General features: G+C 50.5%; 2 protein-coding genes across 4 annotated transcripts in view; both read right to left on the reverse strand.

Annotated features, from left to right (window-relative positions):
• Positions 1-1,809: 1,809 nt before the first annotated feature.
• On the reverse strand, positions 1,810-29,554 carry Slc26a9 (solute carrier family 26 member 9). Of its 3 annotated transcripts, XM_023701226.1 has the most exons (22): positions 29,467-29,524; positions 27,083-27,197; positions 22,384-22,526; positions 19,649-19,788; positions 19,409-19,519; positions 18,548-18,723; positions 16,913-17,077; positions 16,226-16,378; positions 15,838-15,920; positions 14,866-15,013; positions 14,495-14,608; positions 14,251-14,328; positions 13,691-13,786; positions 11,818-11,924; positions 10,983-11,052; positions 10,623-10,715; positions 10,376-10,486; positions 9,518-9,778; positions 8,662-8,716; positions 7,252-7,397; positions 5,555-5,626; positions 1,810-4,252 (listed from the first exon to the last, which is right to left on the reverse strand). In XM_023701226.1, the coding sequence occupies exons 3-22, from the start codon at positions 22,506-22,508 to the stop codon at positions 4,205-4,207; spliced, it is 2,352 nt and encodes a 783-aa protein (XP_023556994.1). In that variant the 5' UTR covers positions 22,509-22,526; positions 27,083-27,197; positions 29,467-29,524; the 3' UTR covers positions 1,810-4,204. The 3 variants fall into 3 exon arrangements, with proteins under 3 accessions (XP_023556994.1, XP_004641188.1, XP_023556995.1); XM_004641131.2 differs by lacking the exon at positions 27,083-27,197 and having other exon boundaries at positions 29,467-29,554; XM_023701227.1 differs by lacking the exon at positions 27,083-27,197 and having other exon boundaries at positions 16,235-16,378; positions 29,467-29,543.
• Positions 29,555-56,716: 27,162 nt separating this feature from the next.
• Rab7b (RAB7B, member RAS oncogene family) overlaps positions 56,717-69,721 on the reverse strand; it is a 20,993-nt gene continuing 7,988 nt past the window's right edge. Inside the window, exons 4-6 of the mRNA XM_004641132.2 lie at positions 69,042-69,257; positions 60,926-61,051; positions 56,717-58,573 (exon numbers count right to left, since the gene is read on the reverse strand). Coding sequence (XP_004641189.1) covers positions 58,496-58,573; positions 60,926-61,051; positions 69,042-69,257 — 420 coding nt within the window. The 3' untranslated portion in view covers positions 56,717-58,495. The remainder of the gene's footprint in view (positions 58,574-60,925; positions 61,052-69,041; positions 69,258-69,721) is intronic.

Here is a 69,721-nt window from a genome sequence, read left to right on the forward strand (position 1 = left end):
CTTCTTCTTCTTCTTCTTCTTCTTCTTCTTCTTCTTCTTCTTCTTCTTCTTCTTCTTCTTCTTCTTCCTCTTCTTTATAAGCAAAGCAAGGAGTCAGTCTAGTCTAGCTCTCTGGATCCTTGAGTCCCATGGCCTTACTTTCTTGAGAACATTCACAAATAGGGGAGAGAAAAGTGGGATTAAATTACACGCTCCCCAGACTGAGGATTCTGGAGGCTTTGCTGAGTAACGGTGATGTTGACCCTCTATGGGGTCAACACTGGGACAAAATTCCTCATAGCCATGCCTTAAAGGAGGACAGATTTATTTTGGCTTTTGGTTTCAAAGAGTTTAGTCTGTGGTTGGTTGACTCCAAGGCAGAAATGGCATGGCATAAAAGGATGGCAGAGCGAAGCTGCTCTGACCATGCGGCCAAGAAGCACAGAAGGGAGGGAGGTGCGAGGCCCAGTACACACCCTTCTAGGTCAACCCCCACTGACCCACCTCTTCTGACCAGGCCCCGCCTGCTAACAGTACATTTAGCTATGAAATCTTCAAGGGATTAATCCACTGATGAGCAGAGGATCCCTATGATCCATTCACCTTCCAAAAGCCTGAGCTCTGAATAGATGAGACTTTTGAGGACATTGTAGATGGAAAACATAACAGATTCATAATAAACATTGTATGACTATAGAACTGGCAAGTGAAGTGTATGCATAAGGAGATGATGACTTCCTTATTATTATTATTATTTTTTTTTTTCAGAACTGAGGATTGAACTCAGGCCCTTGCTCTTGCCAGGGAAGTGCTTATTCTACTGAGCCATCTCTCCAGCCCCAGTGATGACTTTCTTAATATGAAAGTGTGATTGAAAAATATAATTATTAAAGTGCCAGCTTAGGCAGAGCAGGGAGCAGGGTTCGATCTCTGGTGTGCCGTGCCAGCCCTACTTCCAGGGCTCGCTGAGATGGCAATTGAGACAGGGTGTGGTGGCATGTGCCTATAATTCCAGTACTTGAGAGGCTGAAAACAAGAGGATCACTATGAGTCTGATTTGCCTAGTAAGACCCTGTACTAAATATATAAAAAAGAAAAATATAATTAATGTTTACATTTTTAAAAATTTATCGGCTGGGGAGATAGCTGAGTAGAATAAGTGCACACTTGGCAAGTGCACGGTCCTGAGTTCAATCCCTGGTACCACCAAAAAAATTTTTTTTCTATCACAGTAAAAGGCACATTTCCATTAATGCCCCTCAAAATAAATCCCTCGCTTTGAGCACACTTATCCCATCATTCTTGCTGTTTTCTGAAGCAGTTTTGGAAGTCTGTTCTCTCGGTGTTTTTAGTTGTGCTGTTATGGCTGCCTCAGTGTCTTAAACCAATTCAAATTATTTACTTTTCACGGTCACTTTGAGTCTGGAGGAAATGGGATGTTGCCTGGTACCAGGCTGGTGAACACGTGGGGGAGACGCGTGGCTCGCCCTTCTACTGCATGGCGCTCAGCCGCATTCACTGTTTCTGATCACACTTTCTGAAGACACTAATGAAAGAGGACTTCCAGAGCTGTTTCAGAAAGTGCGACAATGATGGGATGAGTGTTTGAAGCAAGTGGAAGTATTTGAGGGAAATCAATGGCAAGCTATATCTATATGTTTTTTTAAATTTTTATTTATTTTTTATCTATATGTTTATAAATTTATAAATTTATATAAACATAAATTTAAAAATTCACTTTATTCCGATCACAATTCTGGTCCTTCATAGTCAGAATCACAGAGTTGGCTCTCAGAGCTGGTTCCAGGTATGCAAATTCCTTAGTCCACTCTTCTCTCCCTGATTGCCACTTTTTAGCTGGGTCATTAAAAAATTATTCATCCGTAAGAGTGGAAAGGCAGAAACTGGAGAGGTGCTAGGAGATCTATGAGTAAATCTCAGGTTCTTGTTTTGTCTCAAGATGCCAAGCTAAGCCAGAGGTTCCCTGGAGGTGACTTGATGGCCTCTCTGTTAAACCACCCCAATGTGCACTCGTTCACATTTCAAAAGCACTTTATTACCAAAATGAATGAAAGGAGAATGACATTTAAATTAAATAAATTACACAAGCATCTCAAGAGACAAAGCTCCCAGTCCTCCCTGGGAATAAGATCATCATAGGTCAGTATCAGTAAGAACATTCAAAAGTATTGAAATTCTGGATTATTCTATTACCTTACCCCCTCCCTCCCTGCGTTGGTATTATCCAGAAAAGTGGTTTGTGTAATAGTTGTGTTCTTCCCAAAATACCTCCACAGAGCAGTTTTCTCCACCTCGCCCCAGGTGGGAGCATGGGGTGTGCTCATTGTCCTGGATGGCTCACAGATCCTTTCTGGAGCCCGGACTCTGGCCACCATGAATTAGCAGTCCCCTGCAGTTCTGGTGCTGGCCTGGGCATTCGTTAATGGTCACTTCATCAAGTCCCCATGGGATCCAGACCTTTGTTTCAAAGGAAGACTCTGACTTAGGCTGTCCTCGGGCTCTGTGACCTTCCTCCACCTCTGGGCCTGAGCTAGACTTTGAAGGAGGTGGAGCAGGGGCGGGTGGGTTGTCATTGGCTGAGGCTTTTTTCCTCTTGGAATTTGGCACTTCAAGTGCTGGGCACGGTGAATCCCAGATAACATTGTCTTCCGCCTTCCAAGTTTTGAGTCCCATTGGCAGCCGGGCGGCATAATGAACTCACTGAGAAGCAGCGCCTCTGGCCAAGAATTTGCGGGTGCTGGGCCAGCGCCCTCTCCTTTAACTCTAGGAAGACTTGCTAGCCGACCAGCTCACCAAACACACAGACATACAATGCAGGGCAGGCTGAAGTTAGGGACTGGGATTTCTTCCCAGGCTGGGCCAGCCCAACCTGCTGGGACATGGAACTTGGGAGAAACAGTGAAGAGTGGCCAGAAGATTTTGTGCACTTCCATGGAAGTTTTACAAAGCACTTGCACATGGAACCTACAACTGTGGGGCTCCTCTATATATCTATATGGAGTTTCCTCTGGATGTACCTCCCTACATAGGTAGAGAACTGAATTCCTACTTTTGTCTTTCCTAGAGGAACATAGACTGAGGTCTCGAGGTTAAGGACACCCTGTGGAGTAAGATCCATCTGGACCCTCCCTCACCACCTCTGGGTCCCCTGAGGAGTGCAGCTGATCCTGTGAGACCTCCTCCCTCAACTGCAGGTGGGTCCCCTCCTGACTTCAGGCTTCAGGTTGATAAAGGAGAATTAACATGATTGGCTCTTTGCCAAGTGAAGAAGGATAAGGCAGATATCCTGAAGGGAGGTATTTTCCCGATAGGCCTTGAGGTCAGGGCAGCTGGTAGGACCCAGGTCCCCCCAGTTTGGCCTGGATTGGCACTAGCACCCGTCTCCTTCCAAATCTCTGGTAAAAAGCCTTTGGGCAGAGGCACCAGTATCTGCTGCTACGTTGCCAGAGCATTCTGCCAGTTGCCTGCCTCCCTGTTTCTTGAGCTTCTATTTGGCCTCCAGTGGAAGGGAGCAGCCTCTCGGGGGAAGCGAATGGCGCTTCAAGAAGCCAAGGCAGCCCCTTGGTGGGCCATCCCTGGGGAGGTAGCTCTGCTGGTTGGAGGGGGCTGGTCGCTGCCAAGGCTGGAGTTTGAGTGCTGAGCAGCAGTGGCCATTGGAAGAGGAAGGGATGTTTCACCAAGACATAAACTCCTAGGTTTTGGAGATCAAGTGCATGTGGTACACAGCTGCCAGGTATGGAGTTGGAGGAATCTGGAGGGGACAAGCCTTGGGCTCCTGAGCTTATCTCTGTGTCCTGTGATCGCAGGACATCCTTTTCCACCAACCTGTGTAGGCCCCAGGACCCTTACAAAGCTTGTACACCAGATCAGTGCAGTTGTCCTTGTCCTGTCCTTGGTTCACTCTCGAAGTCCGGAAGTCAAAACATTCCTGGCCTGCCATGGGCAGGGCAAGGTGGGCAGCATGGAGTGGGCCGAGGCTTGGGCACTGCTGCTCTGAACTGAGGCTGGAGGAGGTGAGTTCCCTAGGCTCTCACCCAGGGAGGAGCAGGGGCAGTGGTGAGCTCTTCCCGCTGAGGGAGAAGGGGAAGGAGAAGGAGGAGAGAGAGCAGAGCCAGGCTTCTGGTGGCCACACTGTCCTCCCCTGTCACTCTTTGCAGTCCCTGGTGCCAGGTGCTCTGGAGGCAGCATGGGTAGCAGCCGGGCCTCACAGGGCGGTCAGGGTCTCTGTGTGGAACATGCTCCCGAACATCTCCTGCATGGGTCACAGGGAGGAATAGGGAGAGGGAGAGAAGGTATTAGATCTGTGGGGGCCAAAGGGACCATAGCCAAGAGGTGACACTGGCTAGAGCAAGGCACTGTGTGTGTGTGTGTGTGTGTGTGTGTGTGTGTGTGTGTGTGTGAAGAGGGGAGGCAAAGCCACACGAAGAGGGGCACTTATGTCATGATGATGGACGAAGGTGCTGGACCCACTCATCATGGCCTCTGGTGTCCTGAGTGACCTGTCGTTTGTCATGTGACCTTCCCTAGTGTTTCAGCTTCACTTTCTCTATTAGGTGAAATGAGGGTTGAGACTGGAGAAGCTGAGAATTTTTTCTCACTTTGATTAGCTAGCATTTCAGTGCTATCTAGACTTTATGGGAATGTGCTGGAGATTCCGAGAAGACATGGAAATCATTCGCCAGATCTCCGTGATCCTCACTCTATTTTCTACTGTCTCCACCTGCCATTGGCTCTCAGAGATGTCTTCAGAGATCCATGGAAGTCAAACCACAAAGAATACAAGTGACCCAGAGATGGGTGTTCTTTTCAATAGATTCAGAGACAGCTTTCTCTAAACTTTTACATTTTTGTAAATTCAGGAGGTTGGGGGTAATTCCCATGGGTCTGATGGGGCATAGGCTTTAGTGTATGTCTGCATCGCCTTTAGATTTTTTTTTTTGCGGAACCAGGGATTGAACTCAGGCCCTTGCGCTTGCCAGGGAAGCACTTATTCTACTGAGCCATCTCCCTGGCCCCTCGCCTTTAGTTTTTAAGAGCTGTGTACTTGTGAAAATATAATATACCCTAGAATTTCTGATAATAACATACCCCCAGGATCCATGTGATTCTACCAAGATAGAGCTCCCAAGGGCTGGGGTGGTGGGTACAACTGTGTCAGGTGAGGAACAGTCACTCTGTAAACACATGTTGAATGAATGAACGAGCACACGAATCCCCTGGCCTGATGAGCTTGTAAGGGATAAGCATTGCCCATGTTTCCCTGATTTTACAGATGACAACGATGGGGCCACAGGAGTGTTCTGCGGCTCTCCCAAGACCACAGGGCTAAGCAGAGCTGTGGCTCTCTAGCATTTGGTCCAGACCCTTCCTTTCCCAGGCTGCCTTGCAGGTGATGGGAAGAATGTCAGTCTGCTTTCAGAGAAAGATGAAGATGCAACGTACAAGACTGGCCTTCAAGATGCCTGTTGTAGCCAGGTGTGGGGGAGCACAGTGAATCCCTGTCCCAGAGAGGGTCCCCTTCCTTTCCCTCCCTCAGCTCCATCCCTCTGCTCACCTGCTCTAAGTCCCAGTAGCCCGGGCTGTGCTCCTCTGAGTCACACAGGGAAAGCTCGGTGTCTCCTGGGGCCTGGATGGAGGGAAGCAGGTGCAGATGAGCTCAGGGACCGCACCGCGTGGCTATAGGAAGAACGCGTGGTGGGCTCTGCGCTGGCACCGCGTGCCTGCATGTTTCATCCACTTGCCTCTCCCTCACCTGTCTCACCAAATAGAGCACTAAATAGAACCACGGGCAGGTGTGTGCCAGGCTGGCCCTTGCTAGCTGGGGGTGGGGCAGTCTTCCCCAGCTTTCAAGGGTGACTGACTAGTGACTGATTGTGGGCAGCTCCTTTTCTCTCTGCAAATCTGCAAAAGTGGGATCATCAGATTCACTTTGCTGGCTTTCTCCCTTACTGTACCACAGAAAAGGAGGTGTGCGTGCATGTGTGTACACATGTGTGTAATTTATACACACAGGAGTATAGACTCTGTTGGGTAAATTAGACTACATGTAGTGTAAATTACTTATAAGCATATAAGTAATACCTGATATGCAGAGAAACTATAACAACTAGACATTATTGGTGAGATAAGGGCAGTGAGGATTCATAAGAATCTTCCTGTTTGGTCTGTGAACTTGGTTCTCAAAGTAGGGGAGCCAGTCCCTCCCTACCCCCCAATTCGAGTTTCCCTCTAGGTGTGGAAGACGGGAGCCAAGACACGCCTGAGTCGTCCTGGGCACTCTCAGGGCTGGGAATAGATGGTGTCACCTTCATCAGGCTCTATGGTAAAGAGCAAATCGCTGCTGCTGGGCCAGAGCAGTCTCCTATGACCTGCAGAGGACAGGGGAGGATGGGGGCTGGGGCATAGAGTCTTGGGAGGGGAGGGCAGGGAGAGCTAGGCAGGATGAGCTGGGTGTGGGGATAGGAAGACTGGGGCAGAGATCCCAGTGCAATGGGATTTCTCTGACTCCTCAGCTTTCCAGAGGCCTCAAAGGACATGCACCATTGTTATTGGTGCCTCATTTGCATATCACTTACCGAGAACTAGTAAATCAGACACTGAGAAGCTGAGACAAAGCTCAGACAGCCTCTCCATCCATCACCAGCCAGAAATCCTCAAGCCCTGCTGAATTGTAACTGGAATGCTCTCTCTGCTCTCTCTCTCTCTCTCTCTCTCTCTCTCTCTCTCTCTCTCTCTGTCTGTCTTTCTGTCTGTCTGTCTCTGTCTTTCTCTGAGACAGGGTTTGCTATGTACTTCACGCTGGCCTTGAACTCACATAGCCCAGACTGGCCTTGGACTTCCAGAAATTTTCTGCCTCTGCCTCCCAAAGGCTGGGATTACAGGTGGGCACCACCACACCTGGCTAGGGCTTTCTAGAAAGAGAGCAGGAGGCTGTGGTTGAGAAATGCAGATGTAGGACATCATATGCAAGCCTTTGGGTGTTGGTTCAATCAGAAAGTTAATAGTAATAAAGGGTTTTAACAAATAATATATACATTACTTTCAGGTGACATAAAATATATAATTATTATTTAATCCTAAAAAAAACCAAGAAAGCTCTGTGAAGTAGGTAATGGTAGCTAATGCTATCTACAGATTAGGAAATTGAGATTCAGAAAAGTAAGGTGGCAGAACTAAACCCTCTCCCAGTGCCCCTCGAACTGGCTAGGGCAGTGCCTTTGAGCCCAAGTTTGCTTCGGGTGAGGATCCTACCTCTTGGGAGCTCTGCCCTGGGACTGCTTCTCTGGCATTTTCCTGGGCAAAGAGGACTGCATCGTGTATGCTGGGGAAGATGTGGTCACGTTGTACACACCCGTCCTCAAAGACCCCTCCATGGCTGATGTCATTGTACACCTGGGCTGGAAGGATGCAAGGTCAGGTTCAGAAAGAGAACAACAGTGGTAGATTGGTGCTAAGGGGTCGGGGCTGGGGGGACCAGAGGAGGGAAAAAGGAACAGAGAGAGGTCTGAGGTGCATCCTAGGGCTCTGACTGGGAGTTAGCATTGTAATATCAGCCCTGGACAGCAGAGGGCAGCATGAGTTTGAGTATGCTGAGCTTTCAACCCCGGCAGAAGGAAGTAGTTTGATTAGAGTTGGTACTCTGCATGACTCCAGAGGGAAAGGGAGAGGGCTCAGTGGAATAAGCGCTTCCCTGGGGCCTGAGTTCAACCCCCAGTCCCATTAAAAAAAAAAAAGTCCTCCATCTGCAAGGAGGCCTCCGCCCATTATATCTCCCAAGGCCCACGCGTTCCCTATTTACATAGATCTTTCCTGTGACTCTGGTGCATGCCCCTACTCTTACCAAATTCTAGAGTGGTTCCCTGAGGGAGTAATCATGGCCCCAACCGTCTGCAGTACGCCGAGTGTGTGCTCTTTAGGTGTGCTCGTGTGGTGTGTCCTGTGCACTTGCTGCACTTCCATACCCTGCACTTGGCCTCTGTGCAAATGTCGCCAATGCCCACTGCTCTGTGACCTTATGTGTGTAAGACTGCATCTCAGTGTCCCCTGGGGATACGGCGCATGCTCTGTGTTTACCTAGATTCACAGGCCTGACAGGGACAGGGGACCCAGCTTCACGGAGCCAACCCTCCACAGGTGGGCAGAAAAGTCATCTGGCTCAGGATACAGAGCAAATCAGTGATGGGGCAGATGACAACCTTGCTGTCCTTCCTCAGCTCCAGGGATCCTAACCCTGTTACTGAGACCTTCTAGGGTATTTATACAATCTTCTCAGTCTCTCTCTCTCTCTCTCTCTCTCTCTCTCTCTCTCTCTCTCTCTCTCCCTATCTTTTAGCACTGGGGGTTGAATCCAGGGTCTTTGCACTGAACTGCACTCATCCCTTCTTTTCTCATTTGAGACAGGGTCTCACTAAATTGCCCAGCTTGAGCTCAAACTTTATAGATTTTCCTGCCTCAGCTTCCCAGAGTGCTAGGATTACATGTGTACACCGCCACACTTGGCTCTGGCCAGTCTCTTTTGACTTGGATCTGAAGTTCTTACAACTAAGCAGCAGTTTGGAGGAGCATTAGGGTGCTGTCCTCTCTTATTCAGTCCCCACCAGCTTGTTCCACTGCACCTCCCTCTCCAGCCTTTCATGCCCCTCTGTGTCTGGCTTTTCTTACCGTGGATGTTTACCAAGAAGACCTTGACTCCGATCTTCCCATAGGTGGAGCTCAGCTGCAGGTGTTGGAGGGCATTGGGGGTGGGGAAGAAAAGGAAAAAATGTTCTGAGTGGGTCTCAAAAGTGACTCCCAAAATGCACTTCAGAGAGGAAGCCAAACAAGTAAGCATCTCTGAGAGGCTGGACTGCCAAAGACAAAAATAGCAGCTGAACATAGCACTTCTCTCTGGAGTGTTGGCTGAAGGCACTTGGAGAAAGTGGGACGGAAATGAGACTTGGCCAATGTGGCGGGCACTTAAAGCCACTGTGGCCCATCTCACAGTATCAGATCTTTTTGCTCAGTAACTTAGACTCTTAGCTTTACCTCTTTCCCAATTTTATGGCTTTGTGCAGAAGCTGCAGGAAAGGACAGAAGCTCAGAGAGCCCAGCCTTCTGCCAAGGCCAGAGCTCCAGGACAAGCCAGGGAAGCAGGCAGAGGCTCAGGGCTGGGCATAGGGCCTTCTCTGCCTCAGTGATGGCCACAGCAGCTCCATCAGAGCCCCTGCCCTCAGGTATGTGCAGTCACAGTGTCCTGAGCATTGGAGCACTGAGTTCAGTGCTCTTCTGTCCTGGGTTGGCCAGTGAGTGTGGAAAGAGCCACACAAGTGAGAGACTAACAGGACTCTGCAGAGGCCCTGTGTGTGGGCTCCTAGTAGCCTGAGAGGGTGCTTGGCATGGCTGTGCAGGGACTCACTGTCAGGACCCTGCTCAGCAGAGAGCATCTTGTCCTGCTCACATCAGGAGGCTGAAGGTCCAAGGCCTCCTGGGATAGGAGCGTGGAAGACGCAGGTGTGTACACCCTCACGTGGGGCCTCACCTTGGCCAGGGCTTTGATGCCCATCAGGTCCACAAAGCTGACACCACTCATGTCCAGAACGAGAGTGTGGAAGGTGACAAAGGGTGGGACACTGGCCAGAGTGTCAGTGGGCTCTCTAGGGGGCTCACACGGGGCAGCTGAGGTGTCCGGGCTGAAAGTGATGTAGGATATGCCGGCGCCGTTGGCCAGTGTCTGGTTGTTGTTGGGGTCGGTTGGGGTTGTGTTCTCAAAGTCTTGCTGTAGTTCCTGCAGGGAGACCGTCTGGGGGTGGCGGTCAGGGAGGGGACAGTCAGGGACCATGGAACTGAGGTGGACTTGGCTGTAGCTGAAGAACCGGCGGGAGGGAACAGGTTGAGGTATGACTCAGCTTGGAGGTGTGAACTCAGGTCCTGAAAAGTCCCCAGGAGAGCCCCCAACTCCCTTCCTGTGGCAGGGCCTGTGAACTTGGTCTCCCACACCGTAAAGAACAGAGGACCCTTCCACAAGGGCCTCAAAGTCTTGGCCCACCGTGCTCTGGGAGGAAGTTTCCTTGGGGACAGTGGTGCTCCCTTTTGCATTTATCTATGTCTGCTTCTCCCTACCTCTGACTTCCTCCCCAGCCTTGCTATTCGAGATTGGCCCACATCCTCAGAAGTTCACTGCTGTGTCCCTTCTGGGCTTGTTCGTGGGTCCCTGGGCAATGTCCTACCTTAGCCAGAACATGAGAGGGCAGTGGTTCCCCAGGGAGCTGTCAGCATCTCACTCAAGAAGAATATTGCCTGGCTGGGCTGCTTTGGGGCAGCACTCAGAGACTTGCTGTCTTTTTCACACTAAAGTTGGGGTGCTAGGGACAAGATCAGAATGGGTGGCCTCCTTCACCTTGGTTTTCATGAAGAGAGATTTCCTCTGCTGTGTGGGCATCATCCTTTTCTCCTGCTTGCGGAGGTGTTTTTGCTTGGCAAGTAGTACTTTCTGGGGGTCCATACCTGTCTGTGGGGGAGAGCCAGCAGCAGCCTTGATCTTAGCTCTTTGTGGGGCTGGTCTGCTTTGAGCCCAAGTCCCTTCCTGTTTCCATCTTCTGGCCATGCCCTCTCAAGCCTTTCTGGCCACCAAACTTGATCCTTACCTTGGCAATGACCTTTTGCCTGAAGATCTCTGAGTTGGCAAAGTAGAGAGGAGAACAGTAAGTGACGATCTTAATCCCCTCAGTGTCCTGGACCTGTGACATGGAGACTGAGCTCAGGTTGCAGAAATGTCTTTACTGTTTTTGCTGCGCATGGTGGTGTACACCTGTGATCCCAGAATTTGGGAGGCTGAGGCAGGAGGATCACAGTGAGTTCAAGGCCAGCCTAAAGTACATAATGAGATCTTGCCTCAAAACACAAAACACAAACAACAAAAAAGTCTTTACTTTTTTTTTTTTTTTAAAACATGTCTTACTGTGAGGGTAGTACAAAAGGAGGTAACAAACACATGGGTTACTTACCCTACTGTATGTCTTGGGGTTCACATAGATGTCAGTGTCCATGACCCGGGCCAGTGCATAGCCATTTCGACTAGATGTGGAGAAGAAGAAAACAGGAGGATGCCAATGGTGGGGGTTCTGGAAAGACGTGGGGTGGATCCAGGGCAAGACCTGCTCCCTGGGCTCGTGTTTGCCTTTCTGCACTGTAGCTCTCCTGGCAGCCTGTGGTTAGGGGGTGTCACCAGGTAGGTGACAGGCATGCCCTTGGTGTAGCTCGCTGACTGCTCAGGGAAGGTGTGGCACACAAGGTGACACATGTAAGTGGCCCTGAAGTCACCACTTCCTGATTCTAAATTCTCCACACTTGATCTTAGCCAAAAGGCCAAGAAGGGATTCTGAATTCTCAAGAAGAGGAGGAAAGGTGTCTCCAGTCTTTGGCGTCCTCCCCTCCTGGTCCAGCCCTACTCTGTGGTGCCCTTGGCCTTCACTAAGGGATCCTTTCTAGGACTAGCATGCATCTGTGCTCTGCCTGGTGTTTCCCTGGGGCGGGTCTCAGGGGGTCTGCGGTGCAGCTGGCACTTCTAAAAGGATGTTGGGTCCTACCCATCTGCTGTCCTCTCCTCTCTCTGTGTCCCCTGACTTTCAAGTCTGTGATGACCCCCCTAGGGGTCAGGATATAGGAATCCAGACAGTCCAGCAATCCTGTCTGGGTCAGGGTCTCCCCAGGCCTGGTAGCACCTCCAGTGCCAGGCTCCCAAGGTGGAAGGCACAGTGGATGGCCTAAGCTGGGGCCCCTTGGAGGCTGGCCTAGTGATTCCTCTGCTGAGCTTGGGGTAGGGGGAGACTGTTAACTTACAACTGGGTCTGGAAGACCACAACCAGGATGGAGAAGGCAACACCCACTGCCACACCATAGGGTAGGCTCAGGAAGAAGGAGGACAGGAAGCTCACCACCCAGACACACTGTGAGGAAAGAGATGTCAAGAGCAGGCTTGGGGAGAAAAACTGCCTCTCTCAGGAAGTCTTCCAGGGTTAAACAAGGTCACTCTCTGCTAGCACATTTTCAGACCTATCTTTTCCTTTATAGTGCAATTGTGCAATGATTTACATATTTGTGGTTTGGTTATACCTGCCTGTTTCCCTTAGATTGAGTGGCTGCCTGATCTCTCCCTCCCTCCCCCTCCCCCTCTCCTCTCCTTCCCTCCTTTCCTTTCCCTCCGTTCCATCCCTTCTCTTCCTTTCCCTCCCACTCCCTCCCCCCTCTTTCCTTCCCTTTTTCTCTCTCCTTTTCCTTGATGAGAATCTAGCCCAGGAGTCTACACATGCTGGGCAAGTGCTCCACACCCCTAGACCCTTGCCTGTTTTAAAGACAGAAACACCAGCCTGCGTAGGGAGGCACCCTGGGCATAACTGAACCATGCACCTTGAATCTGATATGCCAGGGTTCAGAGTTTGGTTCTCTTACTTGTGTGAGTGGTGGTTTCTTAATGTACAAACTTATCTCATGAAAGGACTAAAGAGTCAGGGAATGCAAGGGTTCAAGCCCTGTGATGAGACCAGTGGGTAGTGGGCGGCTGTGAGCTCTCTTTCTAACAGTAGGCTGTGTGTACATTGAGAATCCTCAGCCCTGAACTGACAGCTGGGGCAGGGGCCTGATTGCATGGGCTGCCCCCACAGGCCATTAGTGACCCTCAGATTCCTTTAAGGGAGTCAGTTGTCCAGATTCCTGTAGAGAATTTTTGTGAAGATCAAGGGAAAACACAAAACACTATGGAAATGTAAGGCACTATTGCCGGAGGAGGAGATGGTTGGGAAGGCAAGAGTTGATCCTTGGGACTTGCTGTTTCTTCCTTTCCCCATCCCAAGCTCACGTGGGGGGCCTCAGATGGAGCACTCACTTCTCTGGCTTTGAGGATTTGCTTTGGTGCACCAAAGGAGTGAGCCTCCCTGTCCCGGAAGGCAGGACAGCCCAGAGTGCTGAACCTGGAGACTCGGAGTTTCTATCCAGACTCCACATGCTTCCTGTGTGGCCTTGGATGATGTACTGAACCACCCCAGCTTTGATGTCATCATCTTTACAGGAGGTTATTAAATCCTCTCTTTAGTTATGGTGGGCCTTACGTGGACATAGTGCCGTATGAGCAGTATACAAGGCCTCTCTTACCAGTGCTCAGTGGGAGATGGAGTTGGTGCGTGTGACTAATCACACCCCAAGTCACGCTTGGGGGCTGTTTAGGGTTGCACGCTGCTGTCTCACTGCGATCTCGTCTAACCCTCAGAACCAGGCATGGTATGGCTATGGCTCTGCCCATTTACAGCTGCAGTGAGAGAAGCCTGGAGCAGAAGCCTGGCCTTACTCAAGACTCTGGTCCTCTGGCTTTCTCTACTCAACTTTCTCATAAAATGAATCTTTTTGCTGTTCTGGAGCTAGAAACCAAGGAAGTAATAATAGGGAAGTTTTAGCACAAATGTAAATCAATATTGTCTCAATTCGAAGTCTCTCTCAGGGTAAAGGCAAGATACCCATCCCACAGGGAGATTAAGGGACTTGCTATTGGTCACAGAGCCGGTGAATGGCTGAGTTAGGATTTGAACCCAGGATGCCTCTTGCAGACTCTGGACTCCAGGCCTCTAGACTATTCTAAGGAGGGCCCGGCCTTAGGCCAGTCTGTGGGGCTGGAGGAGGCACAGGGCCACAGATGGGTGCCTGGCGGCTGCCCAGTACCCACACAGTCCAGCTTGCTCTTCCTCCATAGGTAGTAGGGATCGGCGAGCTGCTTGAGGGAGTTCTTGAGGTTGACAGCTATCAGGGCTCCCAGCACAGCCTGGAGAAGCAGAGCATTGCTTGGTGTTACCTGGAGTAGCCCCTTCACCTGCCCTTCCCCCACAACCTGGCCCTGCAGCCTGGCAGGACAGAGCTGGAGCCCTGCAACATGCCCCCAAACCTCTCCACTCAAGCTGTGGATTTTGTCCCAGCTGCATCCTTGTACTTCCTCTCCCCTCATCCCTACTCAGCCCATGCATAAGGCCACGTGGCTGGGACCAGACATTGTGTCTGCGGGTCAGGCTCCGAGGCTAGAAGACCCAGAGTTGAGACCAGCCCCATTCTGTGAACTGTTTCACCAGCCTCAGTCTCTTTCACCTGTGAAACAGAGAGTAAAACCTTCCCCTGTCTACCTTACAGGCTATGACTGATGCTAAGGTTGATAATGACATTGCTTGGCCCCATGCTTGGGGATGGCTTGTCTTGGAGCCTCCCACTATCTTTGCTCCCTGGCTGGGCTCTTACCTTGGGGAGAGGGTACAGATAGGTCCCCAGGACCAGCATGGTGATCATCACCACCAGAGACACACATAGGCTGGCTACCTGTTCAGAAAAAGAGTTGGGAACAGGGGAAGGCTGGCTCTTGGTTGGTTCCCAAAAGATGCCTTTTGTGACCTGGAGATCAGGTTGGAAGGAGACTGGGAAGAGCTGGCCCGGGCTACAGTGCCTGGCTTCTCGGGACAGCTGTGAGCATCCCTGCGTGGCTCACCTGGGATCTTCCTCCAGCTGCATCCACAGCCAGAGTGACAGAGAGCGCACAGCAAATGACGTGGATTTTAAAGAAGGAGCCAAAGAAGTTGCTGCAGCCCAAGGCGATCATCTCCTGTGGGGAGAAGGACTGCTTGGGCAGGGAGCAGGGGTGAAACTAGTTGGCCATGCACGCTGGATCTTGGGTCTATGACTTCAGCATGATCCTGTGCTATAAGGTCACATGCTGCCAGTCAGGAGGAAGGCAGTCTGTTGGGGTGAGAGCCCCCACCCCTGGCGACTGCCTCATCTCAGATCAGAGCCCCAAGGTGCCTCTTGCACAGCTTGTGGCAGTGCCCCTCCTTCCTCCTCCCCCAAGGGTGGCCAAGCTACCTGGTTAGAATCTACATTGTAGCCATGCTTGCCAGCCAGGGTCCGGCCCATAGCCAGGTTGATGACGTAGCCCACAATGGCCAGGGAGAAGGCCGTGCCAATCATGTCCTTCCACTGTGAAACCACAGGCGACACCGGAGTGGGGAACCTGCCAAAGTGCCAGAAAGGAGGCAGGCCCAGGGATGTGAGGAAACAGAGGCAGCCAAAACTGTCCTCACCTTCAGAACCCCACAGGGCCCTGGTACAACCGAACTCATCCAGTCTTATGTGGAGCAGCCCCTGTAGGCAGGTACCACTGCTCCTGTTTCTTCAAGGCTTAGAGAACCTAACCTGTGCAGCGTAAGTGCTAGGGCCTTACTCATCCATGCCCGATTCTGCCTGGTCCCCAGTGTTGTGTCTACCCTCCCTTGCCTGTCCCTCCTCTGCAGATCAAGCTTTGTCTCTGTTTTCTGGGATCACAGCATGCTGCCTGGCTCAGTTTGGCTGATCCAAATAGCTTCCTTTCTGCCTGAATCAAAGGAGCCAGTGCATAACATCATGGAGAAGATACAACAAGGAGCCAACCAGAAAGGGTCGACTATCAAGGGCAGACAGACTTTTCATAACCAGCATGGGCTGGCTGTGTCGCTCTTCTTAGTAAGAGGCAAGAGTGATGATTTACATATTGTCAGTATACACTTTCTAATCCCCCTTCCCTTCCTCCTTCCCTCTCTCCCTTTCCTTTATTGTACTGGGGATTGAACTCAGGGCCTTCACACTGAGGTACATCTCCAGCCCTTTTAAGTTTTTTTTTTGAGATAAGGTCTCACAAGTCACTAAGTTGCTCAGGCTGGGCTCGAACTTGCAATCCTGTTTTATAGCCTCTGGTCAAGTGTCCTGGATTTTAGGGTTGTGCCTCCATGTCTGTCCTCCAGTGATCTCCATCTGAGGCCAGGCTTTGGTGGGGGCAGACTTTGGGCCACCTGGACTCACCCACGTTGAATCTGTCCCACGATCTGCATGTGATACTTTTGGGGCATCTTGCAGCTCCCAGAGATAGCTGTTGCCACCACCACCTGCAAATTCCAAATGCAGAATGGGGGTGGTCCCTAAGTTGGGCTCAAGGGGTCTCTCCCAAGTTTGTCTTCTGTGTGGGCCCCCCACTCTACTCTTCTGCACCTTGGGGCAGCTATGGGGAGGACAATATGAAGAGCAGGAAGAGCCACACACAGGGACATGGAATGGATTCTCTCATGACTTCCTGTCCCACTGGCTACCCGTGGAGAGGTCAGGGTGAGGGATGAGGGGGTCCCCGGCCCTGCCCAGAGTGGGGGTCCTCTCCTCACAGCCCCTCCATCCTGGCTCCAGGCAAGGTCCTTACCACAATCACCTCTGTGGGGATGGGGAAGCGGATCTTGTTCATGTATCGAGCGTTGAGCTCCTTCACCACCACCAGAACCAGCCCGCTGATGAGGGCGAAGACAAGTGAGGCAATGTTGGTGTGGGGGAGATTTTTGCAAATGTCGATGAATGTCTGGTGGAGAGAGCATCATGTTCACAGATCTTGCCCTTTCTTCCCACACAGCCCCACCCTGGGGTGCGTGAGCCAGGGAAGAGATGCCCATCAGTGCTAACGACGGAGGCATACGAAGGCCGTGAACAGTGTCTCACCTGCCACCACCCCCTCCCGAAGGCACCTCAGGAGCTGGGATAAGACTGCTTTCTCTGTTTCTCTATAAGAGCTCAGACTGAAAGTGGAAGGATGGAGATCAGATTTAAGGAAGGACTTCTCAGGCAGGGAGGGTTGAGGCACTGGAATAGGGAACCCATGGAGTACACCTCTCTTTTTTGGCAGAATTAACTGCAGTCTCAGCAAGCCCCAGAGAACATGTGTTTGACCCCTGCCTAATGGTGGAAAGCCCCCCTCAGAATCCTTTCTGAACAACAGTTCAGCCAGCCCTTGCTGAGGACATCTCAGAACAAGCAGCTTGCAGCTTCCTCAAATAGTTAACTCTGCTCCTGTGATAGCTCAGTGCCTGCCTCACTTGCAGGTGTGCCCCAGACTCACGAGGACGATGGACCCTGGGCCTGAGTAGGAGGGGACGGTGAGTCCGAAGATGTACTTGAGCACTGAGATCAGGATCTGCAGGCCGGCAGCCGTCATGAAGCCCCGGACAAAGGACTCAGAGAGGTAGATGGCCACGAAGCCGAACTGCATGAAGCCCAGACCCATCTGGAAGGGACAAGAGGGTGGATCAGGAGGGGCTATCTGCTCTACAACCTGCCTGACCCCAACCCCGGGCCTGGAGCCCCATGCAGTGTGGGACAGCAGTGGCTCTGGGGAAATGAGCCCTCTATGACCTTGTGGTGCTCTTCACTGTGCCCTATGTGCCTGCTACAAGACGTCAGTTTTTGGGGACATGGGCCTCTTTGTTAGTTCACCTCTCTTGCTTGTAAAGCAAGCCTGGCTGTCCCTCACTGCTTCCTGGCTTGGATAATGGCACCACTGTACACTTGGTTGCCTAACTAAAAACTTGGGAGTCACCTTCTCTGTCCATATCCAGCCTCATGCTCTGTAAAGCTTTTGGTAAAATGTCCCTTGTGTCTGCGTTTATCTTCCTCTCCACAGCCACTGCCCTGGTCTGGGCCCTCGTCACTTCTTCCTGAGTCTCTGCATGGTCCCTGCTGTTCCCCACATGGGTTCTAATCCACCTCCAGCCACTTTCTTTGCAGCCCAGTGATCCTTATAAACTGTCAGTTAATAATAATAATAATAATAAACTGTCAGTTAGACCCGAGGCCATTGTTTAGGGGGCACAACACAGAATTTTCTCTCTGTCCCCTGCCTCTGTTTCTGGTCTCTTCCTGCCCCTGTGCCACACTCCTTGCTGGTCAGACTCCTTGCTAGACTCTCTCCATGCTACTCTCCCCTGCTGGGATCACCCTTTGGCACCTGTGCACTCGGCTCCTGGTTAAATTCTACTCATCATGTCAGAGTTCAGACGTCACCCCCTCTTTGAAGTCTTCCTGGCAGTCTCTTCTTGTTTCCAACAGCCATTGTACATAGCTGTATTGTGCTACTTATCTCTACACTCACACATTTATCTGTGGACATGGCTACTTCCTCTGCTGGCTGGGAGCAACTTGTGAACTGGGCCTCTTTCTAACTTATCTTTGTGCTCTCAGACCTTAGCCCAGTTCTTGGCACAGAGAAACAACCAAATACACACACACACACACACAGACACACACACACACACACACACTGAATTAATGAAGGGTGTTCATCCCTGACACTGCTTCTTGAGCTTTTGTTCTATCATGCTGGGCTTCCCTTCCTAGAACTTAGGGACCCTTTTCTCTCCTCGGTAGCAGCTAAGGTTCTGTTGTGTGCCTGCCACAGGCTGGAGGGCCCCCCATGAATGCTGACAGAGAGTTGGGGCAGTGGAGAGAGGCTGTGGATCTTCCCAGGCAGTTTTAAGGTTCAGGCCAATTTCATCACTACCACTGGATTTAAATATGGTCTGCTAGATGCAGGGGAGAAGCTACTCCCAAAGTTTAAAGTCCTTTTGGGCCCAGGCTAGGGGGTGGGGAAGAGGGAGGAGGTAGATTTGACATCACATCAGAGGCTTTGAGGCAGGAGCAGGGTGTTTCTCTACCCTTCTGAGGCAGGGCCTTGGTGAGCCTGGGACATCCCCCTCACCTGGATGATGGCAGTCAGGCAGGCGAGCGTGGCTGACACGTGCAGTCTCTCTGTCTCCATGGCTGCAGTGTCTACATAGCTCTTATTGGTGGCATTGTTGAAGACCTGGAATTTTGACTCTGGGGCCAGCTGCAGACAGATGTTACCCACCAGGATGCTGATAACGGCAAAGGTACCTGTGGTGTCCCATGCAGCCAGCAGAAATCAGAGGTTGGGAGCATGCTCATGGAAACCAGCCAAAGGCCCAGGGACACGCCCCAGCCCCCAGGGGATGGGTTTCCTTATCAGCACCACCCCTCTCTGTACCACAACAGAACTGTCATTCACACTTGCCACCACCTACACTTGCTAAGTGCTCTTTCCACATCTGTCCAGATGCTCTCATTGGACATATGAATTCAGAACTATAAGCAAATCCTGTACCAGAAAGTGGCCCTGGTGACTGGGTCCTTTCTCTCCATTTCACTTAGCATTGGAGAGCTCCAAATGTCCTTGTAGTGGACTGATGGGACCAGCCTGGGAATTTAATGGTGCTTTCCTGCATTGATTTAGCCTGAGTAGTGTATGGTATGGTGTACTGTATTCTGTTAAGTCCTCTTCTCCTGCCAGGGAGGGAGCTAGAATAGGTCATGCTTCCTGACCTCACAGAGGCTCAGTGGTTTCCCAAAGGTCACTGAGGACAGTCAAGGTCACCAAGGACCTCCAAAGTCACTGAGGACCTAGTGCCAACACGGCTGATCATCTCTCTAGGACCTATCTACCCCAACTCTGGGAGAAAGCTGATGGCACCTGGGCCTTCGTCACCATGCCACTCATCCTCAGGGTCCAGATCATCCTGTCTGGAAAGGGGCATGGGCTTACCTGGCACCATCTGGTGTATACTTCCCAGGAAGAAATAGGTCAGGAGGGGGAAGAAGGAGGAGTAGAGGCCGTTGACTGCAGGGAGGTTGGCCAGCAGAGCAAATGCCATGCCTACAGATGAAGAAGAGAGTGAAGGCTCAGAGGACAGTTGGCTTATGGAGGTCACAGAGGGTTGAGGTAGGGGTAGGGAGAAGACTAGGAGGAAGCAGCAGGCCAGGCCTGATGTGAGGGGCTTCCCACCTTGTGGCACCTGGATGCATCCCCCACTGAGTCCGCCAAGCAGGTCCGGGAGAAGGTACTCCTTGATCTTATACTTGGGGAGCCAGGAGAGCACAGGAAGCAGCCCAAACACCACAGTTTTGATCTTGGTGGAGGAGCACCTGCAAGGAAGAGGGCAGGTTGGAGAGGTTGGTGACAGCCTGTCCACATATGCATTTGCAACCCACTTGGATCTCGGGCAGGATTCTGGGCTCCCACATTGTGCTGCCTGCCAGGTCCTGAGGAGAGCAGCAGGCACTCTCGAGAGAGAGCTCCCAAGTGCCCTGGCATGAGCTGGGGGCCTCACTGCAGGCTACTCGTCCAGGGAGTCCATAGGCTTGGCTCCGCAGTGCAGACTTCGCAGTGGCTCAACCTTTGAGGTTTGGAGTCTAACTTGAGCTTGATGGCCCTTCTCTAGGAAAGGCTTCTCTGAGCTCTTGTTTGAGTGCATGCAGGTCCAGGCACCCTGGTCTGGGCTCCTGCAGCTCTGCCAGCATCCTCTGCCGTACCGATTTGCCTTTCGTCTGTCTGTAGACAGCAAACCCTGCAATAGCAAGAAGTCTGCCTCTCTTGTTCATACTGTACACAGGGGCTATTGGACAGGCTGCTTAGTAAATACTTGTGGAATAAAAGAATGAATAAGTAATGGACTAGCTGGTACTGAAACTGAGGGGGCTGCCTACTGTCATTCCTTGACCTTTCCCCAAAAGGAAGGCTCTGTTGTCTCTCCTGGGGGGCAGCTCTGCTGACCCCTGTCCTTGCTTTGTGTGATGGCTCCATCCCAGAGTTCTTTGCTGGAGAATGCATCGCGGAGGAGGGAAGGATGGGAACCTGTTTTAAGCCACTGCAGGGTGGGAGAGTTGGTGCCTTCCTTGTTTGTTGAGCACCTTGAGGTCCTTTCATGGGAACTCCTGGGTGGCAGGAACAAGGGTGACAGCCGCTGGATTGATGACTGGAGGGGGTGGGGGCCTTAGCTTTTCTTCTCCCAGTTGAAGGTACTCAAATACTCAGGGCCCATCTGGTGACTCACCAGGCTGCCTGATTAGGCTTCCTTTCCTGTCCAGTACCAACTCCTGTTCTTTGCTCTTGCTCAACAATAGTTTACCTGACACTGGGTCCCCTGGATGTCACCCAAGACTGAAACCAACTTAGATAATGCTCTGCGTCCTGGAAAGTCCGGAAAGATTTTTCTGTCCTAACAAATACCCTTATGGAATGGCATCACCATCAGCCTCTGGCTGCCTGGTCTCCTCTAGGACTTGCAAGTGCCTCTCCCATCCCTGGGATGGTGGAGGGGGAGCTGGACTTGGTGAGTTGCTTAATCATCCCTGAAGTGTTGTTGTAGGAGAGAAGCAGGAGCTCTGTTAGGCTGTGCTCTTTGTGGCAGAGAAAACTAGATTTCATGAGTAAACAGCTGGCTGGGGAAAGCACAACTGCTCATTTGAGGGCTAGTATCTATCTGACCTGCCTTCCTTGCATTTCTGCCATATGCAGGGAAAACAATCTGAAATTGGAAAGAAGAGATGGAGGCAGATGCTGAACAATCACACAGGGCCCTCAGAGACGCCGCAGTGCAGGGAGGGGTCAGCTTTCCAGGCATTCATTCACTGACAGGTATTTATCAGAGCACCTTCTGCATCCCAGGCCCTGATCAGGTCTTGTATCTGCATCGTGGGAATTGTTAGCTTCCTGCCTCCATTTGTATTTCAAGTCATCCTCATCTTTTAGGACCACGGCTGACCTCCGCATTGCTCCAGCACAGAGGCAGCCTCACCTTGAACTCTTTGGGCACAAAGCTGGCTAAGTCCACCCATCAGAGGAGCACGGCTGTGGGCACAGGCACCCAGAGTCGGGGCACTCAAGGCCTCAGCTATAACTGGGCAGAGATGGAGCCTCCCAAGAGAAGCAGGGTTGGGCTGGGGCTTTTGGTAAAACTCAAGTGGATGATTGGCCTGAACTGAACCAGTTCCACCTGCACCTCCACTTCAACCACTGCCAGCAACCTCAATCCAGGTAACTGAATCAGCTCTTACCCGAGGGGAGTGAGTATGTACCAGCCAGCTTACAGCTGGGCCTGGGTGACAGTTGGCCAAGTGGGAAGGGGCTGCGTGGCCTCGAGCCCTCAGGGTATGGATCCCATTGCCTTGTACAACCCTCAGTGTTGGCAGGTGACAATGCCCACAGACATGCCGGGGATATGAAGGCAGGAAGAGCCTGGAGGTAAGACGGACCTTCAGATAGGTGGATCCCCTTTAGGAGAGCTCTGGGATTTAGGGCCTCCTGTAGGAATTCTCTGAACCAGGTGGAAGAAGGACTATTGGGCCCGAATGAGGAGAAAAGGCATGGGGAAGTGGAGGCTTCAGGTATTTTTGTGTAAACAGGGCACCAGGCTCCAGTGCCTTGTAGCCTCCATCCTACAGCTTGTCCACCTGGAGCTCCTAGAAAGACTTGAGAGAGTCTTAGGCACAGAGGGTCTAGGGGTGAGGGGTGCCCTACACCCTTCTGAGACTATAGATGCTTCTGGTTCCTCCTCTCCATCCTTGCTGGGGCTCTCAGAGAAGATGAGCTTGTAGGCGCTTACATTGAGCATTTGAAGCCACCCTGCTGAGGGTCCTTAAGCTCCATTGTAGGAATTCTGGTGCAGGAGCAATGTCCTGGAGCAGGAGGACTGCGGTCAGGAAAGGAAGAAAGAAAGGCTAGGCGTTGGGCCACATTACCTGAAGGCATGGCGAAGTTTCGCTCCCACTGGGTAAGTCCGATCCTTCTTCTCAAACTCCTCATCGAAGAGGGTGAGAGAGTACGCGGCTCTGTCTACCACGTAGCGGGGCCTGGGCTGGCTCATGTCTGCAGTATTTATAAGCTTTGGGAGGAGCAGAGAGAGGGAGGGTGAAGGGCATCCCTCTCCACACAGCCAGGGCCTTCTTTCTCTGCTCCTTGCTGCAGCAGTTTTATGCTGCCCTTCCCCGCCCAGTGCAGCAAGTTGCCTCCCTTCCCTGCACCAGGTCAATTCTTCTGGTGGCCTTCCTTCCCGGGCACTGGTGACACACACCCTCACAGGGGCTGTTTTGCTTGGCACCAGCATGAGGCTGGCACTGCACACCTGTGACATCACTCACCCCCGCCAACCACCAGGTGAAGAGCAGGTGGGAGTACTGGGGCCAAGGTCACAGCTGGATTCAGTATGTTGAGCCTGCTCCTTCCTGGGAGGAGCCTCCCCCCACACTGTCTTTCCCTAGACCTCAGTTTCCCTGGCAGAAAGACTCCTTCTGTTCAGCCAGTAGGTTTGGAACAAACAGAAAAAACAACCTTTAGGGAGGCCAAGGGGTGGCTGAGGGGACCCCAAGAAGACCTTTTCTGGATAGGATACCTTGGACCTCACCCACAGGTTTCACTGGGAGGGACAATGGCATGTCTGGAGAAGTCAACATGGTCCACTGCTGGCTGTCTCTCCCACAGCTTCCGGTGCCTATCCTGTCCCCCACCCTTGTGTACTGCTGGTTCTTTCCTCCTTGCTGTTTGCGCAACCTACTGATGTCCTGGGAGATGAGTTGGGCAGAGCTGGCCGCAAGGGCCCTAGAGACCCTTTTCTCCTTTATCTCTGGGATCCTTTCCCTCTCCCCTTCTTTCCAGGGCAGGAGAAGCTGCTAGAGGGATGTAGGAATAAGAAGGGGCGAGGGGGGAAGCCTAGAGGGAGGACTTATATTCAAAGTTGGGAAGTTCAGGGTGTCTGCAGCCAGTTTGGGGTGTGATGAACATAGGCAACTCACAGGGAAGTGGGCTGCCCTTGACTAGGGAAGGTCATCAGAAGGGAGTGGGCTGGATACTGTTTGTGGAAGAGGACCCTGGGAAGAGGTAGAAAGGCTATTCACTAAGGGTCCAGAAGGTGCTTCTAGCCTGGCTCTACTGGAGAGGTGGAAAGGGTGACCTTGCCTTTCCAGCTCTCTGATTCCTCATCAGCAGGGAGGGTAGCTTCTCTATTTCACAGGGTTGTTGAGAAGATCAGAGGAGTTGAGGATTAAGAAAGGATTAAGTAGAGTGTAAGGGTGGTGCAGATGTGGGTTCCTGCCATTACCGAGCCTGTGCTCCAGTTGATGATGGCTGGGTTGATGTATCCCATTCACTAGGTCTCAGGGCTGAGCCCATTTGGGAACTGTGTCCAGGCAAGTTGGATTTTTGGCAAAACTCTATGCATGACACCCAACTCAAGCAAGACAGTGGATGAACCTCCCTCCAGTGCCCTTGCCTGGGCCTTAGTCCTCAACAACGCTTGTCAAGTGAATCAGCATTTTAGAGGAGTAGACAGAGGCAGCAGTGAATGGCATGTGGGACCTTTCAGAGGGAGAAATGCAGAGTGGCATCAGAAAAACAGCAAAGCTTGGGAGCCAGAATGACCTGTGCTCAAGATCCAGTTTGTTCATCAGTAAATGGGGATAACAACAGTCCCTGGCAGTGGCTGAGAAGCTTCAATGAGATGAGTGAATGGTAACGGCAATGATTACTATTATTAAGATGGGAGGTGTTTCTTCCTCATGGGAGAGATTGTTCTCTGGCTTCTAATCCTTCACCTTCCCTGAGCAAGGGCGGCCTTGCTCTCCTTGGCCTCCCTTTCTGGGGCCTGGTGGATTTCTTAGCACATTCTTTGGGGAGGAGTTCAGAGCTCTATACCTGGGCTTTAGGGAGAGACTTGTGGTTCAGGGAATGTGTCCCAGGCCACCAAACAGACCTCTTGCAAAGAAACAGCCCAACTTTTTCAGCAGTGTAAATCAGAAAAGAGTGCTTAGGAAAAAGGGGCGAGGACAGGAATGCTTATGTCCCTGGCACCCAGCCTGCAATGACTCTGAATCTTCTTCCTAAGATGCTTCCGAATACTTGAAGTGCTAGTTGTGCGTTGGGGGTGCTATTAACATCTGATCCTGCCAAATTCTACTACCCTAACTCCCCCTACCAATGTCCCCATTTCCTCAGTAGTACCTTTGTCACTGTCATGGTCACTTCTTTACCACGAGACCCTGCCCTTTCCCTCCTGCCTCAGCCTCTACATTCATCATTCATCAAACCTTACTGCTCTTTCTTATCCTGCTACCTATCTCCTCCCACCCTCCCTCTTTCCTTCGTTCCTGCTCACTCATTTCTAGGAGGATCCATCAAGCCCCACAGCCTTATTTTGACACTTTTGAATTTTCATCCTCTGGCCTTGTTTAGGTGAACTCAGTAGGCTTGTTGGCTGGGTCTGTTCAGCAACCCTGGCAAGCTTGGGCGTCTGCTCATACTTTCCTCCTTACCTTGGTGCCTTGACTCATTTTGCCTTTCTAGACCTGCCCATCCTTAAGACTTGCTTCTGTTCTTCCTTCTCCTCTCTCCTTCCCTCTCTCCATCTGTGAAGCCTTTCCTCATCATCCTAGCACAGAGGGACTCATCTTTTCCTAAGACCTCCTTCACAGGCTCCTGTCCAGCCTGTGCCCTGGGCATTCCTGACCACCCTTCCAGGGAGGGGAGGAGGAAAGGGGTGTGGGTGGCAGAATTGCTTCAGAGAGGGAACAGGTGGGTGACTCAGGACTGCCCCTGCCCTTCTGGGTAGCTCCCCTACCTCTGGGGCCCGGATGTTAGGAAGTCCCCCCAGTGACACAGGCCAGCAGGGGAAGAGCTCCCTGGCTGTAGTGCAACATGACATGTATCCTTTCCTGCATTGTCTTCCTGTTCCCCCGTTAAATGCCGTGTGCTGGGAAGTTAAATGCCGTGTAGCTGGGAAAGGCGTTGGGAGCTTTCACAATCCTCCAGTGGGCACCACACACGGAAAACAGCAGCCAGCTGGAGTCTAGAAGTTTTCCCTGGAATGGAACTTGGCCACACAAGCCCAGTTCTCTCTTGTGGTTAAGGAAATTAAGTCTCGAAGGTCGTCTGAGCAGGCTTTGATCCCCATCAAGTGCTCTTGTGAGCAGGGGCTTTAGACCCCATGGGAGAACAGCACTGACCTCTGCTCCTGGGGCTGTCCCCTGAGGGGCATCAGAGTCTCCTTTCAGACCATGCTGGTGACCTTGTCTTCTAACCAATGAGACAAAATTTCTGGGTTCTGATTCTTTTCTTTTTTTGGGGGGGGGGCTGGGATTGAAAGCAGGGTTTCTGAACTGAGTTCTATCCTCAGTCTTTTTCACTTTGATACGGTATGTCGCTAAGTTGCTAACCGCCCAGGTCTCCCAGAGTGCTGGGATAATAGGCATGCACCACTGTACCCGAAATTGAATCTTCTTTTGAGCACTTTGTGCTGGGACCTGCCTCCCATCCTGGCTTCAAGTGACCTAAGTTGCAAATCTGCAGGCTCAGGAGCTCCCCCAGCTTCTGCCTGGTGAGGCAGCACTCTTGCTTCCTAATTCCAAGGAGAGGGCTTGAGGTCAGGTAGGGTGCAGCAGTCGAGGTCACCCTTATTCCTATCCAATTCTTTAGGTCTTTGGACTGTGGAGAAAAGGGGGATAGGGCAGTGGAAAGGGTGAGCAGTGTTCTGGGTAGGGCCTGCCCCTTACAGATGGGTTTTAAGGTTCTCTGGGATCTAAGGAGGAGCAGGCGCCTCACTTGCTGGATGAGGGGTGAGGATGTGGAAGAGGAAGCAAGGCAGGAGAGAAGTAGAAGGAACATAAGGGTTTGATCCCTAGTTAAACACATAGCCCTGCAGGGTGATGTCAGCATCGGCCACGGGTTCCACTGCCCTGTGTGTATCTAGGGGCCTCTCCTCCTCTGTCCCCACACTGGATCAGGATCAGCAATAAGAGCAGGTGCTGTGTGGCAATAATGAGGGACAGAAAGTTGACTCTGCCCCTCCCCCACCATGCAGGGAAGGAGAGGCAGGTTGGAGGAGCTGCGGAGACCGAGAGGGGCTGTGTGGCTTCAGGGGACAGAGGGAGCCAGGGAAGAGCAGAGGTAGGAGGTTGGGTACTCAGACAGCTCCTAAGCTTGGGAGGGCAGGGAGGTCAATCTGGGGTTGGGGAACAAGGGTCTTGTGGAGTGAGAGGATTCAGTGGGCCTCCTTTAGGATGAACTCATGCAAAAAACCCCTGAAAAACCTCATGGGGCCCTAGGCTGTCCCCACCTCAGCACACTGGGCTGAGGTGGACTCCATGCCTGGCTGCAGTGCGTACGCCATCACTGCCACCACCGGGGGGTTCTCTTTCCTGCTCCGCAGTCCACTCTGCCTCCCTAGCCCTGCTTTCTTTATCTGCTCTTACCCCCCAGCCCCAGGCCCTGTGCCCTCTAGATGTTACCAAGACTAGAAGAAGGAAAGCAGAAAATCTCTTCAGCAGAGGACAAGGACATCTGGGAGCAGGGCCCAGGAGCCCAAGCATGGCTTCAGTCAGGACTGGAGGCAACCCTGTCACTGCACCCTAGCCTGGCTTCCTGCTCCAGTATCCCTCCTCATGTGCTCACATGTTAGGGGTGGAGATTCTCAGATGCACCTGTGCCAGGTACAGGAGCAGCCCCAGCTCAGCCAAGCCACCTTGGTGTCCTTATTGTGGGCTCCTGTCTGGCCAGTCACTGTGTTCTGAGGAAGGAAAGGTCACTTGGAGGTTTTCTCTCTGTTCCAGTTGCTGGTAGCCTCTGCCTTGTCCAGGTCTGGATCCCAAGGGAAGGGCACTTCTGTCTGACCAGGGTGGAGTGGGATAGGGCAGTGTCCTTAACAGGAGGAGGGAGGCTACAGAGAACCATTGGCCCCCTCCCCTCAAGGCATCTTTAGATACTTTGTTCTTTCTGTTATCTTCATGGTTCTTGGGTGAACCATGGCTGGTTCTTACCCCAGCCTCATTTCCTTCTCAGTGGTGTGAGGAAAATACAAGATGTCCTGGACCATGTCTCAGGTAGGGGTGAAGGCCCCTGCTGTGACCCCTAAACTCTCCCTCTCCCTCTGCTGTCCCTGAAAGAACAGGTGCTGAGAGAATGAAGTGAGCCACAGTCCAAGGGATGCAGAGTTATAGCTAATCTCCACGGTGGGGCCTGAGCAAGGTCAGGTGGCCCCTGGAACTGACACCTTGGTTGACTTGGAGATGTCTCTAGGGAGACAGAGGCTAGTATCACTCCAAAGTAGGGGCCTGGACCAGAGGACCTGTGAAGGCCTGAGTATCTAGATGAAGCCCAGGGTGGCATATGGTGAGTTCCGCGTAAGGAGCCGCTGTGTCTCCAAGCACTGACCCTTTACCCTCTGGAGGTTGGACTGTGTTGAACTGGTCCCCTGTCCCCAGTGAACTGACTCCTGTTGTTCAGTGTAGTTTAAATCACCTTCCTATGTACTGACTATGAGCCTATTTCTTGGAAGACTGCGAGCAGTAAGGGATTTAAAAAAGTCCCTCTCAACCAGGTGTGGTGGCACATCCTTGTAATCCCAGCACTTGGGGGTGGAGGACTGAGACATGGTGACTACAAGTTTGAGCCCTATCTGGGACACTTAGTGACTCAGTGAGACCCTGTTTCAAAATAAAAATAGAAGAAGCTCAGTGTGAAAAGCCCAGTGCCAAAGAAGAGGTGAAAAGCCCACCTGTGCCCCTTGGATTTCATACATATGGGCCTCAGAGCTGCAGAGCAGATCATGGGCAGTGCTGGGGAGAGCCATGGTAGGAGGAGGCCTTGCATGTGCCAGGCTCCATGCTGCCCAGGCAGCTCTTGTCAGGTTCTGAATGCCAGGGCCAGTGTGAAAGCTTGTGGGAGAGGATGGGGCTCTGGAGAAGGCTATCTTTGAGGGTGAAGGCACTCAGGGGGACAGCCCTCTCTTATTCTCCCTGTGGGGGGGGGCTATGTCACACCAAGGAGCATACCCTTGAAGCTGGTGCTTAGAGCTAGTGGGTCCACATTCAAGAGAGGGGTTGGCATTAGGATGACAAAGGATTTGCTTGGCCTGAGTGGGGGACCCTAAGAATGGAAATCATACCACTATCAGGTGGTGACTTGGGACCCCAGAGCTGCTAGACGAGGAATTTGGAAGAAAGAACCTGTGCGGCTGGCTTGTCATCCACTCCAGAGAAACTGGATGTCACTGAGTGTGACTCAGGGCTTCAGCCTGATTTTCAAACCTTCATAGGTCTCCTAGTCCAAGTGAGACCAGCCCTAGCCTCCTTGGAGACGTTAGCAGTCTAACCCTAAAGAAGCATTTGCCTGGGAGCTAAGCCCTGAAGGCCTACTCTCTTATGCCCTCCCTACAAGGGACCTACTCCTACCTGAAGGAGCTGGTCCCCTGGTCACCCTCTCCTTGTTTTCCTTTCCTTCCACTTTTTCCAGCTTCTCAGGGTTATTGGGGACAAATAGGATTCCTTGGTCTGTGCTAAGTGCCTGAGCTGAATGAGTGACAGAGGACATCTGGGAGGGCAGGAGGAGGGGACAGCCACACAGAGGAGGTTGGAGTGCCAAGCATGAAGGGCTCTCTCCTTCCCAGACTTGAAAAGAAAAGGAGAGGCACAGCCAGCTTCTTCAAAGGCTGGCCCTCTGGGGAAAGCCCCACAGTCCCCTCCCCAGGAGGCTTGCCTGGGCAGGTGGCTCTTTGGCTCCCTCTGTGTGGGGGTCTGTGGGCTTCCTCCACAACAGCTCTGACCTTTCACTCCCTCAGCCAAAGTTAGCCTCAAAGTGAGGTCTTTCACGGAAGCGGGGTCCTCACAGGCTTCTCAGAGGTGAAGACCTGGGGGCTGCTCCCGGACTTGGGACCAGTGTGTCCTTCCCACTTTACTCAGCTGGGCAAGCAGTCCACCCCATGCCCAGGTGGTCCTGTCATCTGTCTCCCAGGTGACCCCCTCTGGTGGGGTGGGCTGGGCCAGCGGGGTGGGGCTTACCGGTGGGTGAGCAGAGCGCCTGGGCAGGGCTGCAGGTGTGTCTGGGCAGCGGGCAGCCAAAAGGTGTTCTGAGGTGTGTGAAAGGGCTCTGCTCAAATAATCCAGGGAGGCGTTTATAAATAACTTCACCTCAGGGCCGCGGGGTGAGCCCCGGCTTCTGATTGGCTCTGAGGGGAAGTGGTTTTGAACACTACACCGTGGCTAAGCTCGAGGAGATAGGAAAAGGAGATAAGGGGGAAAAGGCCCCAAATGAACAGCCCTTTTTTTGTTTTACTGGGGGAGCAGGGCTGTTTGATGGGAGCTTGGCACTTCCTAAATCCACCCCGAAGACAATAGGTCACATTCAACGGCCCCTGCTCCACAGGCTCCCCCAAGGCGGTGGCAGCCGAGGAGGGGCATGAGGCAGATTCCTCTCTGAGCTTGCTGTCCTGCTGCTTGTGGGCCGGGGGTCAAGCCAAATAGCTTCCTGGACAATGGGGGCCTTTGAGGCCACCTTTTGGGTGGGGCCCTGGGGTTGCTTGCTTTGAAGGTTGGAGATCTGGGTTGGGGGCAGTGAATACCCCCTGTGGAAGGAGATGTTTGTCTGTGTGTCGGTGTGTCTGGAAGTCCCTGAGAGCCTGTGGGATTTGGGAGCCCTGACAGAGCAGATTCTTGGTTCTGTCCCTGATCTTAAGTTGCTGTAAGCCCTGGCCTTGGTCTGTCCATCAGGGAAATGGAGAAAGCATCCCCCGTCCTCCCAACATCTCAGGAGACATCACGTGAGAGAACACAGGGGCTTGGGGTCTGGTATAGGAGCTCCAGAGACTGGCTGCATGATATGGAAGGTGTCCTGAAGCTGGCAAACCTGCAGCCCATTGGGTCAGCCTTTTCTGGGAATCAGAGTCTGCTGGCCCCTGCCCGGGCTTCTGCCAGCCTTTGAGGTCAGAGATGCCTGCAGAGTGCAGCAGTAGAGACCACACACAGTGGTGCTGACTGTGAGGTGCAGGGGGAGTTTCTTGACCTCTTCTGGGAAGGAGAGACCTGCCCACATGCCAGGTGCTTTTTCCTTGAGACATGTGGGGCTGTGCTGTCCCCATCCTGAGTTCTGAGAGTATTCTGTCTCTCCAGGAGAAAACAAGTGCTCTGAGGTGTGGTGGAATCACCAGAGGGCATGACTGGAAGTTGGGGAGAGAGTCCCCCTGAGAAGGTGAAATGAGCTAGCTTTAGTACATAATAGGACTCAACAAATATTTGTTGAATGAATTGAAGAATTGTCTACCAGCCCAACCCAAGGGAGAGTTTGTAGATGCATGGCTTGTGGGGCTGGGGAAACACCCAGGGTCACTGAGAGTTGTCAGGGTGTAGCCAGCTATGGGCTAAAGAAAGCTAGAGCACAAGTGGACTAACCACGAGGCTCAGGGAGAGATGTGTATATGGTCATTGCCCCTGGGAGCCCTTCTCAGGCCCCTGCATGGTTAGCTTCACTGCTTTCCTGTGGCCCTTTCTGGCTCTCCACTGTAGCATTGATCACTGGTGGTGATCACACACTCACCTGTCAGTCTGCCTCTGAAGCCTGTGTACCCTGCACAGTGAGCAGCAGGCAGGCCTGTCTTGTCCTCTTTTTGTATCCTCAATGCCTAGATCTGGCTCTTAGCAGGAGTTCAGTGTAAGTTTGTAGGATGGGTCGATGATTGTGCAGTAGAGCCACTAAACAAAGCAAAAGCAGAGAGCAAGAATTGGTCCATGGTCCCCTGCACTGCCCAGTGTTCTAGGTAGCCTGACTTGTTCCTACTTTGGCTAGAAAATTCCTAGAAAGCAGATGAGTCATCAGGCTCCTGCTTCTAACCAAGTGGCAGTGGACATCAAGTTCAAACAACTATATCCCTTTGCCCACTGGGGAATCGTTTGGTTGAGCATCTTGGTGGGCAGAGATTGGGATACCTAGCTGACTGGAGCATCCAGAGCCATTGACAGGTACGTGGCCTCTCTTTTGTACTGGGCTACTGATTGATCTGGTATGATTTTGTTAATGTGAGTTAGTGCCTCTGAGTCTGACATGCTTTCCACAGTAATCCTTGGCTTTCATATTGGTCATCTAGTCTAATTCTTATAACAATTGTGATGTAGGCATGTCTCTCTCTCTCTCTCTCTCTCTCTCTCTCTCTCTCTCTCTCTCTCGTAAACTGAAGTTAACTGAAGTAAAATAACTTGCACATGGTCACAAAGATCTCAATGAAAAAGGCACGAACTTACCCTGGATTTTATGTCTTTACTTCCTTTGCCTGATCCATCGTCTCCGGTTAGTCTTTGAACCAGCAAGGCCAAGAGTAGAGCTCATCCAGCAGCTCTCTTGGTAGTAACTTTCTGCATCTTTTTCAAATACTTTCCATGGTAGCCTGAACATATTGGACGTGTTCTAACCCCAACCCGACAAATGGCAGGGCCTCCAACACGTGTGTAAATTGGGAACTTGTTGGCTCCTCTGTGTTTCGCCTAAATTCTGGGCAGGCATGTCTTGTATAGTAAGACCAGAGCAGGAGCCCAGGAGCCACAGATTGGGGCTCAGAACGTGAGACCCAGGAGGTAGGAAACCAGAGATGGGGCAGGCAGAGGGCAGGCAGGAGGGAGAGTAACTCTGACAGCTGAAAAAGTCTTCTTGCAGCATCCTGGACAGAATTATAAACTATGAGATGGGTTAAACACAAGACCCAGAGACAGATGGACAGATGGCAGAAGTCAAATCAGAGAAAAAGAGACAGCAACAGGGAGAAAGGAGCAAAGAACACATTACCATCCACTTGTAGTATTTGTGTTGCGAAAGTGAACATGACATTGACATCCAGAGCAGCTCTGTCCTGGGTGTTGGGAACTGTTGTGTGGTTTTCATAGTAAGAGGGGATCGCTGATCCCAGACCTCTTCCTGGAACACTGTGGAGTCTTCTTCAGAAGCAGCTTGTAGGGTCAAAAGCTATATTCATGCAACCATCCAGTCATTCAAATCCCTTGATGACTGTGTTGTATACAACACCAGGATGCTGTCCTGCGGATGCTGAGATAAATAAGCCAGAATTCTGGTCCTGAAAGCTCACTGTCTGGGGCTGGAGGACAGGGATGAGATGAGAGCACTGTGATGTGGAAGCCCAGGGTGCTATGGGGAGCATAGGAGAGACACTGGCTTTGAGAAGAGGAAAGACTTCCTGCCTGCATAGCTGAGCTGCTAGCCCAGGAGAAAGTAGGGTGGAAGCACTATTCCAGAGGAATTTTCCAGCCTGTTCCCAAGGCTTCTCTGATTTCTTTTTTTTTTTTTAATTTTTTTTTAACATTTATTTAGTGTGTGTGTGTGTGTGTGTTATTTAGTGTGTGTGTGTGTGTGTGTGTATGTGTGTGTGGCCAGCTCAGCCCACCAGGGGGCGCGGCTGGCTGGCATGTGGTGCTGGGGGATCGAACCGCGGTCCCTGTGTTTTGCTTAGCTTAGTTTGTTCGAAGTAGGTGCTTTAGACCACTGAGCCATCTCTCCAGCCCCGGCTTCTCTGATTTCTGAATCCATTCTACATTCTCTGATTTAAAGCAATCCCTGGGTTTCCCTCTGATCCAGGGCTTGGTTATCCTCGTCTGTCCCTGTTCAATGTATGTGCAAACACGTGTATATGAATACACATACAGAACAGCTTTTAGGGACTTTATGAATTAAGCAGATAAAGCCACCATCTTCACAGACCTCTCATGTCACAGCTCACTTTGAGGAGGTCCAGCTAAAGAGCAGCTCTTTTTCAGATGAGCAAACTCAAGCTAGTGACTGATAGTCACTAACAGTCAACGCTAACTGCGTGCCCACCTCCAGCCTTGTTCTCTGCTACCGCTGTCCAGCCTCGGGCCTCAGGCTTTTTCTGTGCCTGCTGGCTTCTTGCAGGAGTGCTATGTGAGGCTTGTGCCAAGGGTGTGGGCAGGATCGTGTTTTGGCCAGAGTGGCCCAGTGACTTAAACAAACACCTCCAGGCTGAAGACAGAGGAATCTTCACCCTTGCCCTGCAGGGGCAGGAGCTGACCTGGCCCAAGGAGGCCAGCTGCACCAGGGCATGGGAACCAGATGGCTGCAGAGCTCCCCAGACAAGCAAATCATCACCCCTCTTCCCAGGGAGGCACAGGGGTTTGGCACCCCAGCCAGACACATCCAGCTGGCCAGGAGGGGATAGGGGACAAGGTGATCAGGGTGAAGCCAGCCAGGGTTTAGTGTTCCTGAATGAGGGACCTGGCCTCCTTATGCAGCCAGCTCTGTACTAGGCTCAGGGGACACCAGCGTTGTGAGAACAGTCCTGGGGAGGTTATGACCTGACAAAGCAGGCAAAAGCAGGCTTCCCGAGCACACAGAGTGCCACAGATTGGGAGGAAGCCTAGCCCCAGCCCCTAGCCTCTCCTTCCATCCTGACTCTGGAGCTCTCCTTCCATGCAGGGGCAGAAGCCATGTGGGCTAGGATGGGCTGCCATTCCCCAAAGCTCAGCACCACTCATCCCTTCTTGCTATCCCTCCAGGGGATGGAGCTTCACCTGGCTGGCTTTGCTGGAGGCTAGGGGCAGGGAGCCAGGTGTGGTGTGTGTGTGTGTGTGTGTGTGTGTGTGTGTGTGTGTGTGTGTGAGAGGTGGGTTGTATCCTGTAGGTCCCAGAAAGAGGAGTCAATTCTGCTGAGAACCAGAAGTCAGTGCCCTGGTGGAGGATGTCCTTTGCAGTCTATTGTTCTGGGAATTCTGAGAACAAGGCTGGAGGTGGGCAGGCTGCTAGTGGTAACTGACAAGCCTCCTGGGGCAATTCTGACTTTGAGGTCTTAGGCCAAGCCCACATTAGCTGCCCATAGGGGCTACATCAGAGGGTGAGGTGTTAAAGGGCTTAAAGCCCCAATTTAGGGAGAACCGAGTGAGCAGGAAAAGCAGGAAGTTGGTAACCTTGACTTCCCAGGCTCTGTCCGCCCCATCCCTAGGTTCTGGCTTGGACAGTGAGGGAATTAGGTAGACATCAGTGTGCTGTGACTTTAGGATAGAGGAGAACAATGCCCTACCAGATTTCCCTCCCTTGCTATTCTGTTCTCCAGGAAAGCAGTCTAAGGCCATGGTACCTGTCACCTACTACCCTGTCCTCCCCCCGTGTCACCTGGCCACAGGTGACAGAAAGCCCTCTGTTCTCCATGTTGATGGCTATACAGTTGAAGCCCATACTGGCTGTAGGTGAAGCATTTGGGTTTGTCTTCCAATAACCCCTGAAGGTGAGGGACAGTGTCAGGGTATCAGGGGACCCTGAAGACTTGAGGTTCACATCCTAACTCTGTGGTTTGCTAGGCAGGTGGCCTCATGCAAAATATCAACCCCCTCAAGGCTCAGTTTGATCATCAGTGAAAGGGGACATATAGCAAAGAAAGAGGCGTTGTTGGCAGGTGAATTCCTGCCCTTCTGCAGGGCACCACTTCGCATTCAGCCCTAAAGTCATGGCTTGCCTTATGGATACCCTTCCTTCCCTGCACAGCGAATGGCCCCGGTGGTCCTTGCTCCGCATCCCAGGGAGCCAGAAGTATAGGTGCACACACACCTCAGGGACCTGTGGATGGGCAGGGTGGGCTGGGGGAGGTCTTCTCCCACACTCTACGTGTCCCAGCCTGTTCTGCCTTCTCTCCTTGGAGGAAGTACTAAGTGGAGAGGGTGGCAGTGTGTGCGTGCGTGCTTGCAAGGTATGGGTACTGAGCAAGAACAAGGGTGCTTTTCTAAAAGGGAGGGGCCTTGGGCCACACTGTACACCTTTCCTCTTGCTCTTTCCTCCCCTCACATGTTTCCTGGTCACCCGTGGTCTTTTGCCCAATCCTGGTGCAGCCGTCAGGCCACTAGGTGGGTTGGAATGTGCTCTCTCCTCCTCTAGATCCCTGGAAGCTTCCTGCCTTCCTGCCTGAAATAAATGAGACCTTTTTTTACCCCAGTTCTGAGGCTAGAACTCAGGTGCTTTCCAGTCATTTAGCTCCTTTCTATTTCTTATTTTGTGTCTTGTTTTGAGTCCTGCTAAGTCACTAAGTTGCCCAGGCTGGGCTTCAGCTTGTGATCCTCCTGTCTGAGCCTCTTAGAGTGCTGGGACGGCAGGTGTGCTCCACCATGCTGGGCTTACTGCACTCTCAGAGTTGGGGCTGCACCCAGTTCACACTGGAGAGCAGGGAGGGCAAAGGGAATGTATTCGCCCTGAGGTTTCCTCTGAGGGTTACATTTAGGGGACAAATTGAGACATTTATCAAGATTCTTCAGCCACGAAAATGTCATATTATTTGTTTTTTTTAACCTTCTAAGGTCAAGGCTCTTGGCACCCTGATTCCACCTACTCCTTCCAGGTGGGGGTGACAGCATAGTCAAGGACAAATTTTCAGCCCTGGAGTGGGCAGGTTCTGGGCAGCAGTGGGGACCAAGCCAAGTCTTTTGCCTGGGGCGCACACTTCCTGGTCAGTCTATGAGAAGGGTAGGGCTGTGAAGTGTATATGGTGCCTTAATAAGGTGGTCCCGTGGCAGGGTGCAAGAGGAAGGTTCTTTGGGTTCCCTGGCACTGTCGGAATGCCCTGGGCAGGTGGGACAAAGGTTAGTGGAAGCATGCTGGGGTTTCCAAGTTTCAATAAGCATCCCCAAACCAGGTGAGACAGCACAGGTCTGTAGCTCCAGCACTCTGAGAGGCTGGGACAGGAGGAGTTCAAGTTTGAGCCCAGCCCTTGTCTCAAAATAGATGATAAAGGCTAGAGATATAGCTCAGCATGAAGGCCCTGGGTTCAATCTCCAGTACCACACACACACACACACACACACACACACACACACAAATAAAGTGTCCACACCTCCAAAATACAAGGAACAGGCCACAGTGGGAGCAGGCTCTGGATCTCTCCCAGGGGCCTTGGTTGGCTGGAGCTAGTTCCTGTCAGCCCTCCAGGGCTGAGCCCTGGCCTGGCCTGCTCACAGAGTGGCATTGTTTTTCAGGAGCCTCTTAAGCATTGAGCTTGTCTCATCCTGCTGGTACATTCATTGGCTGTGATTCCTGCTACAGACATCTTTGGGGAAAAGGCAGGACGCCAAGCTTGTGGGCAGGACCTGAGCTGCTCCACCCAGTGGGGTGCTTAGAAGCAAGGGCTCACGTCTGCCAGGATTTAACTCGTTGGAGCCAATGGCCAAGGGTGGGAGTGAGTCCTCCCAGTTCTGATAGCACCTCTGGCCCTGGCAAGGAGGCCTTGAGCAGACCCTGCGGCCAGAGCATCCTGAGATTGGCAGTCTCTGCCTCAGGAAAAAAGCTGGGTAGTTACAGGGAAACTATTAAACTTCTCTGAGCTATTTCCTCTTCTGTGAAGTATAAGTAATAATAGCATCTATCTCAGAAGGGCATCAGGAAGATTAAGCAGGCACTGTTGGAAAAGTAAATGGCTCAAAGCAGGACACTTCCTTTGCCCAGCGCACCACCACTGTCCTGTTTGTGTCCTTTCCCTGTTTAGAATGCTCATCTAGCCCCAGTTTTCCAAGTCCTTCAGCCCAAGCCACATTTGGGTGAAGCTGGCCTGCTTGCTCTGTTGTCCCCACCCTCTGCCAAGACCCTCATGGCCATATCCTGTCAGGGTTTGGGGTCTTGTGGCTTATCGGTCTTCCTTCCTGAAGCACAGGAGTGGTGCAGGCGCTTCTCCTATGCTCTTCACGGGACAATTATAGCAGCACGACCCCAGCCAAGCAGCTGAAGGACCAACTGTGGCCCCTGGTCAGCTGTCCTCTTTGAAGGGCTGAGCGATCCACAGGTGTGCTTCAGCAGCCCCCCCACTGGTGATCTCACGGCCCTGCGACTCCCACTTGACACCTTGTGCCCTCTTACTGTGACAGCATTAGTTTGCACGGCCAGCCTTCTCCAGGGTAGGTTTTTCTGCCCTAAACTTGGTCTTCCTGGATACCTTCTATGAGGAACCCCACCCCCAGAGAATTCTGCTCTCCCACCCCAGTGCTGTGTCCTTGACACAGCATGTGTCACACAAGTGTGGGTGATGGCCTCACTCCTATCTGCGTCTCTCTGATTGTCCTGGCCCTGATGATGCTGTGACGTAAACTGCTGTCAGCTACCATCAGAGATAGCAAATGTGGACCTGTGGTGGCCAGGCTGGGCTCCTCTTCCCAGCTGCCCTTATCATGAGGTGTGGCCCACGACTAGCTACCACCCGTGGCCTGAAGGAGGAGAGCTGCTCCCAGGCTTGGGCTCGTGCTGTGGGTGTGCCTTCTCTTTCTTCTTACTGCTGGCCACAGCCTCGTTATTATCAGCACATGAAAGGGACTGGGCCCATGAACGACATCATGAGGCCAACAACACTGCCAGTCTGGACTTACTCTCTCATGGAGGGAAAAGCTTCCATATTCTGTGATCCATTCTATTGAAGTTCTGTTCATAATAGAAAAGTTGTGTGCATGAGTGAGTGTGTGTGTAGAGTGTACGTGTATGAAGCCTTTGGATGCTCTACCACTGAGCTACATCTCCAACCTTTTTTGTTTTTTTTTTTGAAATGTATTTAGTACAGAGTCTACAAGGTCTACAGGGTCTCCCTATGTAGATTGGAGTTGTAGTGATCCACCTGTGTTCAGCCTCCCAAGTGCTGGGATTATAGGTGTACACCGCCACACCCAGTCTCAATCGCCATCTCAGCATGCCCTGGGGGTGGGGCCGGCACTGCACACCAGGGATCGAACCCCAGCCTCTGCGCTCTGCCTAAGCAGGCACTTCAATCTGCTGAGCTATTTGGCCAATCTTCCAACCCTTTTTTAAAACAACATAAACAATATATATATTTAATGTATTTGGTACAGGATCTCACTACACAGCTCAGACTCATAGTGATCCTCCTGTTTTCAGCCTCCCCAGCACTGGGATTACAGGAGTGCACCACTATGCCCTGTCTCAGTGGCTGGCTCCGAGAACCTGGAGTTGGGGCTGGTGTGACATATGGTGTTGGGGATTGAACCCCTGTCCCTGCACTTGCCTAAGTGGGTGTTTAGTCTGCTGAGCTATCTCACCAGCCTACCAGCCCTTTTTGTTTTTTATTTTGAGATAGCGTCTCTCTATGCTGCCCAGTTGAATGTGTAATCTCCTGCCTCTGCCTCTTGAATAGTTGGGATTACAGGTTGTGCCACCGTGTAGAGCTATGAGTTTCATCTTTAACACACACTTGGACCCAGGTCTCCTCTAGACCCTGGTGAGAATAGCTCCGTGTGCTTCTGCTTGGAGTCTTGAGCCCGCTAAGAACCCTAGGGCGCAGCTGGAGGCCAGTCCATAGAGGCCGACCTCATGGGTCCTCCTATCTGCTCCTGGTGGTGAGCAGAGATTCAGAGAGGCTTGGATTCACCTGCTCCTCAGACTCAGCCAGGCTCTGGGTCGCAGTTTTGGCTCAGCCCTGTGTATCTCTATGAGCAGGCCCTTTGGTACTCCTGTTCTGAGTACAGTTTGAGCACTGCCAGGGGGAGGCTCGGCCCCCTGCTCGGCTCACCTGTCTCTTGCTTCAGGTGGGAAGAGAGGGCAGTACTGGGGCTCTCGAGACCAGGAAACAACCTGGTGGGCTGGGGCTTCTAGGCACTTCTTACTGTCTCCCTGAGAATAATAGCAAGGCAGATGCTCTGAGGGCTCCGGACCTCCACCCCAACGCTGAGGAAACTGGAATCTGGGGGAAAGAGGTTCCAGGCCTGCTGCTCTCTGATGGGCTCGGCTGGGAAAACCCCAGCAGGCCTCTGGATGGGGCATGCATGAGACAAGTCCTCAGCCCAGCTTGGGAATAGACACTTGCTCTTTCACCTCCAGAGACTGAGCTATGAGATGCCTAGGTGGAGTAGAGGTAAAAGATTAATGGAAGAAAGGTTGGTTTACCCCAGTGCCCTGAATCAGCTGCCTCAGAAGTACACAGACACAGCCCTGTGCACTGATATGAGCAAATCCACTTGTCAAGAACTAAAGACACCAGGCCCAGGGCTGACTGGCTTTTGCAGAAGAGCAGCATGTAGGACTTAGCTTAAACACAAAGAACTTCCCAAGGTAGTAGATCAGAGATGGGGCAGTGTGGAATCTTCTGAAAGGTATGTGATAGCTTTTATAAAATGTGACAAAAATGCTCATCCTGCTGGTGGCGGAGATGGGAGGGAGTTGGAGGACTTGCAGGCTGGAAGAATCAGGTGGGAAGTGGATGCTGGGGAAGGCTGTAGAGCCCACCCAGAGGACATGCCTGTGGGAAGAAAGCAAATGCTCACAGGAAGTAGGCCATCTGCTGGAAGAGTGGCTGGGCGCTCTGGGATCTGACTTCGTGGGCAGGGGGAAGAGCAATCTGGGAAGCAGGACTCTTGGGTCCCTAGAACAGCCTGTGGGGCCCAGCCATAAAGATCTCCCTGTGTCTTGGTGATAGCCAGGGGAGGTGAGCTGGGTTAGAGCAAGAAGGGGAGCCAGTAATGATGGTGGTTGCGATCATCCCGAGACCCTGCTGGGCTTCTCCCTGAGAGGGTTCCAAAATACTCTAACACTTTAATTTCTCCTCATTTCCACATTCTGCTTTGAAAAAAGCTAAACACACAGAAAAAAAAAATGGAGAGACTGCTGCAGATCATACCATGTGCCCACCGCCTGGATTCTACCATGAATGTCTTGTCATACGTGCTGTGCTACCACCTGTCTTTCCCACTCCTTACCCCACTGTTCATCCCATAAGTCCTCAAACTCAGGGTGCATCTTGGACCACAGTGCAGCCACTGGTACCCATGGAAGCCGCATCTTTGGTCTGTATCATTAACAAGAGAGCAAACTTTCTCACAGCTATTTTATTTCTTTTGAGATAACTTTGATGTATGGAGTACATGACTTTATCATCTGTGAATTCAGATATGTGTCCTGTCTCATACCCACACCTGCCCCATTCAGACACCTAGTGGGCTCCACTGTCCTAGGGTGGGCTCTGCCTGCTCCATGTAAATCCACATCGCATCCCCAGTACAGCACCAGCAGCAGCAGCTTTACTCTACACCAGATTCTGCTGCATCTAGAACTTCATTTGTATGAATGAAATAACACCATGTGGACTTTCATGAAGATCTTTCTCCTGCTACATAAATGATTTCTGCACTCTTTGCAAAAGAATCTGCTATATGTAATGTCAGGGCTCTTTTTTAAACCATCAAACAGGCAGCATGCCCCCGATCTAATCTTTGTTATGTCCAGAGAAGCTGGGTACATGGGGCATCATCCATGCCTCAGTGTGCCCATTTTATTTGTCCCTCATCAGCTAAGTGTCAGCCTTGCATGGGCTCAGGGACACCTATGAGATGTGCAGTGTTTTCAGCTCCCAGCTTCCTCTTTCTGCTGCTGAGGTCCCTTTGGGGCACCCCCACCTGTACTTCCAACTCCAGCACTTGGGGCTCTGCCTTCCTCACGCCCTCCCCCACTGCCCCACAAAGCCAGCAGGATCTGATAAGGAGGCATTTACACTAGATAGCTGATAGTCCGGTTACACTGTAACTGGACCGCCCTCCACCTGGCCCGTGCTGCCTCTCTCGGGTATTGACTTGTTCTGCTTTTATCTCCGAGTGGGGCCCGATAGGCTCAGCAGCCCTGTGCCTCTCAGACTTCCACTGAGGCCCCCTAAGGACAGGGAGCATAAACGTGTCCCCACATGAGTCTGAAGGCATAACTCATCTTGCTCATGGGTGCTCCGTTTTGCTTTAAAGAGATTGCCATAGATTATTGGGGGGAGGGGATCGAACCCAGGCATGCTCTACCACTGAGCTACCATCTCTACCATCTCCAGACATTTTTATTTTCCATTTTGAGATGAGGTTTTGCTAAGTCACTGGGTTGTCCAGACTGACCTCAAACTTTCAGTCCTCCCGCTTCAGCTTCCTGAATAGCTGAGATAGCCACCATACCCAGCCGGGGTGCTGTAAACTTTTATTCATCCTTAGACTCAACCTTTATGTAGATAAAGCACAGAAGGCTTAGACCCATGATGTTATTAGTAATGCCACAGCCAAGAGAGGCCACACCCCAGGGGAGAGTCACTATCTACAGCTGACACATCGTAATAATGCAGTAGCTAAGTAACCAAGTAAATAAATGTGTATGTACATATTGGGCGACATATTGGGTGATCCGAAGCTACCAGACCAAAAGTACCAAGCATGAGGAGGCTAGAAAGGGCAGAGGGGACCAGTTTCAAGAGATGGACATTGAGGGATGGATGGCAGTTACCCTAGAGTGATGCCCAAGGAGGTACCAATGTCCACCTGCTCGGTTTTCCCATCACATAATAACAACCTCCCCTCCCAGGTCCCCCAAATTTGAGAGGAAAAGCCAGACGGTAGGGTGTATCTTCCTATGGTGTGTGGTCCCTGGCCCAATACTGTGCCCTAGGTTGAGTGATACAGCCTTTGATAAGCATTTTGGGCACTGGTAGAAAATGAAAAATGGCATATGAGATTTGAGGAATCCAGGAAATCACTCTTGACCCATTGTTCTGGTCCTGAAGTGGAACCAGGTTGGCCCTTTGACCAGATTTTGATTATAGGAAGAGGCCCAGCCTTCCCATGGTTTCTACCCCTGGGAACACGGGCTGAGCCATGGAAGCTATCTTCTGACACAACTTGGAGTGGAGAGGTTTGGCTTCTGTCCTGGCCAGGAGGCCACCAGGAATGGACACAGACAGAGCAGTTGGTGGTCAGCCTCTTCCTGCTCTTCTCGCCTCTTCCCACACCTTCATCCCTTATTCTGCAATTCTGTCCTCAGCCCCATCCTCACCTTGAGCACAAGTAGATTTCCCCAACCTGGTTCTAATTTAGAACCTGCTAAAGGGGCAGAACAAATATACAGATGCTTAGGCTTTGTCCCTAGGTCTTCAGAGTCACTGTATCTTGGTGGAACTATCACAAGTACTTTGGAAAAGCTTTCAGATAACTGAAGAGCACTGTGAGATGTGGGAGGCCCAGCCTTACCTCAATCCTGCCTTCTCCTGGCCCCTTCCCCCAGCTCCCAGTATTCCTAGGAAATAGTCAAGTTGGAGACCTGTTCCGTACAGGACCCTAAGGTCATCCCCAGCTAAGTTCTTCCTCCAGACAGCAGGTTTCCTTCCTTCATACCTTCCCTCCTTCCTTCTCTCTTTTCCCCACTCTCTTTCTTTGTCTTGATTCTCTACAGTCTCTAAAGTAAGGAGGGGTATTGATAACGCACACCAATCAGCATCCTGCCTGTTCCCAAGCCCCTGTTTCCTTACCAAGTTTATATTAAAGCAATGGAGCCAATGATACCATCTTGGGCTGTGAAATCCACTAAGGAAAATATACGCCAAGAAACCTGCATTAAGTTGTGGGGACATAACTCTCCTAACAGTCCCAGGGCATCTTTGTAGGGGAAAGAGAGAGAGACAGAGGGAGGGAGGGAGGGAGGGAGGGAGGGAGAGAGAGAGAGAGAGAGAGAGAGAGAGAGAGAGAGAGAGAGAGAGAGAAAGTGGGAAAACAGACCAGCTTTAGGAAAAGGTGAGTAGTGTCTAACCCCAAAACAAAATTTCAGCAGCAGTGAAGGGTAAAACAGAGGTTATGCTGGGTTGGGGACATTGCTGTAGCTTCTCAGATTGCAGCCAATGTCTACAGATCATGCTGAAAGCAGAAGAGACTGCAAATGCCTTCTTGCCTGAGGGACACACCTGAGTTACTGCTTGTTGGTTACTGCCTCTGGCAAGGACAAATAAAGGATTTTCCATAGGAAAAAAATGACTGGAGTCTACAGAAAACTCATTTGAAAAGCAAATACATATATGTTTTGTAAATGATCATGACTTATTTCCAGGACTTCTGGGACAGGGAGTGGGGTGGGCAGAACCACACAGTCTGCTTCCTCCCTGGGTGGAAGCATTATCCAGAGCAGGTGGACACCCTCTAGGGCTGCCCCACAGACTCCTGGGAAGCAAGCTATGCCTGGATGCTCACGTCAGACCCGCTGCTCCTTTAGGCCAGTATGTGGACAGCTTCCCACCTCTCCTCCTCATGACCCCCTTCCAGTTTCATGCTCCTAGACACTGCACTTCATGGTACGTCATAGGACACTGGGGATCCTTGACGGCATCACGGGGCCACTTAGGGTAGATCAGCCATGGTCTTCCTCTACCCCACTCCATCCAGAAATCAGACCTCTTCACTGTGACAGTCTCTACCTGTTTGGTTCCTGGGCCAGTACAAGACCTCTATCACCACAGAAGCTATGGCCAGGCCAAGCCATTATGTGTTTTCTTCTTCAAAATTTTGCCTCTCTTCTGGCTGCAGCTGCTGTTCCAGACCCTGGATGAGGATGGTGGGAGAGGGTTTCCCTTCCTGTGATGGCCACACCAGCATCACAGTCTGGTCAGCCCCGACCTCTGTGCCTGCCTGACATGGATGGCAAGGTCAGGTGCTGCCTTCTGCCTGATAGCCCAGCTGTCATTGACCCTCTGGTCTCCTGGGAAGGTAGCCTGGGTGCAGTGTCCTAGACTGTCAGCTCCCCTGAGGGCCTCTTCTGGAGGAACTGAAAGGACCTCAGCCTGGACTTGGAGTAAGAGCCACAGGGGGTGGGTCTGGGAGCCTGCATCTAATGAGCTCTGCATTTTCAGGAGCGCAGTCTGGTGCCACAGGCATGACATCACCACAAAGTCCCTGCCTGGGGAGCGGCCTGTCTCTCAGGGTACCAGGAAGGAGTCTAGGTTGGTGGCGGTGAGATAAGACCGGTTGAATGAGCAGAGTTTCAGAACCCTGACAGGAAGGCAGTCCCCCACTGGATGTCCTTGAAATTGTCCTCACCTCCTAGTGCCACCCCTGGGCCTTCTCCGCCTCCCACAAGGGCTCTCTCCCCTCACACAGGAGCCCTGAGGTTCAGGTCCAGAGAGGAAACTTGAGGAAGGGCTTGGAGCTGGGCCAAGAGCAGAGCCAAGGAAGTGAGGAAAGATAGTTTTAGGATCACTAATTCCAGCAAAGGCTGAAGGGGGCACCTCATCTCCATCCAGACCTCGGAGAGCTTTATTAATTGGACTCTTGACCACATAATTGGAGAGGTTGAGGGACAGTTTAAGAGAAAGGCAGGAACTTGTGGAATGGGAAGAAGGCCCCAAAAGCTTTCAGCCTTGAGTTTACTTATTGATTTTGAGGAGAGACAATTCAGTTGTTCCCTGAATATGTTTTAGTGTCCACTTCTGCCCCTTGGTCAGTATAGGTGGGAGAAAGCCATTACCAAGGGACACTTGCTTTCTCTCTTGTGTTGAAGGTCAGTGGAGAGGCTTATGTGCCTGGAAAACCTTCTTCTTGTCCCCAGCCAGGTCAGACACCTGGGTGACAGGCACAAGTGTGGGCGTTGGCTGGCATGGATCCTCAAGGGGAGTTGGGTGAGTTAGGAAGGATGTTTCGGGAAGAGTGCGTGGCCCTGCTCCATAGGACCAAGTGCCCTTCCATGCCACCCACCCTGTGAAGTGCAGTTCCCTGTGACTGCCTCCTCTCTCGCCACCAACCTCCATGGCTCACGTAGGATCATACTCAGAAAAGCAACTGGCTGCCAGCTTTGGAGCACATTGCCACAACTCCACATGACCAAAGGGCCTGTCAGGGAGCCATGCTGAGCTATCCCTGGAGCACTGGCGGCTGTATTGGAGACCTTGGCGTGGGCCTGCCAGTCTCCCAGCGCCGGTGTGTCCTGTTGACCTTGTTCCTCTGCTGGGCTTCTGGCCCTTCAGATACCCTGTTCAGCTCAAGCTCCTCAGGAGAATTCTGGTGGCAGAGGGGGCAGCTCTGTCCCAGTCATCTCAATGCTCAGCACTTGTGTGTTTCTGTAGAGGCACTGCCAAGAGCAACACAGGCGAGCAGAGAGAGGTGAGAGGAACTGAGGAGTGACATCTGTTGCTGCCTCTCAGTGTTGCCCAGGTTTGTATATGTGAAGCAGTGAGTGATTGAAGCCCAAAAGGATGAGGAACTGAAAGTGGGAACCCTGGTACCGTAAGTCTGTTTCTGAGTCACTGGTAATCTCAGGTAAGTTCCAGAATATCTCTGGTTCTCCTACAGAATGGGAGGCTGATATTCATGGTTCCCTGAACCAAGGAAGGATTGGGTAATAGACTGGGGCAGTGGAGAGCTTATGCGCTGGGAGGGTGCTGAGGATGTTATGTAGCTCATCCCATTTAAACTTCTCAGCCACCCAGTGAGGCAGCTAGAGTGGTTATTATTTCTACAAAAAGGAAACTGTGGCAGAGAGAGATGAGGAACTTGCCCAGTAAGTGGTGGCATCTATCCCCCAGCCTGTGAGCCTGATTTCCTTCCCTTCTGGAGCTGGGAGGGTGAAGCAGCTTGCAGCAATAAACTTGGCTGGCTCTGGAGCCCAGAGTGTCTGGCTCTGGGCCTGGGTTTGCTGCGTAAGCTCCCCTGTGATGGGTGGTAGCCGGGAGGTTGCCTGAGAAACTGCGCTCTTTCTTCTCCTGAGGTGATCCCCTTACCCAAAGCAGCTCCCCAAAGCATTCCCCCATGTGGCATTCGTGCACCCTCTCCACACAGGTCCTGAGCACCTGCCCTGCTGTCTTTTCAATGTTGTGCTCCTTTCCCAGATGAGGAATCGAGGCTGGGGCTGGTTGAGAGACTCACCAAGGGGCACCACAGGTGGTGGACTCTCAGCCAGTGCTGTCTTCCCCAATGGAAGTCCTTCTCTATTGGAGCGCCTGATGACCCAACACCACTGCAGTCAGAATTCTGAGGGTGAGGCAGAGCCTGCACTGTCTGAGTTCATTCACTCATTCATTCATTCATTCATTCATTCATTCATTCATTCATTCATAATGAATGAATTCCTGCCATGCTGAAGAACTGGGCCAGATGAATGGACACAAAAGTGTTGTCCTTCAGAGCCCAGCTGGTGGGGGAAGAAGGGAGGCAGTAGCAGTTGCTGCTGATGGGAGCCCTGAGGAGGGCACTTAAACTTGGGAGGCAAGGATGGCTCCCCAGAAGAGGTGAAGAGGGGAAGTCTAGGTTGAGACCAGAAGGATGGAAAAAGCAGCCTTGGAAAATTAAGCTGAGGCTGGGAGAGAAGAATGGCCCCTAGCCTTGGTGTAGCCTCAGTGGCACCTGCCACTGTGTCCTTAGTGCCATTCCAGCCCCCCATCTGCTATGTCCCTCCTACCTGTGACTGCTGCCCATCCTAAGGTGCCCAGCTCCCTACCTCCCTTCTAGTGACAGGCTTGGTGTGGGCACCACTACAGCCTTGCTACCCACTGCCCTGGCCCATGGATGGTTCCTCTGGGTGTGGATCACTTCCTTTGGGAGGTAACTGGAGAAGAGGCAGCAGGTGAGACCAGAAGGGACATCCTGTCACTGACTCTGTCCTGGAGACCCGTGGAAAGCCTTTGTCCTGGTGGCCTATAATGGGTTTCAGGAGAGAGCTTCAATATTTGCTGCAAACACAGGCACAAAGGATGTGGAAGACTATTGTGGGATGTCCAAAGAGGAGCTAATCCTCATGGCCAGAGGGGGCTCAGGTGCTGGGCAGGCGCTTGGGGTGTTGCTATGTGTGGGCAATTGTAGGAGATAATGGCGGGGGGGGGGTAATCCCCGCCGGGGGGGAGGTAGGGGTTGAAGGTGTGGTGAAGGGGGACAGCACCTGTCTCAAAAGCTTAGGAAACAGGTGCTCGCCCTGTATTCCATGCACTCTGGAGCTCTTGCCCGGCATGGCGGTGCTCTCCTAGCCATCTAGGGCATCTTATCAGCTGTCCTTTGCTGGGGTCACTTGTGTCTGGGGAAGGGATAGGAGTGAGGTCAGCCAGAGTTCTTGGGCCTCTCTTCCCCTCTCCCTCCCTCCAGCACCTCTCCTGGCTTCTTTTTGGTCTGGGGGCCCAGCAAAGGGCCCCAGCTCTGTTTGTATTCCATTAGCATGCACAGATTCTATTGCAGGAGGCTCTCTTTAGCTCCTCCTTTCTTTAAACCTGCCCAGCCATCTCTAATTGTGGTACCTGAATGTACTGCCCAGTCACAGGGGCAGAGAGAGTCTTCGGTGGAGGTGAGGATGAAGGCATCTCCTAGGTTCCTTCCTAGCGCGGGTGCTGCTTCTTTACCACCCATTCTTGGAGCTAAGGGAAGAAGTCTGTAATCCCAGGAGCTGGAGGGTTGGAAACTCAGCTCTTGAAGCTTTTCACTAGCACATAGGGCTCTGTCAGGATTCCCTCCTGTCTAGACATCTATCTCCAGGGATACCAAGTGGGGTTGGAAATGAGGAAGCAGATTTACATAAATGTGCATAATTCTGTGTAATTTGCATAAGTGAGATCACTTAGTCTTCCAGAAATGTGCAAATACAGTGTTTTGCTTCCTCACTATTGAATTTTCTTTCTCTTGCTTGTTGTATGCTTCCTAAGATGTAGGTATGCCTCTTCCCCAGGAGGGAGAAGAGGACAGGGTAGGAGCTTGGGGATGCAGATGGGGAGGAGAAGATGGACAGGGTAGGTCACTGAGTTGAAGAAGAAGGCCAGTGTAGAGGCCTGAGGTTTCTGCCAGATCCCAGCAGCGCCATCCAATGCCAGGATGCCCAAGGACCCTGAAGTGTTAGGGGCACTCTCCTGAAGCTCTCCTTTGCCCAAGATCTTATTTCCCCTCACAAACTCACAGAATTGGAGCAGAGTGAGGCTTGGTTTGTCTGCCCATTGCCCAGAGCATGGCCAAGCCACACATGAAGAATCCAGAGCACTTGGCTCCTGGGACACCATCTGACAGGGATTGACCTATGCCAGTGACAGCTGACTCTTGGGAGCAGGTCTTAAGGTGCATCTTCTAAACTGCTCCTCCGACACCCTGCCCCTAGCACTAGGAAAAGGGCCCTCCTCCCCTGGGGTTCTGGGGAGGGATGGAAATCAGGAAGAAACCTGATTGGTCTCACAGCAGGGGCCTGGGAATCTTCTAGTTATTTCCATTGACAACCAAGTATTATTGTACAGAAGATAAATGAGGCTTGACTCGGTGGAAGCCATGCAGCAGAAGCAGCTGTGAAAGCCCTTTGCTGGCCAGACACTTTCTCTGCTCCTAGCCCATCCAGACTTCTCTGACTCCTTTGTTTCCATTCTTACTTATCTTCTAAACATGCACATTGTCATAACACTGTGATGCTACTTAAACAATGAATAGAATAATATCCTTCTAAAACACACATTGACTGGCAAGCGCAAAAGCCCGAGTTCAATCCCTGGTTCCAACAAAAAAAAAAAAAAAAAAAAAAGGGAAAAAACAAAAAACAAAACATTGAGCCCAATCACTTGACTACCTGGAAACCTTGGAAAGCCCCACGTCTGTCAGGCCCTGGGCACAATGGGTCCTGCCTTCTTTCTCCACCTCTCCTCCAGGCTCCTCAGGCCTCCACGCTCCAGCGGCAGAGACTCCCAGCTCCTCCCCAACTCAGTTCCTCTACTGTCTTCCAGTTCCTGTGGGTGAGAAGACCCATGCCTCTCATTCACTCAGCCCCCTTCACCTCTCAGCCAAGGCAGTCCCCTTAGACCAAATTTGCCCCAGGCTTAATTCTGCCATGGCTCTTTGGGTCTATCTTCTGTGTGGAGAGAGCCTTTGCCCACTTGGGACATCTCTGTCCCTGGCATCTTGGCAGAGCACCTAGAATATAGGAAGATTTATTTAATGAATGAATCAGTGTGGATTAGTTGGGGTTGGTGACAGACAGTAGACTTTGGAGTCAGAGAGGTCAGGTTCTGTCACTTGCTGGTGGATGGCCATAGGCAAGTGATTTACCTCTCTGAGCCTCAGTTCCACCAAGAACTAATAACTTTAGTGTTGAAAATTAAATTCAGCATTGTGTTTAAGTATCTGCTATTGTCTGACCCTTGTAGGGACCTCATTAAATAGCTGCTGCTAATAATAATTAATACTTGTGTTTCACACTTACTCTGTACCAAGGTCTGTCTTTAAAGTCCCATTTGGTTCCACAGAGACAGGCCAGACAAGACCAGAGTTTCCAGGAAAGGAGACGCAAGAATAATGCCCTCTATAAGTCCGCCCTTGAAATGGCCTCTTCCAGCTTTTCTCCTGTACGCCTGCTCATCTGATCACCTCCTATGGCTTTCAGGTAGGCAGGAGAGGCCTCAATATCTGCACCCTGCAGTAGGACCACAGAGGCTCCGAGATGGCACTGTTGGCCAAGGTCACGCTGTGCCTGGCTCTGCTTTATTCTTCTTCTGTAGCTCTCCTCCCTCCAGTCACCTTCTGCGGTTACAAGTTCTAGGACAGTCTGCTTTGTTTACTTCCCCACCCCTGGCCTCTAGGTCAGTGTTTGGCACGTGATAAGCACTCAGTAACTAGATATGGAAAGAATGAATGAGGGCCAGAAGAAGGCTCAGCGAGTGGCAGATCGCAGGCAGAGGAGCTAGGGAAGGGGCTCAGCCTGCAGAGCCTGATGACCTGGGTTCTTGGCTCTGCCACACCCTGGCTCTGGTGCTGGAACGAGTTACTTACTCTCTCTGGGTGCCAGTTTCCCATCTGCCTAATGGGAATGATCACACAGCACCTATTTCATAAAATTGCCATGAGAACTAAACAGTTACCTTTTATGGAACACCCAGAACAGAGCTTGGTCAGAATAAACCTCCATACATATTTGGAAACTTAGAAAAATCAAAGAAATGATCATCTTTGCTCTAAATCTACATCATAGTATGTAGAGCTTTGTAACTTTCCATGTTCATGTGTTTATTTTATCTTTAGATTATCCTTGTTAAGGAAGCCAGAAATAGTTATTGGTCTATTGTACAGGAGAAAATGAAGACCACAAGCAACAGATTTTGGCTCAAGGTCATACAAGGGCCTGATCAAGATCTGACTTCAAGTATATGACCCTGCCTGACCCTGCAGGTGATTTCCTCCCCCAGATGCACCCTGAAGCAGAAGTGTTATGTATATGTGCATGTTATGTATATATAAATATATATGTATATATATACATGTGTGTATGCATGTGTGCATGTATATGTGTGTATGCATATATGTATGCTTGTACACATTTGTATGTATGTATATATGTATGTATGTGTATATGTATGTGTGTGAATATATGTATATATATATATTTGTGTGTGTATGTGTATATGTATATCATCATTTGGGGTTTTACAAGGGGAACAGTACAATACAGGACACATATTTTATAAGAATATTTATGACAGTCACCCAAAGAATCATATACAAAAAGAGTGCAGGAAATCTGTCCATGCACTAAGGATCGAAGATTCCAGCTGAGGGCCTGGATCCTAATATCCTGAATGAGTCCAACTGAAGACCTAGAGCTCATGACAATGCCTCCCATGAGTCCAGCTGGAGGCCTGGAACCCATAACAATGTCTCTTGTAGGCCTCTTTCACAGATCTGTCCTGGGAAAGTCCAAAGATCAGTGGTGGAAGCTAGTAAGTGTACACATAGCAGGATGAAAGATCTGTGCTAGCAGGCTGAGGGATCTGCACTGGAGTCAGGAAGTGATGCTTAAAGTAAGAACCAGAGCCCCCTTGAAAAGTACCACAGCCGTCCTCAGCAACAGTGAGGTCCCGAGCTCCGCCAGCAATGAGGAAAGCTGAGCTCCCATCAGGAAAGCCAACATGACAATCTTCTCCAGGAGACTGAGCTGTGCACTATCTTCTTCTCTGGAGCCTGTGAGTGATGTTCAAAGGGAGGACCAGAGCTCCCCTAAAGTGAACTATAGCTACTCTCAGTGACAACAAAGTCCTGAGCTCCTTCTACAGTGAGAACAGCTGAGTTCATCAGGAAAGCCAGTGTGACAAGCTCCTCCAGGAGAACCAACAGCTCCTCACAGCTCCCTACAGCCTCCAACAGCTTCCAAACAGCTCCATTCCTTCTTCTCCAGTTCTGCCTCTTATGCTGCTGACAACAAGGTCCTCAGGTGGGCCTTCCATACCAGCACTGGCTTGGTTCAGTTCAGCTGGATGTTACACATTGACTACCAGTTGTCAATCCACCATAATATGTGTATGTATCTTTGTCTCAGTCTTTGAAAATCCATCTAATGTCTTCTAAGCATCTCCTATCCAAGTACTAACTAAGACTGACCCTGCTTAGCTTCTGAGATAAGACGAGATTGGGTGCATTTAGGCTGGTGTAGCCATAGATAATCTCCTCTAATTGTGGGCTGTCATTCATTCTATGTAAGGCTAACCTTGCTGAAGACTTTAAGGTCAGGGAAAACTACAGATTCCAGAGACAGATACATTGTAGGCAGAAATGTACAGAATGCTGCTATTGAGCCTTGGCTTCTCCTCTTCTCTCAGTTATTTACGCAGAAGCTGTCATGGACCCAGAACTGTGCCAAGGGCCAAGGGAGGCAGGGTGAGGCCTACCCTTAGGGATCTATGATACAATTTGGAGGAAAGAGGTAGAGTCTTCCTGGGGCCAAACTTCTCAACTTCTTACTTTCAGAGACTCTGAGCAGGCATGAGAACTTTATTTGCTTGTTTGTTTATTTATTTGATACCAAGAATTGAACTCAGGACCTTACACTTGCCAGGCAGGAGCTGTGCTCCTAAGCTATAACCCTGGCCCAAGAATTGTCATTTAAAGTTTATTTTACATTACTGCAATGAGCACCCGAGGTCCTGAATCCCAAAAGTCATCTTGGGGAAGAGATGAAGCAGCAGGAAAAGGACAGACAAATCCTTCCATTTATTTGCTCATTCATTTGTTCACGTATTCAGCTCTCATTTATTGCATCCTCAGCCTACAGCATCAGGGATCCCAGAAGCCCACGCCTCCCACCATAGCTAGACTGAAAAGAAATGTCCCGCTCATGGCTCCTGACCTCATTACACTGGCCACTTATGAGCACCTACTATGTGCCGGGCACAGCACACCCGGCACATAACAGGAGCTTTTTGAGCTAAACATTATCATCCCCATCATCCAAGTGAGATAGTGTAGACAGGGATGTTAAGTGACATGTTAAGTGAATTTGACACTACAAAATCACCCAGCTACAACAAAGAAAGGACTCAAACCCAGGCCTGTCTGACACCAAAGGTTTAAGTTTTTAAATTGGAAAATACGGGTCACAGAAAACAATTTGAGGGCCAGGGAGATAGCTCAGTAGAATAAGTGCTTGCCTGTCAAGCACAGGGTCCCGAGTTCAATCCCCGGTACTGCAAAACAAAACAAAACAAACAAACAAAAAACACAACAAAAAAAAACTGTGGAACAAGATCCTGTATCAAATAAATAAATAGAAATTTAAAAAAGAAAAGAATTTGATAACATGCATTCATGACACAAAGCTTAGCGGCAAAGTTAGCTCATGACGCAACTAGAGGAATCAGGCCCTTTCCAACACATTTCAGTCAGTCCCTTTCTTTCCCTACACTGACCACATCCCTAGCAGCTGCTATCAACGTTTTGGGTTCATTGTGCTTTTTTAATTCAGTGTTTTATCACCTGTTGCCTTGCATGGCGTGGGGCTTCCTGTGAGTGTTCCTCAGTTGTGGCTCCTTCCATGGCTTGCTACCTTCCAGATGCTTCTGTGACTCACCCAGTTGATGTGCATGGTTTTGGTTTATTCATTTCTGCTGCTGTGGTAGTCTGTTGTTTGGATATAACACATTTTATTTACCCAATTTCTTCCAGTATAAACAACACTACAAAGAAAATTCTTGATCCTGTTCTTTGATGCACCCGATATAGTGTTGTGTAAATGTAGGGTGGATGTGCAGCCTTAGAGGGCCTGTTTGTAGCACGCTGCACTTCATCTAGCCAAAAAGAAATACCAGCTTACCTCTAAAATGGAAGATGGTCTTTTGAGGGGCCAGGAGTAGGCTCAGGGATGGGGATTTGAAGGTGTCCACACCTTGGCAAGCTCTGAGATGAACCTTGGTAAATATCTTAGCATGGGCATTTCTATGGCACTTCATGGGGCAGGGTACACACCTGAGAGTTTATCTGCAGAATCAAGCCTCCGAGGCTGGAAACACTTGCTGCTCTTGACTGACAGCCAGGAGAAACTCGGCTTCCTCCGAGACAGCAGAGCCGAGAGAGCGCAGTGATCTCAGCCCTCTGGAGACTCGGCATCCACACAGGACAGGTGGGTCCCGGGGATTTTCATGCTCTGGCTCTCGCTCGCCACAGAATCTCAGTCTCTGTCTTGCATTCAAGGGTGCGTGTGGCAAGCCAGAAGAGCTCAGAGTTGTTTAGGTCACCCCTCCTTCTCTCCTTTCCTCCTTCCCTTCTGCCAATATTTAATTTCCTTCTTTTAAAATTGAGTAATCCATCCAAAGAGTTGGAAATTAAAAGCGTAAAGCTATAGAAGGAAAAGGTGACCACTTTTATTGATTTGTTTTTTGTTGTTTTTGTCTTTTTAAAAATGTATTTCTGTACAGGGCCTACAGGGTCTCACTACACAGATTGGACTTGTAGTGATCCTCCTGTTTTCAGCCTCCCAAGTGCTGGGATTATAGGCGTGCACCACCACGCCCAGTTTCAATTGAGGTCTCAGCGCGCCCCTTGGGGCTGGCATGGCATGCTGTGGATTGAATCCCTGCTGCTGTGCTCTGCCTAAGCAGGCACTTTAATCTGCTGAATTATCTGGCCAGCCTTCACTTTTATTGATTTCTTACACATCTTTCTAGGGTTTTCTTTATATAACTGAACATCAAGTCTTATTTAAGCTTCCTATAATAAGATTGATAACAATTTGTTTTTTTTAAATTTTAGGGAAGGGCCTACAGGGTGTTCAGGGTCTCACTATTAGATGGGACTCATAGTGATCCACCTGTTTACAGCCTCCCAAGAGCTGAGACTGCGGGTGTGTGCCACCACACCCAGTCTCAATTGCTATCTCAGTGTGCCGGGGGGGCGGGACCGGCCCGGCAGGCCCAGGGATCAAACCCTGGCCCCTGCACCTTGATAACATATTATACACGTCATTACACCATTGCCTTCTCACATAACAATGCATCTGGGGGATCTATTCCACAGACCACTTCATTATTCTTTTAAAATAGCTATTTGATGTTTTATTGTATTCGTCTATATTTATTTAACACGTAGTAGGCACCTGTCTTACATGGAGTGCTGGGCTTATAATGATGGGTCCGAATAGGCCCTGCCTGCAAGGAGACTACAGTCTAAACACAGTAGACAACTTTTATAAATGATTTCAGGTACTATTTGGTGAAAAATATTTATGGAGCACCAGCTGCTCTGTACTTGGGAAGGACAGCAAATGGAGGAAGTGGTTTCAGCTGATGATAAATAGCAAGGAGGGAATGATCCACACTAGGCCCACGCTCCAGCAGAGGGACCAGGCTGGGTAGGGCAGGGTGGGGGCAGAGAGGAACGTGTCTGCCTGTGTGGAGCCCTCTGTGTGGAACAGCAGTCTGTGCCTGGTGGGAGGGAAAGGGACTGCTGATCACAGGAGAGATTTGTCCTTAGGAAGGCCGGAGGGTCCGCTGCTGTATGGAGTGGCCAGGGAAGGAGCACAGGAAGGCAGAAGGCCACCAGGAGGACAAAGCGTGGCCTGTGAAAGGTGTTCAGGTTGCCTGTCTGGATGGAGAGAGGGAGCGGGAGGAGGGAAGGATGGGGTGGCGTGGTCAGACTCACCTGGACGTGACAGCAAGCGAGAGAGAGGAGGCTCCTTCCCCGTGGGGTTCACTGACGCCAGCGAGGAGCGTGTCGAGCCCTGCATCTTCATCACTCCATCTGGTCTCTGTTTCTGGGCTTAACAAGGGCCAGCTCCTTCCCAGGCTGCTTCCCTCCCGTTGTGCACACACATACCACAGCACGCACTTGAGCGCACACCCTGCCCTGCACACTACACCCTCACCCCACAGACACATGCCACACCACATGCACTCCCTGCCCCAGCCCAGGCCATGGCCCTTCACCATGCTGAGCTCTGCCAGCTGGTGCTCACCCCGGGAAACACCCGAGCGGGGCCTCCAATGCATGCAGCCAGGGTCCAGCCAGGTCCATCGTCACCTAGCCTTGGTTTATTTGGTGATAAGATTTAGCTTTATTTTTCCCAAGCCCCAAGGGCATATGCCACCCTGAGCCTGGCCTGGTTCTCTTTTCTCCAGGAGTAGCTGCCTCCTTCTGCCAGCACCTGGGCCCAGGGGTGTGAGTACGGAGGGCCAGCATCGGACTGGGGAGTGGGGCGGCAGCTCTCATGCCCTCCCCGGGCCCTGGTCGGTGTGTACCAGAGGAGATGGCATGGGTGCTCCCAGATCCTCATCTCCCATTGTCTTCTCTCTCCAAAGAAGATGAAAAATGTGGGCATGGGCCTTGGCACAATCTCCACGCAGCCCTGGCCCACCAGCTCGTCATTTCCCTTTGAGCTGCAGGCTTCAGTCATTGTGGAGGACACAGAAATTCACACTGGTGCAGATCCCATGTCCACTTCATGGCTGGGTGACCTGCCTGTCCTCATGGTGGCCTGACCTTGACTGAAGCTTCTATTGTTACTGTCTTGAAATTCTTCATAGCTTTTGCGCAGGGGGACTCAGGATATTCGGTTTGTACTAGACTCTGCACATGAGAGGGCCAACCTTAGTTTACTGTTATTTGCTCTTTAGTATCTTTTGCATTTTGAATCATATAGGTGAAGCATTTTAAAAATTGGAAAGTAAATTTGGTAGCAGAAGATACAACCCAAGATCCTAGTAGATGTCTGAAACTAAGGATAGTGACAAACCCAATATAGTATGCTTTTCCCTATGTATACCCACCCATGATAAAGTTTAATTTATAAATCAGGCACAGGAAGAGAATAGGACAATTATAACAATGTACTGTAATAAATGTGTCAATGCACACTCAAAATATCTTATTCAGTACCTACCCTGCTCCCTGGGGTGATATGTGAAGATTTATGCCCTCCGTGGTGAGGAATGAAGGGTGAGGGAGGCCTTGTGGCACAATGTTAGGCTACTCTGTAAGCCTTGCTTGAACAGGAACACTTGATATATGTGGCAGCCGATCTGATAACCAAGGCTGTTATTAAGTGACTAATGGGTGGGTAGCTTACCCAGTGTGGACACTCTGGACATGGAGATAATCTGTGACCTGGGCATCATGGGATGAGATTTCATCACTACTCACAATGGAGGATGGATTAAAATTATCCATTTCCCCCTGAAATTTGTACTTAAAATTTTTAGTCCACAGTTGACTGTAACTGGCAACTGCAGAAAATGAGATGATGGACAAAAGGACAATACTGCTACACAAAGGATAAAAACACAGTACATATTTATTAGTGGTGTCCAATTAGAGATGGTCTGTGTGTCTACAGTGGTGCCTAAGCAGCTGTGCACACGCCCAGGAGGCCAGCACATGTGCGGACTGCAACCCCATGAGGACACCCGGCTCGCCTCTGGGGATCCCGGGATGGTGTGCTGTGGCCCACCCTGGCCCATGCCAGCCCCACACTGTGCCTGGGACAAGTCAGGTCAAACTCCAGAGCTGGGTGGGGGCTCCCCAGCCCCCTTGCTGATCCCTCCTGCTCCCCCAGCTTCTAGGCCAGGAGGCAGACAGCTCCTGCTGGCAAAGCTACTGCACCCAGCTCTGCCTGCCCATTTTCTTTTGCCTGGCCCTGTCTGCACTCTCTGAAACCAGAAGAAAAAGCAGGCAGTGGCCTCAGAGTCTGAAGGGACAGAGGATCCGTGGCTCTCAGGCTTTTCATTCTAAGATGCCTCTGGGGCTGGGGAGATAGCTCAGTGGAATAAGTGCTTGCCTGGCAAGCTCAAGGTCCTGAGTTCAATCCCTGATGAAAAAAAAAAATTGTAGGATGTCTCTGATTCCGATTTCTTGCCCAAATCACCTATGTTGCAGTTTTTGCTCATTTCTTGCTAAGCTGAAGGAACTCAAATTCTCATGGCTCTTGAACCTGGGTGGAACAGGCACAGAGCTGGGACATGCTTTCAGCACGAGCCTGACACCAGGTTCAAGCGCGGGTGTAGCAGCCTCTCTTCGCCTGGAGGCAATGGGGCGCTGCTGTCCTCTGGTGGCCGGGACATCACAGCTCCTCTTGGGGGCCGAGTCCCATGCCTGTCACTGGGAATGCAGCTTTGAGACTTCAGGAGAATGAACTTCCCTTCACTGTTCTCAGAGAACAGCAAGCTGGTTCTTGCCCCTGGCCTCTGTCCTGCTATTCTTTCCCTCTGAGGTGCTTTTCTTGCAGCCCTGGTGTCAAATGCCGCCTCTTCAGGGGATCCCTCCTCGACCCCTTCATCCCAGCCCTTGCCTTTGTCCTGTTGCTCATGACATCTACTGGGCCTTGGCAAACACCTGTTTAGGTTCTGTGTCTGAGGCCTTTTCCTCAGCAGTTGTAGACTCTTAGAGAGAGATGGGGCTCCATTCTGTTTTATCATTGGACCTCAGTGCAAAGGATATAGTTGGTACTCAAGAATATCCACTGAAGGGGTAAACAAGTGCACAGCAGCGGCAGCAGTGAGATTTAAGGACAGCTTCCAGTCCTCGTTTGGCAGATGAGCCACCTGAGGCTTGAGAGATACATGCCAGCTGCCTGAGCACAGAGCGGGCAGCAGCGAGCAAGTCCATGGCAACGTCCCCTACTCCCCACACACCTGCACCAGCCTCTGCCAGGTGGAGCCGGGCCCTGATCCTCAGCCCAGGTGCTGAGGGAGGCTGCGCAGTGCCCTGCTCAGAGCTGTGTGGCATGAGGGGAGGAGCCAGTCCACAGGATTCCAGAGGCCACGGGGCTCTCTGCAGGGGTGTGTGTTCTGCAGCAGGACTGTGTTTAATGATGGTCAGAGCCACTTGTGGGACTCCCCTGTGCCTCTCTGGGTTTCCTCTGGGTCCCTGGAGGCCCAGCCCTGGCCTCGCTGGACTCAGGCCCAGGCAAGGCCAGGCGCTTTGGTTCTGGGCCCAGCCAATGCTCAAGGGCTCTCTCTGGCCACAGGGCCCCAGCCTCCTGGGCTGGGTGAGGACAGGCGGGACGGCCAGGACCGTGGGCCCACAGTGGCTCTGTCTCTGGAGTGCAGAGTGGGAATCTCCGTCAGCAGCAGCGGCTCTTTGCCTGGCTGGGCGTGAGTTTGATTGAGTCTGCAAGGTGATTCTCCAAGATGCCTCGGTACTGGGGGAGGAAAACAGCAAGCAGTCAGCATTGGTGGCCTCAGATGCAAAAGCATGTATGAGCCCTGCTTCTGAAAGGCCTGGGAGGTTGGAGGATGCCTTCCTTTCCCAGGGAACAGTTGGGAAGCTGAGGCCCAGCAGGAAAGCCACTGCCTTCCCACCCTACCCTTTCTTTTTTCTTCTTTCTTTCTTTCTTTCTTTCTTTTTTCTTTTTTTTTTTTTTTTGTGGAACTGGGATTGAACTCAGGCTCTTGAGCTTGCCAGACAAGTGCTTATTCTACTGAGCCCCCTCCTCGGCACCCTACTCCTTCCTGCCTCCCTTTCTAGGAGCCAGGAGTAGCACTGAGGCTGTGTTGGCAGCCTAGGCCTTCTGATTTCCAGTCAGGTCCCACAGTTTCCCATTCCCCAGAAGGAACAGGGGAGGTAACATAGTGGCTCAAGCAGAGATGACAACAGTGCACCCCACATTTCCAAGGCCCCCAGCCTTCTCTTCTTCTATCCAGTCCTCTTTCCTTCCCAATCCTGGACGTAGTCCCAAATAGACATGTCTCTGCCCCTCTGCCCACTCTCCAAATTCTCCCAGTCAAGCAAGGGCCCAGATAAGCCCCCCTTGTCTGCAGAGTCTCTCGCACAGGGAAGCAGCCAAATCCAGGCCAATCTGGCTGCAGACACAACACCTGTGACTTCTGGTGCTCAAGGCCAGTTTCCTGCGTGAGCATGAATGGGGCACATGTGAGGTTGCCAATGTGTTCTGTGCTCAGGAAGAACTGTTGAAGGGAGCAGTAGCGAGCTACCGGCTACTAGTGGCATTATATCATACAAGTGATACTGTAGGACGGTGATAATGGAACTCCACATCAATAGGAAGGACACAAAGTCAACAATAAGGGGCCTTCCATCCCCTGAAGCGATGGATGCGCGTGCGCACACGCACACACACACACACACACACACACACACACACACTGGCAGGGCTGCTGGAAGCTGAGACTGTGTGCTTGGTAGCAACTGCACCGAGTTTGTATTGAAGAACAACGATCACCTCACAGCGTGCGAGGCAATAAGTGCACCTGCTGCACATTAGCAGACGCCCTGCCTATGTAATAGGCCACACTGCAGGACTTCGCGCTGGATGGACACCGCCGGGCTTCCCTTTAACTGAAAACAGCAGCGAGGTCTGGTGAGAGGGAGGAGAAGCCTGGCCAAGCCCTGGGACCAGCGGGAGCCTGGGGCTCTGCGGGGCACGGATGGCGAGCTCGAGCCGGGCTGCGCAGCCGCTAGAGGTCGCTGCCGCCCTGGCCCTCTGCAGCCAACACACCTCCAGGTACTGAGAGCGTGGCTCGGGGCATCTGGCAGCAGCGAAGTGGGGCGGCCTCACCCTGGTCGAAGGCAGTGCTTCGCTCAGGGAAGCTGCCAGCTCCCTGCTCACTGGCTCCTCGACTCCATGCATTTCGGCGATGACCAGCCCTGGTCCGTATTTTAAGAAGCCCACCTTGATTAAAGATGGCAGAATGATGAATAAACAGGGCCCCTCCCCACCGTGCCTATCTCAGGGACCCTGTTCCGAGCACCTAACTCCACTCTGTGTAGCATTAAAACCCTGCTACTAGTCAATAGCAATGGCACACACCTGTAGTCTCGGTACTCTGGGAGGAGGCCGAGGTAAGAGGGTTGCAAGTGCAAGCGCAGGCCTGGCAACTTAGTGACTTAGAAAGACGCTGTCTCAAAAACAAAAACAAAACAAAACAACAACAACAAAACCCGAGCTGGAAGTGGAGCTCAGTGTGAAGGTCCTGGGTATAACGCCCAGGATGGTGAAATAAAGCATAAAATAACACAAACACCCCTACCACTGCTTCCAAGCAGCCTTGGTCCTCGCCTTCCCCGGGGGGGGGGGTCGGCAACCCCCCCGGCCACCCCCCACCCCCCCGGTCCCGTCACCAGGTCCTGTCCCTCTCACTGTGCATGAGCAGCAGTGTTGGACCCACTGTGTGCCTGTCTGTCCCCCTCCTGCGACTGAGGGTCCCTGAACTGGCACAGGGCCAGGCACTTGTGTCACCCTGAGTGCTGACTGGCAGAGCAGTCCTGCCAAGGGGCTGAGGCCTGTTCCTCTTTTTCATTGGAGGATCTCAGCACCTCCTATAGAGGCACAGGCCTAGAATTTTCTTCGGCTTCGCAAAGGCATCTGTGACCATTCAGATGCTGACCATGTGCTCCAAGGTGCTGTATGCCTCTGTGACTTCAGAGATGCTGAGCGCCTCTGTGCCCCCTGTGCCAGGATGGTCTTCCCTGGATGCTCCTGAGATCCTCAGCTTAGGGGCAGTGCCAGCTGGAGCCACTGGCACACACTCACCCTTAACAGAGCCTGCCTGGCCAGCACCTCAAAGGCTTGCACTACGTTGATGTCATTCTTGGCACTGACTTCAAAGTAGGGCATGTCCTTTTCTTCACACCAGCCTTGGGCCATCTCCAGGGGCACCTGAGGGAGGGGAAGAAATCATCACTGCTCTGTGTTGTTGTTGCCGCCGCCAGCCTGGTCCCTGCTGTGCTCTCGATGTGCTTGACCCCGCCCCTTCCTGTTGATATTGGTGCCCAAAGTGACAGTGCCAAGAGGCAATGAGGCTTGGAGAGGAGATGAAGTGGTAAAAAGGGTGAACTCTTTCTCCAGGAAGTGTGTGCTTCTCTTGTGGGACTGGATTGTCCCTAGGAGAGCGAGTTGTGGCATGTGCCCCTCACCTTTGCCCCTTCTCTGTGTTCTCAACTATCCTTTCATTTTCCTCTGTGAGATGAAGCAGCACGAAGCTCTCAGATTTCCCAGCCTCCAAAACCATAAGCCCAAACAAACCTCTATTCTTTATAAGTTACTTAGTCTCAGCTATTCTGTTACAGAAGCAAAATGGGCCAGGACCTCCCTCGCCACATCACCACCGTCGCCACCAAAACCCATTTGGTGAGAACCTTCCACACATCTGTAACTTTATGCATGTTTGCTCTCAGACCCTCACCGTGCATTCATGAGGTAGGCTTGTGAGCTCCATTTTAAAGATGAAGGAATGGTGACCTGGAGAATCAGAAACATTACCCAGAATACACAAGGTTGAGCAGGTTTGCATACAAGCCCAGGGGAATTAGACTAATGAATGTGCTGCCTTCCTAAAGCTTTACCTAGCAGTCTCCTCCTGGCATTAAATCCTTTGTTACTCCCTTCAAAGGAAGATGGCCCAAGTGGAAGAGTAGCAAGGACCCCTGCACCCCTGCTGGCTGAACAGACCCACTCCTGGGAGGCTATCGCTGGGCAGAGGCTCAGCTGCCTGCCAACCTTCTTCCCCGAGAGTGGGTCATAGTACAGTTAATAAGCTGCTCCTAGGATTAGGTGCCATTCTGATCAAAATTACAATAGCATATCTCACAGAATTGGAGAAAACAATCCAAAAATTTATTTGGAATAAGAAGAGACCTAGAATAGCAAAGGCAATTCTGGGCAACAGAGATAAGTGGGGGAGATCACAATCCCTGATTTGAAATTACACTCTAAAGCTACTGTGATAAAAACAGCATAGTACTGGCAAAAAACAACCAACCCACCAAAAAACCTCAAAACACACTCAAAGATCAATAGAATAGATAACGAAAATGCAGAAACAACTTCAGACATACTCAACTACCTTAGATATTCAGCTTCACTGACTTGGGAGATGCAAATTAAAACAACACTGAGATTTCACTTCACCCCAGAAAGAATGGCTATTGTCAAGAAATCAACCAATAACAAATGCTGGAGGGGCTGTGGGGAAAAAGCAACCTTCTCCACTGTTGGTGGCAGTGGAGACTGGTGCAACCACTGTGGAAGTCAGTGTGGAGATTCTTCCAAAACTAGGACTGGAGGTCCCATTTGACCTAGCTATTTCCCTTCTGGGTATCTTTCCAAAGGATTAAAATTAAAAACATTGTACCACAGCAATATATGTGCACCTATGTTTATAGCAGCACAATTTGTAATAGATAAATCTTGGAAACAACCCCAAATGCCCACCAACCTAGGAATGGATAAAAATGATGCAGTCTTTTTATACAATGGAGTACTACTCAGTCATAAAAACGGATAAACAGGAGACTTATAGGTAAATGGATGCAATTTATCATATTCATAAATGAAATAAACCAGTCACACGTGTTGACTGTATTATCTCCCTATGTGAGAAGCTGAAAGAATAAATATGATCCAAATATTCTGAAGATATTATAAAATGAGAAAAAATTTCGAAAGGAAAGAGAAAGTGAGATGAGGGAATGGAGGATATATATATATATATATATATATATATATATTACCTATATATGTATATATACTACCTATATGTGTATATATACTACCCATATATATACTACCTATATATATATACACACATACTACTTACATATATACTACATATGTATATACGACACATATATATTATAGTACCAATTTATCTTAGTTCATTAAAAGAAAGGTCTGTGCTAATATTGTTTGGACAATTAAATGTCAATATCTTGTACTCTGAATAACTAATTTATTTTATTTTTTTCCATATTTTAGGGAAGGGTCTACAGAGTGTTCAGGGTCTCACTACTACATCAGATTCATAGTGATTCTCCTGTTTACAGCCTCCCAAGAGCTGGGATTACGGGTGCATGCCACCACGCCAAATCTCTGAGTAACTAATTTAAAGATGAAAATACATAACATATTATCCACTGTTACCCTCTTATTATCTTGCTTTGAAATTTTGTGGGTTTTTTACTCTTAAAAAGAAGTTACCAAGCAAGAAAACCCCAGGATTTGATGGATTCACCACTGAATTCTGTAAGAACTTCAGGGAAGAGCAAATGCCAATACTTTTCAAGTTTTTAAATGAAATTCAAAGGAAAGGAATATTGCCAAATTCATTCCTGGCATCCAGCATTATCTTGATTCTAAAAATCACAAAAGGACTCAAGTAAAAAGTATAAGCCAATTTCTTTAATGAAGACAAATGCAAAGATCTTCAACAAGATATTGGAAGTCAGAATGCAGCAAATCGTAGAAAAGATCATACTGTGACCCAGTGGGACTCATCCCAAGTCCAAGGATAGTTCAACACATGCAGACCACATAAGTATAATGCATCACCTAACAGAAGCTGGACTAAAGCTCACACGATCATCTCAACAGATGCAGAAAAAAATTGACAGCATCCAGTATTTGTTCATGATAAAAGCCCTTAATAAAATAGATACAGAAGGACCTCATCGAAGCATGGTACTGGCACAAAAAACAGACACGTGGCGTAGGGGGACAGAACAGAGGATGCAGAAACCACCTCAGGCATGTCCAGCCATCTGATTTTTTGACAAAGGGCCAAAAATATACATTCTAGGAAATATAGCCTCTTTAACAAATGCTGCTAAGAAAACTAGCTATCCACATACAGAAGATTGAAACTAGACCCATATTTCTCACTGTGCCCTAAACTAAAATAAAATAGACCTAAATCTAAATATTAAGAAACTATTGAAAATAAAATAGAGAAAACTATTTTTAAAAATATGTATGTATTTGGTACAGAGTCTCACTATACAGCTCTGACACAGAGTGATCCTCCTGTTTCAGCCTCCCCAGAGCTGGGATTACAGGTGCATGCCCCCACACCCAGTCTTGGTGGCAGGCTTGGCGTGCCCAGGGTGGGGCTGGTATAGCATGTGGTAGCAAGGATTGAACCTGAGCCCTTGTGCTTGCCTACATGGGTGCTTATAGCACTGAGATATCTCCACAGCCCTAAGTAAAACTTTTGGATACATTGGCATAAGCAAAGATTTCCTGAATAGAAATCGAATTGCACAAATGACAATGAATTGTGCAAATAATCTTCAATTAAGAAACTGGATTATATCAAATAAAAAAATCTTCAGCACAGTAAATGGCCAATGAATGAAGACATAGCTTACAGAATGGCAACTACTCTTCAAACAGATGAGATATATTCTAGTAACTAGAATATAAACAGTTATATATACAGTTTTATGTAGATAGCAGACTATGTACAAAAAGTTAGAGCCCCCCAAATGAAAAATTTAAAAAATGGGCAAATAAAATGATAGATACTTCTTGGAAGAAAAAAATACAAATTTTTGGAGACCACAAGGTTGTGTTCTCCCGAGAAATGAGGCCCCTTGCCTCCTCCATCTTTCCCTGACCTTTACTTCAACCCTATTCACTGAGATATGCAGAGCTGGTTATATTGAACAAGGTGGTCTCTTAATTGGCTAAAAAAAATGTGACTGAGTGAGGCCAAGATGCCAACGTGTCTCACTACTACATGCAGCTGAGAATTGGTCCCCCTTGATGACTGGAATGGGGGCTCGAGCAAGAGTCTGTAAGATCCCAGGACTAAGACATGAGACAACATCTCAGCTGAGGCCATGGGACTCAAAAAGAATTCTATCTTCCGGGCAGTAAAGGAGCCAGCCTTACATTCATCAGCTTTGCCAACTAGAGAGCCTCTGTGCCTGGTACAAAACTGCTGCTTCTTCTGACAGCCCATGCCTGCACAATATCTCTCCCCCAGAACTCTGCTGTGACCACCACCCACCTACCTAACTGAAGCCATTAGCACACACTGTTCTTGTGGCCTTTTGTTCCACAGAGAACTCGGAGTTTCCCTAGAGCTCCTCAGCTGCAGAACTTTTTCTCTTTGCGTTTCTTTTGCATTAGTGTGTCATATTGCTGACTTTGACTAAAACCTCCATGTGGTTTCAGTATAAATGACTAACAAATACATGAAAAACATCTTCAACATCTCCTGTCATTAGATGAACACAAATTAAAACAACAGTGAGCATCCGCCCTACTACAAGAGAAATGGCTATCAACAAGAAATCAGATAATCACAAATGCTGGCAAGGCTATGTGGAGAAAGGAACTCTTTTATGTTGGTGGTGGGAATGTAAACCAGTCCAACCACTATGGAAAGCAGGCAGAAGAGATATAGTCTAATAACTAGACTACATACAGATTATATATATATATATATATATATATATATATATATATCACAATATGTACAAAAAGTTAGAGCCCCCCCAAATGAAAAATTTTTAAAAATGGGCAAATAAAATGATAGATACTTCTTTGAAGAAAAAAATACAAATTTTTGGAGACCACCAGGTTGTGTTCTCCCGAGAAATGAGGCCCCTTGCCTCCTCCATCTTTCCCTGACCTTTACTTCAACCCTATTCACTGAGATATGCAGAACTGGCTATATTGAACAAAGTGGTCCCTTAATTGGCTAAAAAAAATGTGACTGAGTGAGGCCAAGATGCCAATCTATCTCATTGGCATCCTCAAAAAACTAAAAATATCTGGCTATTTCTCTTCTATGTATCTTTCTGAAAGAGTTAAAACCATCATGCTGTAGTGATCCATGTTGATAGCAGTAAATCTTGGAAGTGGCCTATATGTCTATCTGTAGATGAATGGATTAAGAAAATGCAGTATTTATACACAATGAGTAGTATCCTGCTAATAAAAATGATAAGTTTGGGTCACTTATAGGAAAATGGATGCACCTTGAGACCATCATGTTAAGTGAAGTAAGAGAGACAAAGAAGTTAACTATTGCATGGTTTCTGGTATACGAAACTCTCAAAGTATAAATAAACTAAACAGCAGAGTAATAGATAGCTGATAAGAACCAGAGACATTTCTTTCAGAAATGGGAAGGGGACTAAGAAATGAAGGGGGACATAAAAGGAATTGAGGTGTGTTATGTCTGTGTATCAACTCTACACGGTGCATGTGGTCATGGAGTGCTGCAAGCATGGACTGATGAAAATACAAATTTTGGTGTGGCTTCCTCTTCTTCGCCTCAACACACAGCTGGCACCACTCATGGCGCCTCAGAGTTCCTGCCCAGCCATCAGTCCCTCCACTTCTGCCTCTATACACTAAACATGTGAACACTAACCCCGGCCTCCTGTCTGTGACCACAGTCTTCTCGCCTTTCAGCTCAAGCAAGCCCTCGCTCCCGCCTGCTCTCCCCCACCCCCCCTCATCCCCTAAGCAGTCCTCGCCTCCCCTCTCCTTTCCTTCATAGTTTCTCAGAGCCCTGCTGGCTTTATCTGTCAGCTCTTCTGGCTTGGGCAAACCTCAGCCCCAGGTCCCTTGTTCCTGGCATTTGCACCACAAAAGTTTGTGAAAGACGCACACACCACACTCCACGTTCATGACACCCCCCTCCAGGTGGGCCCTTTGTGCCACTCATCAGTTCTTGTTCTTGTGTTTGATCAGCCCTTTCTCCTATTTCTCCCAAGTGACCCCACCAAACCTCAGCAGGACTCTTAAGCCTTCCTCTTGATCTCTTGCTTTCACCAGAAGGCAATGCTTCTTATTTTGCTGAGAAGAGTCAGACTCAGTCTTGAATTTCCCTCAACGTCCCACCCTCCTGCCTACAGACATTAAAACTGATGTTTGGGTAGAAGCACTATAGTCTGATAGATGCCAGATATAAAGAGGGTTGAGGGACAGACCATCCTGAGACCGTGCACTTTTCCAAAGGCTCATGACCAAGGGGCTCTTAGGCTCATAGATGAGTAGGGATATGAAGGGGGCTGAACAGGATGATTAGTAAGGAGAAGGTTAAGGGGCCGGGGAGATGGTTCAGTAGAATAAGTGCTTCCCTGGCAAGCACAAGGGCCTGAGTTCAATCCCTGGTTCGGGGGGGGGGGGGAAGTAAGGCGAAGGTTGTGTTGTCAGGGCAACTGCCTTTGATCCTCTGAGAGGACAAGCTGGGAGAGTCTCACCTTACGATGGTTTTGAGGAGGCCCACTGATACACAAGCCCTAGAGTTCAGCAGGCATAGCAGTCTGATGTCTGATGTTCACCTGAGGGATCTGAGAGAGATGATGAGAAGAGAGAGAAGAGACTTTCCTCAGGGGACCCAGAAGGCAGGAGAGCACCTTGGGAAGGAGGTGGGGTCCACAGAATGACCTCAGTGAGTGGGGTAGATGAAAAGTTTGGAGTTGAGGAAGGAGTAGGGGAGAATGCAGGACCCTTGTCATGGAAGGTTCAGTGTCTCACCCTTGACTTCTTATGGACCCAAAGGGGTGACACACTGAAGAAAGAGCTTGCCACCCCCTTCCAGGCCCAGAGAGCACAAAACTTTATGAAAATAGCAGTTGGGTCAGCACTGTCCCAGTTTCTTCACTTTTTCCTGCTGGACTGAAGACACACTGGACACTAGAATTAGGACCTCAGCAAAGGGACCAGAAGGGAGGAATGAAAGGTTAATATAAGAGAGGGGAAATGAGAGGGGACACTTTGCCTTTGAAGGAACGTAGGACCTGGGCTATTACCCAAGGCTGGACATTTGTAATTGGAGAATTGACACTGTGTTTTCAACTTGAACTGACCACCAAGGTGAGGATTTCTAGCCACCTGTTTCCAGCCTAGACTTCTCCTTCCAAGTTTTGTTCTTAGGTATCCCACTGCCTATGGGTCCTGTCCAGCCCCTGCAGTTATTCCCCAGGGTCCTCAGTCCAAACTTAACAGGAAGGCCTTCCCCTAGGAGCAGGAGCTCCCTCTGTCCTTGGTACAGTTAGAAGCACCTTCCTCCTCCTGCTCAGCCACACACTTCATCTTTCCCAGTGATGATGCTCAGTTCTCCCATGAGTTTTCTCTGTTTGAACCATTGTGAGAACTGAACTCAAATACAATGATTCAGTTCCCCATACCATTTTCTATTTGAAACACTAAGAAAACTTGTGTCAAACAGCTCTTTTGAGGTTCCACTTTTGGCTTCACTTGGCTGATATCTTTGAAAATTCAGGCTGCATCTACGCATTTCTCTGTGGCATGCAAGGATTAAAAAGGCTCTCCATTCAGTGGCTGGGTTCTGGTCCATACTACATACACTGAACACTTTTGTCCTGGAGGGGACCAGCTGTCCAGAAATTAATCCAATGACCTGGACTATTCTTACATTGGTAAGAAAAGTGATTACTTTCCCAGGGAACTTACAGATCCAGGCAGTTGTGACTGTAGGCTTCCTACTTGACCGCTGTTCAAATTCAAATCCCTCAAGACCTAACTACTGCCCTCTTAGAAGCCTCAACTCCTTCACACTCTGTCTCTCAGCAGAATTGCTCAGTTCTCAGTTCATGTTATGCTGTTCCTTCAGCTTAGACCTCACCTAGTGCAGGAAGCCTGTTTTGTACTCTGGATTTGAATACATGCCTCTTTGCTATGGCTCTGTATCTCCAAGGTGGAGGCCACACTCATTTATTGTGTCATAGCTGTCTTTCAAAGTGTCTGCATCTACTACCGGTCTGTGAATTCTTGAAGTAAGGGTTGCAATTCAGCTCCATTTGTGTGGGACCTAACGCAGTGCCTGGCAAGAGTGGGCTCTCACATAACGTTTGTTGAACGAATGAAAAAATGAATGAGCAGACAGTACCTTCCTGTCTTCCAGATCAATTTTGTTACCCAGCACCACCATGGGGTAAGACTGCTCCATGGGAATGATCTTGGCTAGAACATCACCCCGCCAGACATCCAGGGCTTCAAAGGATTCCAGATCGGTGACATCAAAAGCCAAGATGCAGCCATCGGAGCCCTTGTAGAAGGTAGACACCATGGAACGGAACCGCTCTTGGCCTCCTGTGTCCCAGATCTGGAGGAAAGAGCAGCCGCCCCGTGGGACTGTGATTGGGGTTGGGGAAGGTCCATCAGGTAGAGCAGGCCAAAACTCCCCTCTGGGGTGGGGAGCAGGAAGCTGGGGTGCGAGTGTGTGTGGCTCTTCACACACCAAGCCTGACCTTTCCCTTCAGGTCCACTACAACACCTCTGCAGGGTCACTTAGCATCCTGTGAGTACTTTCACACCTGAGCTGTCATTTTGCCTTCATCAGGACAGGGATTGCTGTTCTTGTCTGACAGATTTGGAGACGTGGATCCTGCCAGTAACATGCCCAAGGCCACCACCAAGTTTTCTAGGGACCCCGATGTCTCCTAGCTCCCCAATGAGTTGGAAGCTAGATCAGATATCAGCACTGTTTTCCTCAAAGAGCCAGACAATGAATATTATGGGTTGCATAGGCTGCACTGTCTATTCCATCCATTTCCCCTGCCACTGTAG

Source organism: Octodon degus, unplaced genomic scaffold, assembly GCF_000260255.1.
Source record: "Octodon degus isolate 3935 unplaced genomic scaffold, OctDeg1.0 scaffold00131, whole genome shotgun sequence".
Lineage (NCBI taxonomy): Eukaryota > Metazoa > Chordata > Mammalia > Rodentia > Octodontidae > Octodon > Octodon degus.

Excerpts from the sequence above, each read along its gene's own strand:
- Slc26a9 (XM_004641131.2), bottom strand. The coding sequence starts at position 22,508 with ATGAGCCAGCCCAGGCCCCGCTACGTGGTAGACAGAGCCGCGTACTCT. Across the intron at positions 19,789-22,383 it reads AAACTTCGCCATGCCTTCAG|GTGCTCCTCCACCAAGATCA; the intron begins GTAATGTGGCCC and ends TCTTCCTTGCAG. Across the intron at positions 11,053-11,817 it reads GTGGTCTTCCAGACCCAGTT|TCGAAATGGCTATGCACTGG; the intron begins GTAAGTTAACAG and ends CTCCACATCTAG.